The sequence below is a fragment of the Oryzias melastigma genome, linkage group LG14 (genome assembly GCF_002922805.2).
Source record: "Oryzias melastigma strain HK-1 linkage group LG14, ASM292280v2, whole genome shotgun sequence".
NCBI classification, from domain to species: domain Eukaryota; kingdom Metazoa; phylum Chordata; class Actinopteri; order Beloniformes; family Adrianichthyidae; genus Oryzias; species Oryzias melastigma.
In genome coordinates this window covers 19057874-19116306 of record NC_050525.1, presented here as the reverse complement: position 1 = coordinate 19116306, position 58433 = coordinate 19057874, and the positions used below count along the sequence as shown (strand labels likewise).

General features: G+C 37.7%; 5 protein-coding genes and 1 non-coding gene across 10 annotated transcripts in view; 4 read left to right on the top strand and 2 right to left on the bottom strand.

Annotated features, from left to right (window-relative positions):
• The window catches only part of LOC112142928 (LIM domain kinase 1), an 8804-nt gene extending 6696 nt beyond the window's left edge, over positions 1–2108 (bottom strand). Inside the window, exon 1 of the mRNA XM_024266605.2 lies at positions 1588–2108. Within this exon, the coding sequence (XP_024122373.1) occupies positions 1588–1631 (44 nt within the window). The 5' untranslated portion in view covers positions 1632–2108. The remainder of the gene's footprint in view (positions 1–1587) is intronic.
• Positions 2109–4321: 2213 nt separating this feature from the next.
• elnb (elastin b) lies at positions 4322–24440 on the bottom strand. 5 transcript variants are annotated; one of them, XM_036215295.1, is made up of 45 exons: positions 23409–24440; positions 20789–20917; positions 19824–20414; positions 19631–19651; positions 18988–19038; positions 18071–18913; positions 17184–17258; positions 16997–17044; positions 16816–16878; positions 16488–16535; positions 16306–16368; positions 16155–16199; positions 15561–16040; positions 15408–15440; positions 14979–15311; positions 14575–14865; positions 14112–14144; positions 13738–13953; positions 13619–13651; positions 13485–13538; positions 12901–12984; positions 12780–12821; positions 12595–12648; positions 12245–12331; positions 12097–12120; positions 11667–11687; positions 11527–11550; positions 11386–11445; positions 11075–11227; positions 10716–10919; positions 10584–10628; positions 10455–10502; positions 10059–10373; positions 9918–9962; positions 9516–9845; positions 9401–9415; positions 8458–9021; positions 8343–8369; positions 8018–8254; positions 7488–7547; positions 6805–6888; positions 6636–6677; positions 6457–6480; positions 6126–6191; positions 4322–5925 (listed from the first exon to the last, which is right to left on the bottom strand). In XM_036215295.1, exons 1-45 carry the CDS (start codon positions 23482–23484, stop codon positions 5903–5905), a joined length of 6204 nt encoding a protein of 2067 aa, XP_036071188.1. In that variant the 5' UTR covers positions 23485–24440; the 3' UTR covers positions 4322–5902. The 5 variants fall into 5 exon arrangements, with proteins under 5 accessions (XP_036071188.1, XP_036071187.1, XP_036071184.1 ...); XM_036215294.1 differs by lacking the exon at positions 4322–5925 and having other exon boundaries at positions 5976–6191; positions 14575–14766; positions 14836–14865; XM_036215291.1 differs by lacking the exon at positions 4322–5925 and having other exon boundaries at positions 5976–6191.
• Positions 24441–41638: 17198 nt separating this feature from the next.
• Positions 41639–43099, top strand: mrps17 (mitochondrial ribosomal protein S17). Its single transcript, XM_024265987.2, has 3 exons — positions 41639–41780; positions 42064–42207; positions 42711–43099. Exons 2-3 carry the CDS (start codon positions 42085–42087, stop codon positions 43017–43019), a joined length of 432 nt encoding a protein of 143 aa, XP_024121755.1. The 5' UTR covers positions 41639–41780; positions 42064–42084; the 3' UTR covers positions 43020–43099.
• Positions 43100–43424: 325 nt separating this feature from the next.
• LOC112142927 (protein NipSnap homolog 2) lies at positions 43425–50232 on the top strand. Its single transcript, XM_024266604.2, has 10 exons — positions 43425–43653; positions 45120–45229; positions 45317–45362; positions 45458–45552; positions 46934–47004; positions 47795–47935; positions 48013–48044; positions 48311–48405; positions 48565–48648; positions 49135–50232. The coding sequence occupies exons 1-10, from the start codon at positions 43562–43564 to the stop codon at positions 49197–49199; spliced, it is 831 nt and encodes a 276-aa protein (XP_024122372.1). The 5' UTR covers positions 43425–43561; the 3' UTR covers positions 49200–50232.
• A 644-nt stretch (positions 50233–50876) lies between these two features.
• cct6a (chaperonin containing TCP1, subunit 6A (zeta 1)) lies at positions 50877–57050 on the top strand. The gene is made up of 13 exons (XM_024266603.1): positions 50877–51138; positions 51719–51782; positions 52282–52416; positions 52547–52720; positions 52984–53087; positions 53170–53440; positions 53864–53946; positions 55380–55476; positions 55563–55710; positions 56051–56184; positions 56273–56375; positions 56527–56599; positions 56691–57050. The coding sequence occupies exons 1-13, from the start codon at positions 51002–51004 to the stop codon at positions 56761–56763; spliced, it is 1596 nt and encodes a 531-aa protein (XP_024122371.1). The 5' UTR covers positions 50877–51001; the 3' UTR covers positions 56764–57050.
• On the top strand, positions 53646–53782 carry LOC112143081. Its single transcript, XR_002918686.1, has one exon. It is a non-coding gene; the product is annotated as a small nucleolar RNA SNORA22 (small nucleolar RNA).
• Positions 57051–58433: the final 1383 nt, after the last annotated feature.

The following is a 58433-nucleotide window of genomic DNA, read 5'->3' as shown; positions in this document are numbered from 1 at the left end:
AGGAAAAAAAAAGAGCTTCCTTATCTCACCGCGGTCATAGTGGGAGTAAACTTCCTGGAGTAATTTCTGATCCCTGTTTCCTCTCTCCCAGCCTTAACTGTAAATGTCACTCTGTTATCTTCCCATCAATAGGTAATGAAAGGTTTGTATTTTACACAGAAATGGGCGGAGAAGCCAAGAATTAAGCTCAAGTAGAAGCAGCGATATTTGAAGACAGTACTACTAGAAGAATTAAAACGTATTTATTTCATGTAAGTTAAAATAAAAAAAGTAACTGGCTAAAAACTTCTGAAGAATTGAGTGAAAATTTGATAATAATATTTGAATTTTTCAAAACCAAAAAGTTCCATTCTTGTTTTTTCAGGTGTTAGAATAAAAAGTGTGAATAAACTGAAAAAGTTTAAACATTTTGTGTTGGATGTCGACACAAATGTCGACTCAGACAAATACAGTTGAATGCAGCTGAGTATTGATATTGAGTCATCGCTCTATTCATAGTGAAAGTAAAAAACATTTTAAAAAAAGAACTCCCGAGAGGACAGTTTTAAAAGGAAAATACTTCAGGAAATGTAACTTACAGCTACCTATCTCAGATCACTACACAGAAAATGAATCATCAAAATTTCTCTTATTTGTAACTAACTTGTTTCCTAAATTTTTTCTGAACTCTTCAACCTTTTTGATCTAAGAGTTGATTACATTACTTCAAGACTGGTCATTGCTGCGTATGTCTTGGCAACCACATCCTCCTTTTTGTGTTTTGACAAAAAAAGGTTTGTTCATTTTCAAAGAAGAAAAATACAGATTTTTGGCACCTTTTGATAACAGTTTATTAATTTTGATGATTTCTTGACATTTTTTACTTATAATTAACAAAGGAGTTAGGTTGCAAAATCCCTTGTGCAGCTGTAGGTTTATTTTTGTCTCTGTTTTTGTGCTGTGAACCTCCAATGTCGAACCGTCCAGCTCCACATCTGCGATTCCTCTCGAACATCTGGTTGCAAGAAAACTTTGGATTCGGTCCTGACGCAGCAAGTCCATTGAATTCCTACCACTCATCTCATGTTTCCCTAATGCTCCACCTAAATGTGATCATCTCAAGTCAAGCCTTTCAAAACCACGTCTTTGTTCCCAGAGTTTCTGTGTGAGCCCATTTCCAAACAAACACGTGACTGTTCATAACAGATGTTAAAAATCTGATGACAGATTGTCAAGGTTTGCTTACTTAGAGTTGTTTGTGTCGGATAAACTTCCTTAAAGTTACTTAGAGTGGGAATATGTGGAGACATTTGCATTATAGTTTTAGCTACATTGAATTCTATGGATGAATGAGTGAAGAAGATTGTTGATGGGGTTAAACAAATCAACAAAATCCTATGAGAGCATCTTTATGAGAGATTCTTACATTCTAAGATGTAAGTTCGTGGTAATGCAACTTAACTTTGCTGCATGAAAGAGTTCTGTTTGAGGAAGTATACATGCAGAAGTTATGCTGCAGTTCACTTGGGCTATTTTCCTCTCACTCCTTCACACTTCCCTTTCTTCTTGCTCTCATTCTCACACCAGAAAAAGAAGACGTTTTCTTACCGCCCTTTAACTCCTTTCCGAAATCTCTGGTCCCGTCGTGACATTCTGCCCCTCCAGAAGTCAAGATGCAGTCCACCCAGTCAGGCGAGGAAGTGCTGCATGCAGTCATGAGCAGATCATACGTGCACTCGGCTGCGAGCAGATTCAGGCGTGGTCTTTTTTAGTTTGCTGCTCACTCCCTCCATGCGTTTCAAGGCTTCCTGTGCATGAGTTCCCTCTTTAGATTGGTCGAATAAGAAAAAAACAGTTTGACTCTCTGACCACCAGCTGGCCAATTTCCCTCCGGTATAGGCCCCCCCACGCACATGCTCCTTCCACTAACTCTTAAAGATTAAGTTACAGCTATCTGCTCCAAATAGAAAAGAGCTAAAGTTGCTCCATTACACTATGTGAGCTCAGATGAGTGTTGAAGTGATTAAATATGTTTTTTTTTTCTCTGCATGCAGAAGTTTGTGTTTTGAAATCAGCCCATGTTCCCATTAGACATAATCTCTTTATAAATGCTCCAGTTACTGCAGTGTCCAGATCCCACGCTAAAGCTCCATTCATCAAACACAAAGAACAAAGAAGGAGAATTTGGTCAAAGCGTAAGAGGGTGGGAGCAGCTTAGACTTAGAACAAAACCATTGATGCGGGTTCGAATAAACTTTGAAACATCAGAGTTCCCATGTTAAAGTGACCCTGACAGCTTTAAATGGGCATTGGGAAGTATATTTCCTGTCATTTTTTTATTATTTTACAATGACATGGCACATTTTGGTTCACTTTTGAGCAGCGTAAAGAGCAGTGGAAAGTGTTCTTTATTGAGCAGATGAGGGAACAACAAACAGAGAAGCATGAAACTGTCATCAAATTAAATCCCATTTATCTAAAGAGGAGATCTTGAATTATTGACTCAGGTTAACTGTGACTAAAGGAATTTTTTGGCTATCTGATTCCGCTACTATGATGAAAATTGGGTTTTTAACATGTTCTTGTTTGATGATGGAGGACAATTGTTTAGAAAATTAAGCTTAAATTGAATTTCCGAGTAAATCTTTATTCATATAGTTGGGAAACAGGAGCATATATATATAAATATTTGTTAAGCTCCATTTTTAGATGAATAGATCCACTAGAACAGGTGTCCTCAACCTGTGGCTCTTTTATCCCTTTATTGAGCCTCTTAAGCTTTAATAAAGAATGCTAACGACTGAATACATAATAGATTAGATATTTAAGTTTTGTCATTTCGGCTCAAATTTTCAACATGTCAAATAACTGAGCTAAAAAAGGTTAATTTACTGTCAGAAATTTTGTAGAAATGTTCTTTAAATTTGTGTTTTAAATTCAATAGTTGGTCAAATAAAACACTCCATGATTTTTTTTTTTGGTAAATTACACTAAAGTGGGTAATGTTTTGAGCAAATGCAGTTTAAAATAATTAAACATTATTAGAGTTATGTGTTTTGTGCCTCACATCTTAGAGAATAACAATAAAAAGCTCAGCTTCTTCAAAATGTTTTAGTTCTTTTTTAATTAATAGATTCTACTAAAAAGTTGTTTAAATCAGAATGTCATGATCCGTGCTTAAGTTTTGTCATGTTTTGTTTTTCCCTGTCAGTCCCACCATTTTCAGGTTAAATCATCCACAGCTGTTTTCATTTAGTTAATCTATCTCAGTGTATTTAAGTGTCTGGTTTTTCAGTTTCTCATTGTCAGGTCATCTGTTCTGTTATGTCATGTCACTGGTTTGATTTTTTCTGGTTTCGTCATGTTTTGAGTTTTTTAAGTAAATCTTTGAGTTTCTGCCACCATGTCCTGCGTTTGGGTCCACCACCATCCCTGACACTGAAAGTAAAAGGGAAAGAATGATAGTGGCACATCAAAATCCTAATGATTAAAACCTTCATGTTTGACTGTCTTGCATTTTTGATATAAGTAAAGCTGCTGCAGCAGGATTACCTTTTTTGACACAAGTGGGTTTTATTTTGAAAGGAACTAGTGTGCGTTGAAATCAAAAGTAAAATAAGTTGCAACTGTTATATGGAAACATGTTGACTCTGTAATTTCGTTATTGTAATATTTAAGTTAAATTTAGAGAATCAATATTTAATTGACAAAGAAAGCATAAATATTGTGTATTTTTTAACAAGACTTCGTGGCTCTCGTTGGTCTGTATTGAACAAGACCAAATGTCTCTTTTAGCGTTAAAGGTTGCAGACCCCTGCACTAAAACCATGTCCAAGCTGGTATTCGTCTCTTTTTGGTGCACTGTTAATATCAGGTTGGGGGTGTGGGGGGCTGTAATGCAGACAGAGATCTCTTAGGAAGGAAAAGGGGGGCGGGGTTGCTCCTTGCCAATTCCCTTGGCTGTTACTTGGATGCAAACTTTGAATGAATTACAGCTGCTCTGCAGAAACTATGTCCTAGAAAACGATAGATTTTTTTTTGATTCTGCCTAAAAATGGCAGAATAGATCAAAATGTAATCTGAGTGGGTCTTTAAACTCTTTCTTATATGTTTTATTTTATCTTGTATTTGTCTCAGAGTCCGTTTTATTGACATTGCCTGACCAAACATCTCCACATTTTAATCAATTGCAACATATTGTACTGTTTGATCAGAAATCATTTGGCTTTAATATTTGTGATAATAATTTAAAACCATATGTTATGACAGGCAGCTTAACATATATATATATATATATATTTGTATACATATTTAGACAAAGTTGGTACACAGTGTGGTTCAAAGCACCCAACCTTATCCAACCATACAACATCCTGTTCTCATGCATGAGAAGAAACGCAGGTCTTGATATCAGATGTTGTCCTGCGCACCTCAATAATAATAGTTCAGTACTACTTATAATCTCTTTGACTAATTAGTCAAACAGCAGTTTTACTATATCCTGTGAATTAAAGTTTTTTATATATATAACATTTAGCGCCACCAGTTTGTGTCAAATGATTCTCTGTGGAGGCAAAGTGGTTTTCACAGCCCTCAAAGCAAATGATGTTGTGATGTTTCCTTCTCCTTTTCAATTCAGAATTTTTTTAAAAAAAGCTTCCAAACATGAAAATGTTGGTTTTAAACCTCCATCCATGACTCCTTTTTTTTTTTTTTTTTGGCTTTGGGATAAATGAATGACAAAGTAAATTATTTGACACCTCTTTATTTCAGATAAAATGTACAAAAGAGCATCATTTTCTACATACACAAATGTTAAATTCACAATTTGCGCTAAATGATAGAGACACAAGGGTAAGTTTAAACACAATTTGAGAACATTTCAGAATGCGTTTCAACATCCATTCCAGGACATATGAGAAAAAAAAAATAATTCTACTAATTTATCGTGTTTCACATGTAAAGACACAAAAATTCACATGAAAACTAACTCGAGGACTAATGCACAGAAAGGTGTAACATTAGTCTTTAAAAATTCTGATGCATAATTTAATAATCTTAAAGCTGTGAACAGTGTTCATGGAGTACACAAAAACTATTTAAAAAAACAACATATTAATAAGTACATCTAAGTTGTTGAACAACTCATTCTCCTTATGTTGCCTCAAGCAAATGTAAAATAAATCCATGCTTGTCTCAGATGGGTGGGATTCAGCATTTTACACTACAATTATGTTCTTTAGGTAGATGCGCTTAATGGTTTATATCAGCAGTCTATTAAGTCCACATAAAACTGAAGCAATGCTGTTGTTAGTGGATAAGACATTAAGCGACCAAATTATATGAAACTTAGTTTATTTTTTTTTACTTTTCCCATAAGTAAAAAAAAAAAAGAATATTTTAAGGTTTAACATTTTATTTTGAAACATAAAGACAGTGAATTGACTGCTTAGATAACATTGAAACTAGAAGACAAAAAGAGAATAAGTGTTTAGAAAAGTTCAGATCAGCATGCAGACAGGTCTGAAGGAGCTTCCCAGAAGGAGTCCTTGGCAACGAGTTTTACCCAGAGTTTTCCACAAATAATATTCAATGCAGCAGCAACAACCTGTTATAATATGGTAAGAAGAGCTGATGTGATAGCTGCTTTCAGCCTGTAGTCTGCATCCACAGATGTGCTTAAAAAACAAGCTTTTTTTGGATTTATTTCTTACTTTTCTCGAGATATTTAAAGAAAACAAAACCGTCTCTTTTTTTATTTCTGAGAACACAATATGAATTCCTGTTTTCAATAGGTTTGGATAACAAATATGTAACATGTGAATGAGTTAAGGCCTCAGTTTCTGAGGCAGGTAGGACATTCCGTGGTAAAGCTATAGCACCACTGTTGTTTCAATGAGGTCACTTCCTGTCAGTTGGTCTCTCACTTCCTCCTGTGGCCAACACCTTAGAAAACAAGAACAGAGGTAATCCTTTTTACAGCCATCATTGTACTGTCCAGTGAGTTCTGGTTATCATGTGCAATACCAAAGCCACGACGTTTTATTTTAAAAAATACATCAGTTCCTTTGTATAATTAGAGTGAAAACATTGTTTTGATTGAAAGAAACAGACGTCTGAGGTGTGATGTAGGGCTATATATTTACCTCTGTAGCCCCCAGCTCTGAGTAAGGCCTGCATGGCTGCGTATTTGGCTGCCTTCTGTTGCTTGGCTGAAAGACGTAAAGAAAAACAACAAAAAGGAACTTGAATGAAATAAAATTGCACCAAAAAGAATAGAAATAATCAAGTAAAAATATGTTTACTCATATTGTTTAGTTTGATCCCTTTATGTCATGACTGTTTTAAAACTGCTTTTACTTAAGGTTTTAAAACTACAACTGATGCTTAACAAAACATAAAAACTAATATGCTCCACATGTGCTCACATTTAAATTAGAGTATTCTTATTTCAAAAAGGAAAGTGTGTTTTCTTACATTTTTGTCCAGTCCCTGCATATCCTAGAGAACAATTAAAGGAAATTATTAAAATCCGGTAATCCTTAAACCCAGCTTGTGCTTTTCTCAGCATTTTAGGGAACATATCATACAACAGAAACAGAAGTTAAATAAAAAAACAAAACAAAACACATTTGGAATTGGTAAGTTGGCTTTACCTGGATAAGTTCCACCGACCACTCCTCCGGTGCCAGCCCCCCCTGTTGGAAAAACATCCATATTATTGCTATTGTATTTTCTTATAGTTAAGATCTCATAAAGTTAAAATACAGTTTATCATGAGGTAAGTGACAGAGGGTTTGTCACTCAGTACTCATTCAATCTGACCTGGGAGGCCTCCTGTTGCCCCTGGTATTCCTTGGCTTGTTCTACCAGGACCTCCTGCCCCTCCTGTTCCTCCCACTACACTTCCTGAACAGGAAAATAGATAATATTTAGAAGAAGCAGGTCTGGAACTCATAGAGCAATACAAGATAATATGATACAAGATATTGAAAAGCTTGCCTTGTTTGTAAAAAGCCTGGAACAGTTTATTTGGAATTGTGATTATTTCAAAGGTAAGTGTTTTTGATAATTATTTAATGAATTAATGTCAGGGCTGCACGGTGGCGCAGTGGTTAGCGCTCTCGCCTCACAGCGAGAAGGCCCCGGTTCGACTCCCAGCTGGGACCTTTCTGTGTGGAGTTTGCATGTTCTCCCCGTGCATGCGTGGGTTTTCACCGGGGACTCCGGCTTCCTCCCACCGTCCAAAAACATGCTTCATAGGTTCATTGGTGACTCTAAATTGCCCCTAGGTGTGAATGTGAGAGTGAATGTGTGTGTGATTGAGGCCCTGCGACAGACTGGCGACCTGTTCAGGGTGTACCCCGCCTTCGCCCTTCAGTAGCCGGGATAGGGTCCGGCACCCCCGCAACCCCGAAAGGGACAAAGCGGTCAGGAAGATGGATGGATGGAATTAATGTCAATCATGTTCCTTTACTTGTAGTTTTTTTTTAGTACACTGAGCTTACCTGGGCCCCCTCCAGCTATACCTCCTGTTGCTGTGCCAGGGAAGACTCCCACTCCCCCACCTGAAAAGCACAGGTGGATTTGTTTGAAAATCTTACTTGGTCTATCTCAAAGTAAAAAAAAAAAAAATAGTCAAAATCAAATTAGCTATCACACAGCTAGGTGTGTGAAATTTGTTTGACCCATCCCCTGGGGGAGGGGTGAACAGCAGAGACAGTTGCACTCTGGAACCATTTGGTGGTTTTACCCCCAATCTAACCACTTACTGATGAGTGTTAAGCAAGGAGCCACTGAGTCCTATTTTTAGAGTCTTGGGTATGACTTGTGTATGAATTTAAACTCACAACCTTCTAGTCTCAGAGAGGAAACTCTTCCACAAGGGCACTAACCTGGTCTGCATGTACTAACTGTATATAACATTTGAATTTGACTCTGAGAACAGGATTATTAGCTACTTAAGCAGTAGTAGCTGTAACAACATTGTCAAAAAAAAAAACATCTTTTCAAGTTGTTCTTTTTAAAAATCTGTTACCTGGTCCCAACCCAGTTCCACCCAAAGATGAACCATAGCCCGACTTTGAAGGCTTTCTTGCTTGGCCACCAACTCCATATCCTCCTGTTCCACCTGGTCCAAGGCCACCAGTTCCAGCTCCCCCAGTCCCATAACCAGAAGAGCCAGGTCCAATTCCACCAGGGCCATATCCTCCAGGTCCATAACCACCTGGGCGAGCTCCAGCCCCACCAGGACCTGTGCCCCCTCCCAAGGCTCCTGCAGAGAAAAAAAGAATAAAAACAACAAGCAAAAGTTAGAGCAACAATAACCGTTTAATCTATATTACTGTACGGCAAAAACTCACCTGCTCCAAAAGCGCCTCCTCCATAACCTGAAAAAAAGATATGAACCACTGTGTTAAATTACTGGATCAAGGGAGCGTTTAAATAAAGGATTCACACTTTAAAAGTTTTTAGTACCAGATTTCGAAGGTTTCCTTTTTCCTAATCCTTGGCCACCAGGTCCATAGCCCCCAGTTCCGGCGCCTCCTGGCCCGTAGCCTCCAGGTCCAGCACTTCCTGGTCCATAGCCTCCAGTTCCAGTTCCTCCTGGTCCAAACCCACCAGTTCCTGTTCCAGCACCACCAGGTCCAAACCCTCCAGTTCCTGTTCCAGCACCACCAGGTCCAAACCCACCAGTTCCTGTTCCAACGCCACCTGGTCCAAAGCCTCCAGTTCCAGCACCACCTGGTCCATACCCCCCAGTTCCAGCACCACCTGGTCCGTAGCCTCCGGTTCCTGTTCCAGCACCTCCTGGTCCGTAGCCTCCAGGTCCAGCACCACCTGGTCCGTAGCCTCCAGTTCCAGCACCTCCTGGTCCATAGCCTCCAGGTCCAGCACCACCTGGTCCGTAGCCTCCGGTTCCTGTTCCGGCACCTCCTGGTCCATACCCCCCAGTTCCAGCACCTCCTGGTCCGTAGCCTCCAGTTCCAGCACCTCCAGGTCCAGCACCTCCTGGTCCGTAGCCTCCAGTCCCGGTTCCGCCTGCAATGTAAAGACAGCCACAGATCTTTTATCAGGCTGGCTTGAACCTTCCACGGACACGGCGACTTGCTTGATGAAGCTTATTGACTAATGCTGTTCTATAAACAATTTCCACACCAAGCTATGGACCAGTACTTAATTTTAAAACAGCGATTCAAAAATTTCTTTAGCCATCTTCCAGCAACAATGAAATGATCAATCTGTCTTCACATTTTGTTGTCAAGGAAAGAAGAAACTCCAAAGGTAACATGTTCAGTTAAATACAATATTTTGAGAACTGATGTCCAGAAAGATATTTTGTATTGTTTTTGTTTGTTTACTTTTTTGAAGAACCTGCAATGTTATATTTTTTTATTGTAAAAAAAATATTTTACTTTACCTCGCCCAAAGCCACCTGAACCCATTGATGAACCATAGAGCCATGGACAGAGGAGCAAAAAACAGTAAAACATTTTATCATGCAATGCTAATCTCCTAATAAATGAACTTCATACCCGATTTTGGTGGTTTCCTTTTCCCCGCTTGTTTACTTCCTGGTGTATACACACCAGCAATGGGTCCTGTTCCACCAGGTCCATAAGTACCTGGTCCTGTGCCAACAGCACCTGGTCCAAAGTTTCCAGGTCTTGTTCCTGAAACTCCCAATCCTGTTCCCCCAGTACTGGTTCCAATCCCGCCTGGTCCTGTGCCAGTAGTTCCATAACCAGTGCCAGGAATGCTGGGAAGAAAACCACCTGGGCCAAACCCTCCAGGACCAGTTCCACCTGGCCCAACTCCATAGCCACCAGGTCCAATGCCAGTACCACCAGCTCTTCCTCCATAACCTAAAATGTATTTAATGTAGTTTTAGTCACCTTTGTATCTGATTGATTTGAATATTTGTATTGTAATCTCACTTTTCTGTGGTTTTCCAGTCCCTGGACCTGTGCCGTACCTAGAACCTTGTGATGCAACACACAAACATGCAGTCAAACAAGCAAGGTCAAATCTAAAGCATTTGTAAATTAAATCAGTCAAAAGATTTGAAATATCTTTACCATCAGGTGTGAAACCAGTGCCATATCCTCCTGGTCCACCACCAACTCTCCCAGGACCTGCACCCACACCTTCTGAACCAGTTCCTACTCCTAGAGTCCCAGCAGCTCCAAGACCACCACCAACCCCTCTGCCTCCAGAGCCACCAGGTCCAGTTCCATATCCACCAGGTCCAGTTCCATATCCACCAGGCCCAGCACCATAGCCACCTGGGCCAACCCCGTAACCTCCAGGTCCTACACCGTAGCTTCCAGGACCAACGCCATAGCCACCTGGACCAACTCCTCCCTGGCTTCCTGCTCCCGTTTTCCTGTATGCTGAATGAAAGCTAATGTTGGTTGCATAGTTTTCTTCCGACCTTGAAAGTCTAGATAAAATGTGAGGTCAGTTTCTTAAACCTTTTCCTGCTCCTAATCTTGTACCAGCTCCAGTTGGGTAGCGTATGCCTGAGTTTGAAGAAGGAAACATCATGCTTTGTATTAATGCATTCCAATCAACTGATATTATTAAAGTGTTGGATTCAGTACCTCCACTAGGTAAAACTCCAGCTTCACCCACACCAACACCATAGCCTGTGTAAAAAATCATTAAAAATTTGTAAGAGAGAGTTGTTGAGGTGTAGTTTAGGGATGGATGTAAACCCATTTTGGAGATCTCACTTTTTCCAGGTTTTGGACCCCCTGCTCCTACTCCAGTAGATCCACCAGCTCCAGGTACCAAGCTTCCTCTACCAGGACCTCCACTACCAACTCCACCCACACCACCGACACCTGTACCGACACCTGTACCGACACCTGTACCGACACCTGTACCGACACCTGTACCAACACCTGTACCCGCTGCAGTTCCACCAGGTCCATGTGCTATATGGAAAAGGAATACATTTAAAAGTAGAATTGAGATCATTTCAGTATATGTCTCATATTTTTTCTGTTCATTAGTTCCACAAACATTTATGTGGGTGAAAGTTGACATTTCATTTAATTTTCAATAAAAGTTTACAAGATAAATGTAGCACCTTTTGGTGTTGCTGGAGTTCCTCCTACACCTCCTCCTACCCTAGTAGTGGAAGGAGTCCCTCCAACCCCTCCCGGTCCAACAGTGCCACCTCTTTCTCCTTGAGGAACTTCATCTCCTTCTTCTTGGCCTGGTGTATCACCTCTGGGGATTCCTGTTGGAGAGAAAACAAGAAGAAATTTATTTTGAACTAAGAACTGCTGGAATTAATACTGTATAGCATTTTTAGACGTAAATGTGTGAAATTAAGGAAACTGGGTTATTACTTAAACTAGTAATGTTCATGAAAAGATTCCAATCTATTTTATGCACCTGGAGGTTTGAGAGGTTTGACTCCAAGCAGCGTTCCACCTGAAAGACCATCTCCAGAAGCTGTGAAAGCGTTGATGCAGATGTAGAATAACATTGTTGACTTTGTATTCTTAATAAAAACCTAAGAAGACAGGATCTCACCTCTAGGGGGAAGACTTGTTCCTCCTACAGTTTAGAAGAAAACCAAAAAACACATAGTTACCAATAAGCTTTATACTGTATTTACCTGCTTTACAGTAATAACCTAGTATTTAAATATACAATGTTTTCTGTTTCCTTACCAGGGGTATCTCCTGTGTAACCTGCAAATAATAAGAACAAAAACATTGGTCTTTGCCTCTTTAAAAAATAAAAATGTTGAAAGAACAGATGTTAGGTATCTTTCAAGAACAAAACAATTTTTTGCATATTCAAAGATGCATCTCTAAAACTTTATGTTTGATCTTAATGGTTGTTGAAGATATTCTGCATGAAAAATGCCCATTTGAGAAAGTGCATTAAGTTAAAACAGCAAAAAAATAAATAAACATGCATTAAAAAGATTTGTTTAAAATAAATGCATAATCTATTTCTATAAAAAGGCGAGGTGCTAACACATAGTGGCACTGTGAGATGAAGCTTAGACATACTAGTCTTTTTCCTTGAAACAATAAATACAATCTGACTGCAAACCAAAAGAAAAAGTGAATATGCAAATGTTGGTTTTCTCACCTCCAGTAATCGTCCCATTGAGTCCTGATTAATCAAGAGGATTTGGAAAACAAATTAGACAGTATACAGATATGTTATTAGTTGGTGCAATTGTCTTTTTTATTGAACATTTTACATGCTTGATGTTTGCTCTTTATATTTTAAATACCTGGTCTTGCTCCAATGATGGGAATTCCTGTTCCATTCAACCCATCTCCAACACCTCCCACTGGTTTCCCAGATACACCAGTACCTCCTTTTAATAGTTAGGAAATTTCAACCACAAATATTCTTTTTTATGTTATAGGTACACATAAATGCAGATTATTTAAGTATTTAATTATCATTTTCCAAAGGTAATGCCCATGAAACCTGCCTTACAGTATAACTGTTGTAACCTAATCTGTCATGAGAATTTACATTTCTTAGACCTAAACAACTGGGATAGTTGCTGTCATTTTAGCTACACCTGAATTTCTGAAAAACAGATTCCTGAAAATTATAAAAAGATTCACACACCTTCTGTTCCAGGAATTCCAGACCCTTCTATTACACTGGCATTCACTGCATCACCTGAAATGACAACGAGTGTCAGGTATATAATTCTGATTGCCAAAACGTTTTTCTTTGAGAAAACTAACTAAAAAGTGCTGAAACTACAAAGCTTTACAAATATGGTGTTTTATGCTGATGTGCACAGTTACCTTCTGGCACTGGCAGTGGTGTACCACCTACAAATCCTCCTCCTAATTCACCAGAAATTAGATTATTATCAACTTTACATGTGCTTTACTATACAATCTTGAGTGTTAAAACAAAGCTCACCACTGGGTCTAGTTGTTCCTGCAGTGCCTGCAGTTCCATTCACCACGCCACTTCCAGGTAGAACTCCACCTGGTTGTCCTACAGCTCATACAAAAAGTGAGTTTTTAAAATTAGAGCTCTACTGTCTACTATACATCATCATACACAGCATTCAAAATTTATTTTTTTCCAACCCAGTAGATGACACATACCTCTCAATTAAAGACAAAATCATTAAATACTTAAATCTATCAACTGGAAGGAGCATCAATTTACTTTTTTTTCAGTTGGATATCATGATCTTATAAGAGTAAACATGCCTTAAGTTTGATTGCAAATGTGTCCTGCATCTGCTGAATGACTGTATCACATGCTTTCTGCAAAACATGAAGGGGCAAACTTATAGCTGTATTATCAAGTTATACTGGTTGGATAAAACCTATGCATCCTTTGGTATCTCTATAGGGAAGCAATGTCCTACAGTATTTCATGTCAAGTAGGGAAAAATGCACCCAACTTTAAGATTCATGTTATTAGTCAGTATTTCTTAACCCAGAAGAATTGGAATTTACCATTAATAATATGTTTTGCTCAATATAACTCACCACCCTGTCCTGTACCACCTGTAGGTGATCCTCTAGTCCCTGGTCCAACTTGACCTTCATCAAAAATATAAAGATAAATGCTTTACAAACGAGGATTTTAAATCTGCCAATAAATAAACGAACTGAAAACAGACCATATTTAGCAGCCTTTGATCCAGGTCCATAGCCTGATCAGAAATAAAAGTCAAACATAAGTGTTTCAGGATGAAAGAATATATACTTGATCAAATTTGTATTTAAACTGGTCTTCAACCTGTTCCATATCCAGTTCCTGGTCCTGTACCATAACCTCTCCCTGGACCATATCCCGTTCCAGCCACCGATCCAACTCCAGGTCCATATCCACCGGGTCCATAACCTCTCCCAGTTCCGAGTACACCTCCAGCTCCAGGGCCATATCCACCAGCACCTGGGCCATCTAGTCTTCCTCCTGGTCCAAATCCTGGTGCTCCACCACCACCAGGCACTCCTGTGGAGCAGCAGATGTCCAAGAAGTTTAACGTTATTTTTGTTTTGTTTTAAACTACCATGAAAATGAAACTTATTTTATTTTGGTTATCTTGTTATTTAATGTGAGAATATACATGTGTATCACATATTTTTTCCACAATTGTCCAAATGTCCCACCGTATTTCAGAGACTTGGCCCCCCCAGGATATGCTGTGAAGAACAAATTAAAAGAAATAAAACACCAAATATGCTTATGAATGTACTGCAAGTTTTCACATGTGAATTATTTCCAGACATTTAATAAATGGGATTCTGCTATTAATTTTGTAGCTTGTACACTATATATCTATGCATTTGTCTTAAGACTCAACTAAGTTTGGGGTAAAAAAAAATATATATATCTGATAAGCACAAAAAAAGAAAACTAAACACAAAGTGTTTTATAGAATTACAACTATTTTTATACCATAAAAACACATAACTTAAAAATTAAGGACAAACATAAGCAGTTCTATACCAAACACGGAAGGTGTGCACACACGCGTGTGTTTTTTTATACATAAGCAAGTTGGTTTATTGAGCTTTTTATTTTTTTGTTCCAAAGGAGTTATACCTGTATCATAGCCTGGTTCAAACCCACCTGGTCCACCTGCCGTTCCAACACCAGAGTCAGCTGTTCCTGCTGTCCCAAGTCCTGCTCCAGGTCCTCTCCCAGTTGCTATCCCTAACCCTGATCCAGGAATCCCTACTCCTCCTGCAATTCCAGAACCAGGTCCACCTAAACTTCCAGGTCCTCCGGTACCAAGGGTACTACCCAGACCTCCTGGGAAACCTTCAAAAATAAATGCCATGAAGCCACACTTCACGAGACAGAAATTTAGCCTAAAGAGGATTGTCTTACCATATTTGCGCGCTTTGGCACCTGCATACCCTGTAAGCACATTCCAAAAAAGAAAAATGTATTTACTTTTTTATGTGAAATTAAAACATTTTCATCAACAGTGATCATTAAATGATTGCTACAAATGTTGTATCTTGTCATACCCCCAGGTCCATAGCTGGAACCAACACCTCCAGGCCCATATCCACCTGGTCCATAGCCAGCGCCTCCTGGTCCGACTCCTCCAGGCCCATATCCAGTGCCACCGCCTCCTGGTCCGACACCTCCTGGCCCATATCCAGTGACAGCGCCTCCTGGTCCGACACCTCCAGGCCCATATCCAGTGCCAGCGCCTCCTGGTCCAACACCTCCAGGCCCATAACCAGTGCCAGCGCCTCCTGGTCCGACACCTCCAGGCCCATAACCAGTGCCAGCACCTCCTGGTCCGACCCCTCCAGTTCCTGATTGTGGAACACCAAGAGCCCCACTCAACATGCCTGCAAAAAGCAATGCCACCAGGGTTTTACTGCCAGAGCAATTTGAGTTAAACAGTGAAAGAGCAGTGGAACCTAGTTGATCCTTTTATTTCTTACCATATTTACGGGCTTTTGCGTTGGCATCATACCCTGTAAGACCCAGTCATTTGTCAGTAGGTTAGTTGTAGCAAGTAAATAACTTTATTATTTTGAGTGTATCAAGTTAATTTACTGTCACTTGAAATAAAATATTTGTTGATTTATTATTACCTCCAGTTCCAACACCTGGACCAAATCCTGGTCCAGTCCCAGCTCCAACACTTGTTCCAAGTCCAGGTCCAGTTCCAGTTCCTGCACCTGGACCAAATCCTGGTCCAGTTCCAGTTCCAACAGCTGGACCAAATCCTGGTCCGGTCCCAGTTCCAACACCAGGACCAAATCCTGGTCCAGTTCCAGTTCCAACAGCTGGACCAAATCCTGGTCCAGTCCCAACACCTGGACCAACTCCTGTTCCAGTTCCAACACCTGGACCAGCTCCTGGTCCAGTGCCAACACCTGGACCAAATCCTGGTCCAGTCCCAGTTCCAATACCTGGACCAACTCCTGGTCCATATCCAACACCTGGACCAAATCCTGGTCCAGTTCCAGGTCCTACACCGCCTCCTACACCAGATGTGACTCCTACTCCCCCTCCAGGAAGCCTACTGGCTCCAACTTGACCAAGTGTGCCTCCTCCAGTTCCTGTTCCACCTATTAGTAAAAGCAGATTTAAAAAATGAAAAAAACAGAACAACAATGTTAGTGTTACAAATAAACTGCTCTGCAGATCAGTTGCATGTTAGAAACTTGGACAAAAGATCCTACCGTATTTTGCTGCAGGTTTTGCAAGTTTTTTTGATTTGTTTGCACCTGTGTTTCAAAAATCAAAGACATGTTGTTGGATCGCATCTATCAAGTTTATTGCTATCACATCAAACCATGTTTTTGGTTTACATCAGTATGTATTTTAATTTACCTGATTTTGGTGTTACCAAAGGGAAACCTCGAAAAACTCCAGGTAACTGCTGTCCACGGCCATCTAACAAAAAAAATATCATATGAAAAAATACATATTTTTTTTATTTAAGGAAGAAAATTTGTAAAATACTTAAATAATCTGCAAATAAACCTGCAGAAACTGTACACTCTGATACATACTGCCTGTTCCTCCTGGTCCTACCCCACTTTGACCAAGTGCTCCTGATCCTAGGAAGAATCAGACAGTAGAACATAACAAAATAATTGGTTCAACATGAGATCAAAGTCCATCCTTTCATCTTCTTCTGTTCATTTGAAGCAGGGTCTTGAGGGAAGCATTCTAAGCAAAAAAAAAGACCTTGAGATACCTAAACACCTCCACTTGGGGCAGGATAACTTCACCCACCAACTACTTTTCCCTGGTCAAGAACCATGGCCTTAGACTAACCAGCGCTGACCCTCATCCCACAAAGTACGAATATGTATTACAAATTGAATCTTTACATACCAGTCTGAGGTCCAAGTCCAGATCCTGTGGCAACACCAGGAAGAATTCCGCGGCCCCCAAAACCTAAATAAAGGAAACATAGGGTTCTCTGTAAGTTTCAAAGCTTATTTATTACACTATTTTATGACATTCATTATAACAGGTATATATTTGGTTGGATGATACTTTTGCTCCAACACACCTTGGCCTGGAACAAATCCACCTTGATAAAGTCCAGGCACTCCAATGCCTGTGTCATAGTAAACTTACATCAGGAACATTCCAGTAAAAATGGTCTTTTTGCTTGAATGTCATATATATATATATATATTTAAAGCAGTGGACATAACTTCCCAAAGTCACCTGTGATGTAATTTTAATAAGCTTACCAGGAACTTGTTTTGAAGCTTTACCACCACTCTTTCCTCCCGGTCCCACACCAGTGGTACCAGTCTGTGGCAGAACTGAAAACAGAAAAAAACATTTTGGGATACTTAGACACTAAAACAACTTCTTTTATCTATTTAGCAGAAGAATCATTGAATAATACACATTATTTTTCACACACATTTTGAGTAAATGTAAAGAAAGCGGACATAAAAAAGCCAATGTACTGTATTTGTGAGGTCATGTGACCTTTGATGACTCCTGTTTTCTCAACAGTAATCTTCTGCATAAGGTTATCGAATGTCATTACTTGTTTTTCTTCAGATTTGCAATAAAGGTTCACAACGTACAATCATGGATCCGACTGCTAGCTTCTAAATCCCACTATGAAGTATTTCAAAAAATGAAGATCCAATCAATGTGGTGATCAATTCATAAGTGAAAATTCTCCCCAGTACAACATTTTCACAAAATGCAGCCATTGATTCCTGGTAGTGTCTTCATGGAGTAACACAAGACCTGGTCATTCAGTTTTTAAATAATCAGCTGATCAAAACTAGTATCAATTAACTATAATGACTGTTGTACTTCTACAATGGTGGGTCTCTACTTCTTTGTCTAAACTCAGACTGACTCAGACCAATCACTGTCCTCTGACTCCAACATGGTGACGTCCGTATCGTGGATAAATGGCAACTGAATTGGTTACATTTCAATGGAGGTAAGGCATTTTCTACAGGTGACATCACACTCATTCAGTCCAGTTTTCTTGTACAGTCAATAGTTAAATCACATGTGGGACTTTTTTTTAAAATTATCAAGCAGTTTAAAAAATGCATGGTTCTTTTATTTGGTGCAGTTCAAAATGATTGAGCGTAAAGTACTGTACCTCCATCTTGGACACCAACTCCACCAGGACGAACTCCAGTTCCTCCTGGTCCAACCCCTGTACCACCAGGACCAAATCCAGTTCCTCCTGGTCCAACCCCAGCACCACCAGGACCGAATCCGGTTCCTCCTGGCCCAACCCCTGTACCACCAGGACCGAATCCGGTTCCTCCTGGCCCAACCCCTGCACCACCAGGACCAAATCCAGTTCCTCCTGGCCCAATCCCAGCACCACCAGGACCAAATCCAGTTCCTCCTGGCCCAACCCCAGCACCACCAGGACCAAATCCAGTTCCTCCTGGCCCAACCCCAGCACCACCAGGACCAAATCCAGTTCCTCCTGGCCCAACCCCAGCACCACCAGGACCAAATCCAGTTCCTCCTGGCCCAACCCCAGCACCACCAGGACCAAATCCAGTTCCTCCTGGCCCAACCCCAGCACCACCAGGACCAAATCCAGTTCCTCCTGGCCCAACCCCAGCACCACCAGGACCAAATCCAGTTCCTCCTGGCCCAACCCCTACACCACCTGGACCAAATCCAGTTCCTCCTGGTCCAACCCCTACACCACCAGGACCAAATCCAGTTCCTCCTGGTCCCACCCCTACACCACCCGGACCAAATCGAGTTTTTCCTGACCCAACCCCCCCACCACCAGGACCAAATCCAGTTCCTCCTGGCCCAACCCCAGCACCTCCAGGACCAAATCCAGTTCCTCCTGGCCCAACCCCTGCACCACCCGGACCAAATCCAGTTCCTCCTGGCCCAAACCCTCCACCACCGGGACCAAATCCAGTTCCACCTGGCCTTAAACCAGTCCCTCCAGCTGATGTTCCAACTCCACCTAAGGTAAGATTAAAATAAAAAAATTAACAGATTTTAAGCTTAACTAAAGACAAATAACTTATCAAAAGTTACCTGTTTTTGGTGGTTTAGGTCCATAACCACCTCCATATCTTCCATAGCCACCTGACAGGTTAGATAATTAGAAAACATATTCGTCTGTTGTTGAGGCGATTTTATCAGTCAATGGTTTCATTTAGAAAAGCTGTATACCTTACTGTCATTTCCTTTTTAAATGTTGTTCAAATAACATAAACCAGCTGATTACCCAATAATAATTACTATTTTAAACAAATTATCCTATTTAAAAAAAAAAACAACAACCTCAACAACAAAAAAACATTAAGGTCTAACTTCCATTATAAAATTATTGGGTTTTGGTCTTTGTCCTAACTCTTAATTCTAATTCCTAATTCAGGTGACACTATCTAATTTACCATTTAACTGTTAATTGAAAATTTGAAAGTCTGACCAAAAGAATAAAATATCTGAAATATATTTCAGAAATTAAATAATACTTGCATCGCTTGGTCTTGTTCCACCAGATCTATTTTTAACCCCTCTTGTTTCTTGTTACGTTATGCCATATCATAATTATTTGTAAATTTGATCAGTGGAAAAATAATTTCCAAGGTTTTGAATTTTCAAATTGTTTAATATCAAGCATATTTGTGCTTTTAATTAAAGAAACTATTCAGTGAATACTCTCAAATCTTACCTGTTTTTGGTGGTTTCCCACCTGTAGAAAAATGAAAAGTCACAAAATGAGGTTAAACAGTCTTGTGATTAAAAAAAAAGTCAATTTAGATTTAGATTCTAGTCATATAATTGGTTTTGATAGAAAAATGTAATACTCCAGCTAAACTGCAGAATTAATAAATGATCAGGGCATCTACCACATATGTTCTTACCTGTCCCAACAACTCCTGGACCAACTCCTCCTGGTACAATTCCTCCTGGTCCAACTCCACCTGGAACAACCCCACCTGGACCAACTCCACCTGGTCTAATTCCTCCAGGCCCAACTCCTCCAGGTCCAACTCCTCCTGGTCCAACTCCTCCAGGTCCAACTCCTCCTGGTCTAATTCCTCCCGGTCCAACTCCTCCAGGTCCAACTCCTCCTGGTCCAACTCCTCCCGGTCCAACTCCTCCCGGTCCAACTCCTCCTGGAACAACCCCACCTGGACCAACCCCACCTGGACCAACTCCACCTGGTCTAATTCCTCCTGGACCAACGCCACCTGGACCAACACCTCCCGGTCCAACTCCTCCTGGAACAAATCCTCCTGGACCAATTCCTCCTGGACCAACTCCTCCAGGTCCAACACCTCCCGGAACAAATCCTCCTGGACCAACTCCTCCTGGACCAACTCCTCCAGGTCCTACTCCTCCTGGACCAACTCCTCCAGGTCCAACTCCTCCAGGTCCAACTCCTCCTGGACCAACTCCTCCTGGACCAACTCCTCCTGGCCCCAAACCACCTATTCCTTGTCCACCATATCCTTAAAGGGACACACAGAAAGTTGAACAGATATATTGTAATCACAGGCAGAAAGCACATTATCAGAGAGCTGAAAGCAGCAATATTTCATGCATGTTTTACAACTAAACTATTTATGGTGGTTAAAATTGACATGAGGACTTCATTATCTTTGAGTTATGAAAACAAACTGTGTTTTTCTTGGCTTCCACTGTAACTTGGAGCTTTTCCAGTTAGTTTGAGTCCTAATTTTCATGAACATGTGAGCATCTGAAAAGAATGTCACGCATATGTAAAGTAATTAAAACAACATTTTCAGCCCTTGTATTAAGAAGTTCAACATAAACTAATGTAATAGTTTGTAAAATTAAACTAGAAAACACTTTTTATCTATACCTCCTGGTCCAAAACTTCCTAACCCAGCACCAGTCCCTCCAGGTCCAGCTCCTCCAGGACCAAATCCAGTCCCAGTCCCACCAGGCCCAAATCCAGGTCCAGCTCCCCCAGCAGCTGGGATGTACACACCTGAAACACAGATAAACCATGATCATCTGCAAAGATAACATTTAATGAAGTTTTATCATTTTAAGTTGTTTTGACCTTTAATAGAATAGCATTTTATTAATGCAATATTGGCAAGTGTAAAATCATTTTCAGGGTAATTTGTGTGTAAAGACCTTGCAACCATTATAAAATCATTGGCAGTTATGTATAAAAGTTATGAGTTTGGGCCCAAACACAAGAACAGAATTTGTGGAATGTGTGAGTCATTGCTCAGAGGTAAACTTGCAGGATTTGCCTCAGTTTGTTGCAACGATTAACTCATTAATTTAGAATAGTAAACAGAATCAAAAGCCACACAAGGAGAGGGGGAAAAATATACACTCTGACCATCAGCTTTGCTGTTACTGTTGACTTTTTTTTTTCTACAGCTGATAAAAAAGGGCTCGCTCATTCAAAAGGCATTTGTCTCTGGTTCTAAGTCTCACACTTTTCTGCACACATGTTGTATTTCACAAACCATGACACATTAAAAATAGAAACACACAGAGGAAAACAGCTATAAAAGGAAAAGGACTCCAGTAAAGAACAAGTCTGCAGGGATTCTTACAGACTGTGAGTCTGATCTCACAGTAACGACGTGTAGATTAACAACACACAATAAATAATTCTGCTGTTCGGTCATTAGTTTTGGCCTCCTAGAGAGTAAAATGAGACTTTTAAATGGTTTTACATTTTTTTGGACCAACAGGCATAAATGTTTACTCAAATTCACCAGAATTCACTGTTTTGACAAGCTTTCCTGTGAAAGTTTGATGAATGAACTGGTCAAGTGCGTCTCCTTTCATTAGCCTGCTAATGCCAAGAATGATTGTTCCTGGGGATTTGACTCATTTAATGTATTTATTTCATATTCCATCAGCTGGCAAACATTAAGCCTTCAAATTTAAACTTGTTTCATTCCTGGATGAGAAGAAATTAGTTTTGTATGATCCATAATTGCATAAAATGGTGTGTTGGCATTTTGTGCGGTAAGTCTCAAAGAGAACCTATTATTGATGTTCATCATGTTTGATTATAGTTTGGAACCAAATACTGTACCAAGTTGCAAAGAATGCAAGAAAAAGCCATTATTTCAGTAAAACAGTGAAATTATTTAGGAATTTTATAATCATTATACATATAGTTATCTAAAAAGAGCTTAAATTGCCATAAATGTGTTGATTTATGGCAAAGTGATCCTCAGTTATCTTGTTTTGTTGAAATCCTAATTGGATTTGGGAGACTGTCATTAAAGTCAAACTCCCATCATCTTTTGATCTTTTTTAAAAACGTTCTTAGTGAACTTTTAATTACAATTATGCAAATTTTAGCTTATATAAAAAAATCTTGTCCTTTTCTAGGACATAGTACCTGCAGAGCAGCAGTGGATCATTAAAAATTTGCCTTTGAGTTGTCAAAAGAACTGTTGGCGGATTAAGCCCACTGCCCTTCCAATCGTCCATCTCTACCAATCTCCCTCGACCTTTAGCTCCTCACACTCCCAACCTAACATTACCGGGGCAACAAAAACGGCGAGCAACATCAGAGCTCATACAAGGAAAACAAAGCAGAACATGAATCTATTTGTCTGCAAGTGGATGCATCAGAATGGGGTGGAGTAGGGAGTTTGTGGTTTGTCGTAGTAACTTGTGAGCCACACTTACAAGTTTTTTCTAATGAATCTTTTGCGTCTGTTCCTGATTCACAATGATTTGAATAAATAAATGCTCAGAAAAGCAATTTTAAGCTTAATTTTATTAATATGTGTCCTCTATTATGAGAAAAGTGCCACAAGAACATGTCAAAAACAAAAGTATGACTTCTAAAACCTTTATCCTAATTAAATTTAAGCTAAAACACAACCACCCTATTTCCCTTCTTACTTTGAACTCAGATGAGATTAGAATATTGTGTGAAAATAAGATGTTAAAAATAATATTTTCACATATTTAATGTAAAATATTTCGCATTAAAAAATCAGTCTGAATTGCAGATTTTGTTAGACTTTGATGTAAATACTGTATTATATAAAAGTGCAAGAGGTTATATAAATACATTTGGGCTAAATAAGAAGACAAGCCTGAGGCACATTGTTTTGAAAAGAGCTCAGAAAACATCTGAAACTAAATCAAAACTTGGACCAAGAATTTGTTAAATATAATTTCTTGAACCTATTAAGCTTTAAAATGTGTAACGACCCTTCGTAAATTAATAATTACTAAATTAAACTAATCTAAACATTTATTATGCTAAACCAGGATAACTTGAATTTCAATCAACTGGAATTTTTCACATTGAGAAAAATAAAAATCAGGAAAACTCTAAAGTCTTCAAGGCAAGTAATCTAGCAGAAAATCTTCCAGTTTCTCAGTAAATAAATAGATATAAAAGTTTTTTCTAACATCTCCCCATTGACTACAATCCACCTGACTCAGGTTTTATTTTATGAATACTTGCAGTGAAGCTGACTCACCTCCTTGCAGTGAGGGCTTCCACAGAGCCAGCAGAAGCGCTCCACACAGGTAAACAGCCACTGTCCCCCCTGCCATCTCGCTCCAGAATGTCCTTCCCAACTCCAAGGCTCCAGGTTTTATTCCCACCAAGCCTATCGGGGTGAAACAAAGCCTCTAGGAAGAAGGAGGGAAAGTGAGTGAGTGGGGTGGGGAGGATAAAACAGGAGTAACTGGCTATAAAAAAAAAAGACAGACGGTTAGAGAAAGCACAGAGGTCCATTTTATTAAACCAGAATGGTTGTTTAACCCTCTAGTAATTGCCGGGCCTTATTTATATAATTCTGTAATCCTAAAAATTCTGGTTCCTGTGCTTATTTTTATTAGAAATTGAGTAAAAACACCGATTTGCGGGATAAAATGACGCACATTACTCCAAATAAGTGTAAACAGGTACTTAGAGACCAATGTGAATTTGACAGTGATTGACACAGATGGAAATGTTGCAGCTGCTGTTGATTGGTGCTAATCAACACCTGATATAATTCAGCTGCGTCATTGGATATGTTTAAAACTGTAATGTAGATATAAAAGTAATGGATAATACACCAAAAAAGAGAAAAAAATTGATAAAAATGAACAATTAGGGATATTTGAGACAAGTGAGGACCAAAAAAAGTTTATAACAGGGGATTTACTGAACAAAACCAGTCAAACTTAAATCTGTGCTGTTGTCATTTGAAGCTATTGCTGCTTCTGCATGACTTTACATGTATGTGTTTGTTAAAAAAGAAAGCCAGTGCTACCTGAACACCCATAATTGGTTTTAAAGTTTGGCTTTATTGCTTCACTTTCCAACCCTGGTATGCTTTGTGGAGCTGCATAGTTGTCCAGTGAACTAATACCAACGCAATAACAATCAAAGACTGGAGGTAAATGAACAGTATTTGCTCAGAGCAATCTATATGCTTTACTTTCAAGGCCATAAATACAAATGTGTCATCAAGGCTTAGCATAAACAATGGACCTAAAATTATGACTCCAAATATCTAATCCGAGCCATATGTTCCTCATATATTTTTGAATTGACTTCATGCTGCACATTTGACATGAACACCTCTAATTCTCTCTCTGGGGAATGCAGTGACGCTATCTGGAATGTTTTTCTCTGCTTTGAGGCTTTAAGTACATTTTTAAAAATATAAAATACGATTTTAGCTTTTTGTGCTTTAAAGTCCAGTCAGCCTGAGCTTGACTGGACTTTAAAGCCGATGTTCTCTTCCAACAGTGGAGGGCGTCACAGGAATATGTATGCTGAGAAAAATCCAGCCCTGTTCATGGATTCTGAGGTGAAACTTTCCACCAAACTCAGTTCTTCATGATGATGTAAATGTAATTTTACTCAAATGTAAACAGGCTGTAAGGGATTAATTCAGCATGCTCAGGAAAGAATATAAAATTTGTTTTTGTTTCTAAGCTTTCTCACTTTTTTTGAGGTTCTGTCCAAATGTCTGCAGGTATGGAGGTCTGGTGAAAACCATGTAAGTCCTGCAGATGATCAGAGACTAGCAAGAAATGTTTTAATGATAAAATAAAATTGATTTTGAATAGAAACTGAAAAAAATTGAAATGGTAAAGCAAAATTGTGAAAGGGACAAAGAGGACTTAAAGTTCCACTCTGATCATCTTTGATCTATAAGATTATGCTGTTTTTAGTCAAAATGAAAGAAATTGTTTTTTTTCTTGGACATATTCTTTGGAAATTTGCCTCTGTTGGCAGGGAGTAAGCCTGGACTCATTTCCCATCATCCGTTTGTTAACACTCTTTCCCACTAGCTTACAGCCCTCACAACCTAGTATTATCGGTGCAACAAAAATGGCGAACAATATCGAACGTATCCATATTTTGATCCAGATGCCACCACAGATGACGAAAATGAAGACCTACGTGGATCTGCTAGTGAATACATCAGAATAAAGTGGAGAGGGAAGCTTGTGGCCTGCTGATTGTAGTTTGTACAAAACATTTACAAGCTTTTTCAAATGTTTTCATCTGCTCCTGATTCACGATTTAAATAAAGAAATACTCATAAACACTGTTTTATTCTTTATTTTCTTTATATACATCATGAGAAAGAAGACATTAGTATTTAAAGATAGATTTTTTTTTTGCATGATCATTTCCAATCAATTCTTAATCTTTACATTTTTACAAGTTCACCCTGTTGCTTGCTGTTAAGTTTTGCTTCAAATGATTACAATGATGGGTCATCATAATATAATGATAAATACATTTCAGTTGTGAATTCGTTTTGATTTAAAATTATTTCTGCAAAAATGGGTTGCCTTATTCTTTCTTATTTTCTTCAATTTCTACTTATTTTTAGTTGTCTAAACCCATTACAAAAACAAAAAAATGTGTTCCCTTTTTCTAATTTTACTGATGTGAATTAAAACATTTAACATTTTAACTGCAGAATTTAATATATGGTTGTTGGTTGATGTTATTATTGTAGAAAGTGTCACTGTGCTGGTTGTTTTCGATGAACTTACAAGAAGATTTATTAAAAAAATGTTAAAATTTTTTTGTGAATTTATGTTTTGCAAAAATAACTGATTTTGGGTGGTTTTTTTTTTTTGTTAAATTTGCAACATATTTAAAAGCTACATTTAATAGAAAGTGTGTTTTTTTTATCATAACAAGTTGAATTTTTTTACTTAAAGTAAGAGAAATGAAAAAAATGAAATCTTATCAGTTCATTTTTAAAAATTCTAAAATACTTTTATGGTTGAGTCCATAAAAAACTGCAAATCAATGATAACATTGCTGTTAAATTCTATTGTTCTAAGTGTAAACATGACATAATCTTCGATCAGACGTCCCAGAGGAAGAAGTCAAATTCCCCCTCTCTCCTAGACTGGGCACAGAAATCCTGCTCGCTTTGCCAGAAATCCTTTCAACAAAGTTCATGGTTTGTTCTGCACATAAACATATAGCGAGCGCGCAGTGCCGTGTCTAAGTGCAGGTCTTATAAAATGTGACAGACATCAACACTTCAAGCACGGCCTCTCTCATCCACCTGCTGTCAAGTTCACAAATCCATCCACACAACCTGCCCTCATCCTTGCCAAGTTAAAGAGAGTGTATCGATGTTACAAATACAGCAGCTGAATGAGCGCTGCCTGTTTGGAGTTTACCTAATGTCTACCTCGGGTTTACCTAATGTCTGCTGTCTATATATGGGCGTCAGTAAGAGAGGGGCGGCTCATGTGTTCCAGGGCGAACACCCCAGACTGGAGGCAAAGGAACAAGCTAGAAAAAGGAAACATGGGAAGAAAAGGATTGACAGACCAGAAAATAGTGCTAATGCGAGAATCAAATGTTCCCTCGTTTGAGCAGAGATGTATCGTTTATCCATCTGGAAGACAATGTGGAAGTTGATTGTCTTGGTTACAAAATAAATGCAGTTCCATCAGCAAATCAGGAATCAACATCCTCAAAAATTGAAGTTGTGTTTGTGTTTTATAGTTTATTTTTAAATCTAACTGCTATAACTATTTCAGACAGTTCAAGTATTAATCAGCAACCTGCTCAGGGTGTACTCCGCCACCACTCCACAGTATCTGGGTCGGCTCCAGCACCCCCAAAAGGGATGCAGCAGGTTCTAAAAATGGATGGATGAAAGTATTTTTTGGTTAAAATTCTTTATATAATTTTAATGCAGTAGAAGGATTGTAATATAGATCTCTTTACTTGACGGCTGTCAAGTTTTTTAGCTTTTTCCAGCTTTGGGACAGACTTTAAAGGCCTGATTAATTGAGGACAAGAAACCAACTCATTTCCTTTCTCTGTGTATTTCATATCATTTCATAACTTAAAATCCCTCTATGACATTTTTTTTTATTTTAAAAAAGCACTCTTAGTAGTGTTTTAATTATGATTATGACATTTTTAATCAAAATCCCACAACCTAAATGTCTTAAAAAGCCATGTATCATGTTGATCTGAAGCCTCTCTCTGCAAAATGTCCTCCGAGGGGGCGTGGCTTTTGGAGCTGGGCTGAGCTGCTCCATCCCTAACCCCATCATCTTTTCTCCGGCACCTGAGCTAGGCACGCTAGCCGGGCCAGATGAGGAGGTTTTGTGCATGTGCAGCAGAGCTGTTGTGACGTATTTAAAGCTCATTAATTCAAACAGAGCCTGTCTGCGACACTTTGATTGACAGCAATTTAAAAGGAGAAATACTCGGAAATGCAAAAGTGAAATGATTTCTTTTTACATTTGTTCTTATGGGCTGCACGGTGGCGCAGTGGTTAGCGCTCTTGCCTCACAGCGAGAAGGCCCCGGTTCAAATCCCGGCTGGGGGATTTGGGACCTTTCTGTGTGGAGTTTGCATGTTCTCCCCGTGCATGCGTGGGTTTTCACCGGGGACTCCGGCTTCCTCCCACCGTCCAAAAACATGCTTCATAGGTTAATTGGTGACTCTAAATTGCCCCTAGGTGTGAATGTGAGAGTGAATGGGTGTGTGATTGAGGCCCTGCGACAGACTGGCGACCTGTCCAGGGTGAACCCCGCCTTCGCCCATCAGTAGCCGGGATAGGCTCCGGCACCCCCGCGACCCCGAAAGGGACAAAGAGGTCAAGAAGATGGATGGATTTGTTGGATTTGGATTCGTTAAAAACAAAAACAAAAGATTTTCATCAGATAGGGACTTCAAATAAATGAAACAATTATTCATTAAACAGTGTTAAACATCTCAAATGCACAGTTTTAAATTCACCATTAACATAATGCCTCAACAAAATGCATTTAATATGAGTCAACCAATGTTTTCTAACTTAAATTTTAGCGGCGTGAGAGAAGGGGTATGTTGATTTTGCTGATAGGCTCAGCTGGCTTGGGTGGTGACACCTCACTTTCTACTTTGAACAAGACAATGGCTGTACATATTACATAGGTAGCTCTGTGTAGTTAACAGTAATCTTTTCTTTCAGTTCTGTTTGTTTGATCAAATGTTTGGTGGGAAAACAGCAGTAAAAACTGTCTGTGAGGCATAAAAAACTTAAAAAATAAATACTTTAAAATACTCTTGATACTTAAACAGTGTAAACAGATTTTTTTTGTAACTTTTTTGTGAGGATGGACATTAGGAAGTTCTCAGATATTAAAATATCAGATAAAAAACATGTTTTTAACGTTTTCTTGTGACATTTTTCTGATGATGGAGGACATATATTAAGACATTTTAATCAAAATTGCATTTATGAGAATTTATTTATTCAAAGTGGTGTGAATCAGTTTTGGACTGGATTTGAAAAAGACCCTATTTGTGATGTAGAAAATATGCTTTCAGCAAAAAGGAGGATAATGGGGGGCGGAGTAGCTCTCCGCCAATGGTCCTGCCCACCAACTGCCGCGCAGAGGTGAATTCCAAATGATCTTCTGTCACTGCAGAAACTTTCGCCTGAACAGGCTTTTTTCTTTAATTTTGGCTAAAAACAGCTTAACCATGATTAAAAGACCACTACTTGGAAGTTGTTTAACTACAGAAATTGGGACGGAATTACTTCAAAGCAAAAAATTATTACATCTAAAAAGAGCTTTTAAACACATGTAATGTATAAACTTCTAAAAAGCTTGATATCACACATGTTTTACGTCAGAATGCAGCTGTAAATTATCCCGTCAGACGTAGAGCTTTGTCACACATTACTAGAAGACCCCCTCCTCATGACCCTCCGCACAGAGGAGGTGAGGATTTGCCTCCCCAGAAGGTTGAACAAACAGAAAATCAAGCGCAGCGCCTTGCACAAACACTGCAGGGGCTGTGATATACGCAGGGACTATCCATCAGCGTGCAGTGAGGAGACCTACAAGAAAAACCTGGTAAAAGAAGAGGGCACGGAGCGCAGGATCTCTGCAGATCAGAGAGGCCCCTTGAGCACTTTAGGAGTGTTTGTGTGAGTCACCAGCAGTGACAGTTTTGCGCCCGCTGTGATAATATTAGGTCCAGAGGCTTTTGATTGTGGAGGAATGCTCTGTGAACTCAGCAGAAATCAGCAGGTTTTCCTCTGTGATGTCATAGATAGGATCTCAGATACCAGGATGGGAAAACAAGACAATTTGATTTCCTGTTAACTTCCTTCCTTTCACTTAACAGTGTGTGGGTAAAAGATGCTTTGCATTTGGTCAGGTTAGAAGAAGATGGAAGTTTTTACCAAACACCAGCTGCTTTTAAACAAGTTTTAGCATAGTTATTGCTTTTATTGAGAACATACCAAGAAAACTGCAATAGGATTGAATATAACTAGCCATAGCACTTAATGCAACTTTAAATTTATACTTAGCACTACTACTTATACTTTACCAAACTCACATATTTATGTACGGTGCAGTTGCTGGATTTTCGACCCTGTTTTGCTGTCACAGCTTCATTCACGAGGCCAGTTAACCTCTGCACATTAACCGACTGGCAACAAAGAAACAAGAATGAATCCAACCATTGTGTGGATTATCCTGTTCCTGCACTTCAGTTTTAAAATGTTCACAAATAAAATGGGGAGGCATCTGTAGAATCTTCAACATTTAGTGAATATCAAGGGCGTGGTCATGAATGTAGGTGACCATCTGGCGTGCAGAATGACCGCTTTTTAAAGAACTCCTACCAGCGGATGATGGCTTGATATGGACAGTCAACGTCCAGGCTGTGAATTCGGCTGCCCAGCTATCGCCCGATTTCACAATGGCGTTATTTCCACCTGTCACTGGCCTGCCGCAACGCCTTCTCAACTTCTAGAGAGAAATCGTCCGGTTGCTATAAAATTGTAACTTTCTCTGCGTCCACTGTGTGACTTGTAAAAATGTGACTGCCACCTCCCAATTACAAAGGCCAAGCGACCACCTGCCAAATTTGCTGAAAAACGTGTATTTAGGTCACCGCGCGGTGGCATTTTGGAATATGTGACCGTAGTCTAAATCTAGTTGAAGCAAGTTCTTTGAGATGAAAAAAACAAACAAACAGCAAAATCTTTCTGCAAAAAAAAAAAAAAAACACTTACACTAACTCATAGCCCGGTATACACAAATAAATTAGTTGCAGATTATGGGATTGGGCGGCCATGGTGCGGTGGTAGGCCGGTTGAACCCCTAATCAGAAGATTGCAGGTTCGATTCCCATTGCAACAAAGAAACAAGTAAGACACCAAACCCCACCTTGCCTCTGGTGGAAGGTTGGCACCAGTGTCCGGCACAGGAGCTGCCATCGGTGTTTGTGAATGGGAATGCAACTGTAAAGCACTTTGGACCTTTGAGGAAGGTGGTAGAAAAGCGCTTTACAAGTATTTACCATTTATGGGATAACTCTGTGGTAGGCCTACAACGTCCTGTACTTGAAAATTGCCCTTAAATGCTCCGTTTCACAGAAAAATTAGGTAAAATTGTCATGTCACCGGTTAAAGCTACCTTTACATCAGGCATGTGACGAGCGTTCAACAACATGCTAAATGTCAGTTCTTAAATGGTGTTCACACTGGACTGTCGCTACCTGATAATAAACATGTCCGCCACAAACAGTTGGAAGAGGCTTGGAGCGAAATGTTGAAGTGGTGCAAATCTTGGAAATCTTACTTACTATACACACAAAAAAATAAAAAAAAGCTTTCTTAAAGACAGGAATAGAACATATTAGAAATATGTTTTAAATGTTAAATATACCCTAGGTTTAAGCTAGATAACCTTAATGTTTTATTTTTCTTTGCTAAACCCTTAAACTATAGAATCGGGCAAACTTAAACACGGACATTTACACTCTCAAAAGGAATTAACTCAACTCATAATTAGCAGAGGCACACAAATATACATATAGCAGTCTGTGTGAATGGGAAACACGCAGCTCTCCACACACTACAAATGATTAATGAACTGCTGCTCAACTTACATCAACAGTCGAGAAACAAAACATTGACAAAGCCCCCATGGTCTCGGGAAAAGAATTAATATGCATCAACACGCAGGAGAAATATTTATCAATGAAACTTGGCTTCATTGTTGAGTTTCACTCCAGAGGTTTGGAACATCTGTCATGAAATTTAAGACCACCAGGTTTTTAATGTCACTTTAAATCTACTTAAAACAGGTTTTTATTTTGCTTTACTCCTTTTATTTGGGTTATTTCAAATGCCACTCTTTTAAGAAAATCAGTTATTTCACGCTGAATTGGGCTTGTAACGTGTTATTTGTTAGTACTTGGATGGGATGCATAGTTTTGTTTCTGATGAACTGTGAAAGAAAAACTCTTAAGAACCAGCGTGAGTGTCTGGGTATGTGGACCTGGACAGAGAGTAGCCTGCGCTCTGTGGTGCAGCAATGACCTCCATCAGTACTAAACAACTAAGAATAAAGGATAACTGGAGATACTTCAGGTAGTTTTATTCACAGTTTTAGTCCAGGTGCTTGCTTGACTGCACAAACGCAATTAGACTAACATCTATAATAAGAGAGTCATGCATAAGGCTACAGTCGTCTGATTGAAAGAAATGGACTGCTTTACCATGAAAAAAGTTGAATTACTTTTTTTTTTGCACCACTTACTTATTTTTTTTTTAGAATACTCCTCTCAAAGTCCTCATTAATTGCTTATATTTTCCTTGGGAGCCAATGAACGTTACCGGGTGTGAGAGTCCCACTGACCTGTGCCATGACAGCATCGTTGCAAACACAGTAATTGCAGTCATTACTGATGGGGGGATGTTTTGTCTCAGCGGTGCTGGGTTTTTCCTCGGTTGACACCTGACAAAAACTGTGAGAAACCACGAAGACAGAAATGTTTACGCTTCATATTATACGTGTAAATATTGAATATTTTTAGGTGGTTAACCGCTATGTAAATAAAGACAGAGTTGTCATACCAAAAGAGGGGACTTTGGGTGACTAACTCACCGAAACATTACCAAAGCAATAAGCGTTACCTCAGCATTCAAGCAGGGTTTAAGCCATCAAAGAAAAAAAATAGTCAACTCAGTGAGATTTAACTTTAATTCAAACTGAGGAAATAGGTCAACAGCATAGTACATTAATCACATACTGTACTGGCTTTAACTGGACTGGAACTATTTTAATGGGAATGACATGCTTCATGGCTGCAACATTGACTTTTGACCAAACTAATGTAAAATATTGGATCGTCTTTAAAGAAACTTTAATTATAGGAATGTACTGAAGGCGTCTGAGTAATTTAAGAATGCTGATAACAACTTATACTATAAATCTCCTCATGGAGTTGAGGTAAGTCCAGCTCTATTTGTTAAATCCTTTTGGGTGACTTTAAAGGGTAACCAAACAGGGAAGTTGGAGGCTAACTCCACCCACAGCCGAAATGTGAAAATCCAGTGTCTCGTGACTGTTATCATTACTAGAACTGCAGATCATGACATGGGACTTCTGAAATGACGTGGGACTTAAATGGTTTGACCAATCACAAAATTGAAATGTAAAAAGAAAGAAAAAATCAAATGTACTACCTCTATTCAACCTGTACGGGACAGCACACAGGCAGGTTTTTGACTATATTTTCACAGCACAGTCTCAGTAAAATGCGTACATATGCCACGATTTGGGAAATACAGTGTATAATATACGCCAAAAACAGGTTTTGGCGTATATTATACACTGTATTTCAGAGTGCAAAGTCGAGGAATATGTACACATTTTACTGAGAGTGGGTTGATTTTCAAGAATTGAACACGTTTATTTTAATATGTCAAAAATTTGGCAATGACCACATTTATAGAAGTCAACAGCCAAAAAAATTCCTTTGGGGTTCGGTTAGCCTTTAACTTTGTCCATAATCAGCAATCTAACAGCTGGTTGAGGGTTCAACCACCATTCTTGTCAGTCTTTACGACAGGAAGACACAAGCACTGTGAATAATCTCTGCAAGATGTCTTGCAAAAAGTGGATTGGTTAGTAATAATACTGTAATCTCTTCAGTTTATGATCAAGCACAGATTTTTTGTGACTTTTATTCTACATATTCTGTCCTAAACGGGCGGATGGCTGGATCCAAGTGCAGCAGTTTGTTTTTTTTTTTGGGCACAGACAAGAGAACAAAAGAGAAGCCCAACTAAAAGTCCACAAAGCTAAATCAGGGACAGGCAGCACGAGCAATAGGGGCATCAGAGAACAGCCAGAGTGGTCAGGGTCCAGGTGAGGGTCGGGGCAGGCGGCAAACAAACCGTTTTATTAGCTTTTATTTGTTCAGATCTGTTTGGCTTCACATATATATACGTTAATATTTGCTTTTCACCTGTTTAGAGGTATGAACCAAATTTTAGTAAATTTTGTGGCAGTTCAAAGGAGTTGAGTGATGGTCTGCCCCTCCAGTCATTTGATAGTCATTGGACAAGTTTCTTAACCCACATTGGCCTAATTTGTATGAAATAAAATATGGATTTGCCAGTCATTTAAAATATAAATAACAGATTGTGTTAATCTGTCCCTGATGCAAAGCAAAATAATGTCTTGTGTGTTCATTTATTGTTCGAGTAAGTTTATTATAAATAAAAATTACAGTTGGTAAACTCTGACAGAAGACGTAAAAACTGTTTACTCCAGGGATGAAAACGGAGACATGCAAGTAATGGTGGGATTAAAAAGCAGTTTGTATAGGAGCTTTAAAGCATGAGTGCTTTATTGATGACTTCATACTCCACATACACTTGAACACTGAGCTACACATAAAAGTGTGTGAAATTGAGTATGTTAAAATACATGTTGCCAATGCATGCCTGAAGCATGACTCAAAGTCTTTGAATTGTGTCCAAAACACAACGGGGGAATTTAATCACTTTGTAGAAGGACAGAGAAAACAAGAGAGACCAAAAAAAAAGACGGACCAAAAAAAAAAAAAAAACACAAACGACTGGACTGAACTGCCACTCAGACATTGGCAACAGGATTTATGAGCACTGCTTGTGGTGCAGACCTACAAGGAGTCCCGTCCTCTTGACCATACATAGAATCAGACACAACCGAGGAGCTGGGGTGTAAACGCTGAGTTAAGACGTTCTGGCAGCAAAAGCTTTGACCTAAATGCTGAAACTATGAAGAAAGCTGATGTTGGCTTCTTGAAAGCCAACACAAAAAATAAGACCAATGAGGTTTCTTGCAAAGTTTGCAAATTGTGTAAACTGAGTGTTGGATTTTATCGAAGACCTAATTTGATGAAAATTGTGGTTTTGGTGTTTTTAACATGTTCTTGTGCCATTTTTCTACATATATAAAGAAAATTGAGCTTAAACTCTTATTTCTGTGGATTCAAATCATTTAGAATCAAAAACACCATTTGAAAAAGAGTGTATTTGTCAAGTAGAAAATACACTGGGTGGGCCAAAACCTCCCTCCTCTGCTTTGTTTGGATGCATCCATTTCTGCATGAATAGATTCATGTATGTCTTCGCCCAAGCTGGCATCTGGTTCAAAACTGCCCGGCTGGATAGCTCCAATACTGCTCGCCATTTTTGTTGCACCGCTAATGTTAGCTTGTGGCTGTGAGGGGCTGTAAGCTAGCAGGAGAGAGTGTCAACCAGGGTTGTGTCCGAATTCCCACCCCTATCCCTACTGAAAAACTATAAAGTGCAGAAAAAGTTGCCTGGATTTTAAAAGCAATTCACCATGCTCCCTACTTTTCTTACTTTTCTTTTTTTTAACACCATATATGATGTCACCAACTTCACAAAGTAAAAATCGAATCAATACGAATATTTCACCATTTCTTTTGTGACTACAAAAGTGTTCCATTGAAAACGTGTTTATTAAAAAACTGCAAATAAACAATCCATTGTGTCCATATTTGTTGATGTAGTAAGCATCGATGCATGCTAGTTTTTCACAAAGACTTCTGGGAAATTTCTAGGGTACTCAATTTTGGAATTGTAGATTCGAACAGCAAAAGAAAATGGCAAACGCAGTATGTAGTGCATTATCTATTATCTATGTATCTACACTATTAAAATACCTCAAAAGATAATTGAAGTGGGACTTTAAGCAAAGTTTTTGCTAAATAGAAATATGAAAATATATAAAAATAATGCAATATTTGTGTAAAATCCGAGTTTTTAAACATATTTTGATCCTTGTTTTTTTATTTTTTGTTTTTTACTTGAACGTAATTGGTTTATAAGATTCATATCAATCTATTTTTTTTGTCTACTTGTTAAAAGAAAAAAATCAACATAATTTAAAGAAATCAGAAGACCAGTCTGGAGAAAAGGAAATGCATTCCCCCCCAAAATGCATTGTATTTGACATCTTTATCCAATATTGTGTCTCGTACTTTTTTTCTTTTCTTTTTTACTTAGATAGTATACAAATAATTAACTTCACACAAATAACTTTGTGAAGATTTTCCTTGCCCACACGTCTTTGTCCACAACTAAAGAAGGTTTTAGCAATATATTTACAAGACAAATAAGATGTATTGTGCTTATAGGGTTATGATAAAGTGTTAGGATGTATTGCAAGAACTAACAAGATAAAAAGGTAAAACAAAAGTCTGTGTGGATATTTTCATTTCATCTATATACTCCAATCACATTGAATAGACATGGCTGTTCATTCAAAGTTTGCCTTTAAAAAATACTCAGAACTTGTGAATGGCTCGACACATTTTAAGATGTAAGCTGTAAATGCTGAAAAAATAATTCTGCAGTCACAGCTGGTGTGGGTCCAACATGCTGCCATCATAAACAGATTGTTTTTCATGGTGTTTTAGAGCAGTCAGATCATTGGGGTCTTGAAGCTGTCTTCTCTTTGAGTCTTTGGAGATAGGGCTCAATTATCTCTGAAGGTCTCAGCAGACTTCAGGCCAACTCCATGACTTCACCGTTCTGTGGGAAATGTTCATTTGAACGGCTTCCATCACGCTTTGATTTAATTACGTTCTTTCAATGTTAGTGTAGTGATAGAGATCCATGTTGAGGTTGAAGGGATTTCTGTTGACTTTAAAAGGAGCATTACTCTCAAATATAATGACGAAGGCCAAAACATTTTTATTTTGTGTATCTGTGAAGGATAAAACTGACTGAGGTTTTGGTAAAATTGTACATAAATAGAAGTTGCCTCACTGTGTTAATAGGAACAGCTGCACACTTGTGTATGTGTGTATACTTGTATTGATTACCTCGTCAGGACCACTGACTTGATCACTGACGGTACAAAGGACTGCCAGCTTTGTGGGGACTTTGACTGGTCCAGAGAAGAGAAATCTAATTCTAAAGTTGAAGTGGGATTAGGTGTCAACAGTCAACAAGTGGGGTCAGAATAAGAGACCAGGGGAAGCATTTTGTCAAAATTGTGAATACTTTCGCACAACCATTGTACAATAGAGGTGTGTGCCCAGTATAACTGTAGTTCCTCTTAAATATCATTTTAGTCAACAACAGGAGGGGAATTGTATTTGACTGGCAGGTGGGCGGACTAATCTGTGAACTAAAAAATTGTTTTTTTCTTTAAATCTTCAAAAAAATTGAAATGAATTAACACTGAAATTACAACAATTGTCAAATTATTGAATCTTTCCTTTAAAAATCCATATTTTTATCTTGTGAGCTAAATATTTGCTTGTAGACTACATGATTAAAAATACATGTAATGGGAAAAAATCAGTAAGTGTCATTGTTGAAAAAAAAAACAAAAAAAAAAACAACTTTTTTATAAAACATAGTTGTCTGCATCAGGATTCATGATATCTCAGTTAGTTGAGAAAAAATCAGTGGAAAAGTGGCTAATGTAAAAAAAGACCAGAGAAAAGAAGGACGGGGTTGAATTGTCTGATTTACACAAATGTTAACACTGGCTCTACAATAATTTAAATCTATTTGTATTTAGTAAAAAAAATGCTTATATTAAGAATCAGTGAAAATGATGAGCAACTGCAACCTCAATTTGACAGTTTCAGCAAACAATTCATAAGACTTAACTCTGAACAAGGAGATGTTTGACTTCTTTTAAACCTGAAAGGTGATAACACACGTGTGCTACATTAAAAGATCAAGATGGCTTGAATTTGAGCAGAAAATGTGTCAAAAACAAGAGAAACCCACCATGCTGCGGATCTTTCTTTGACTTTTACAGTCAAAACTGATGAATATATGGTAGATGACTCCTTTCAACAGAAAGAAAAAAAAAGTGCTGATTGAATGCCTAAAAACAAATAACTATGCCAGATCTTACATTTTGGAACATAAATGCCCCTTTTCGCATATTGGTCCAAACTTAAAAGTAAAACATTCTTCTTTTCCTGCACAGGTACTATAAGAGGATGCTCAACATCTAATTGGAATGAAGAAAGCCGTAACAGTTTGACACTTTTGTTTGGAGTATCCACTTACACCTATACACACTATAGGGTCATGAAAGCAGTGATGAAGTCGGGGTAAGATGATGTCACTGCCCAGGGAGTTTGTCTGAACCCCTCTCAATTACGGATGTTTAATTTGCAGCACATTGTCTTAAGCAATACCACATTGTTAGCTGTGACTTACTGTAACTGTCAAGGTGTTTTCATGGCAACAATAATGCGCCAACAATGGCATGTAACACACACAGTCCATATTTGAGACAGAAACATGTACTGTATTGGATTTTCTAACATATACATTCATAACAAGTTTCATCAGTTTACTCAACACTTTATCCACCTGAAATGAGATCAGGAACTGAAGAGACAGCACTTTATTTCATTCCATATTTGGCCGTGCATAGACCTCTCCATTGTTTTTAAAAGCATAACTCTATCATCAGTACTATCCACTAAGACTAGAGCTCCTCTCACTCTGTTTGATTAGCTCAGATTGGTTTGATTAGTACAAAGGTGGAGCAGTTGAATCCTGATCAGAACATTCATTTTGTGCCACAGATTTATTTCTATAGAAATTTAGACACACTTTTCTATTTGTTAAAGTTTACTTGTCAATCCTGTTTGCATGTAACCCCACTATGGTTCTGCGAAATAAAAGTTTTCTCTACTTTCACTCAGATTACTTCAGTGACGTGCAATGTGGTTCATGGCTGGTGAGGCACTGATGTCATCAGTCAGATTTACAGACATATGAACCCTGTAGAACAACGTCTTCACCATTTGATTGACAAACTCTAAAGTTCATTTTCCATCAAAAACTCTAAAAAACAACAAATATTGAACAAATGGTGTTTGAAACTTTTCGCTTACTGTAAATAAAACAATAAATAATGATATTATTTAGCGGACCTTAAACTTGTACTTCACACTTCTAGCCTTTTCCAATGGCACTGAAACATAAATACTCAGAAATGCAATTTTAAGCTCAATTTTCTTTAAAATTTTATTTTATCATGAGAAAACATTATTTCCATCTGAGTGGGTCTTGCAAATCATTAATCATTTTTTTATTTATTGTTTTATTTTCAGTAAGCCAAATATTTCAAACACCTTTTATTCAACAATTGTTGTGTTTTAGAGTTTTTTTTTTTTAATTTATCAAAAAAAGAAAAGAAAAGATTTGTTTAAGTAATTTCAATGCATTCTATTTGCTACATATTTTTTGTGATCATTTATTACATTAAACGCTGGTTGGAGGGACCCCCTTTGAATTCTTGCCCGAAAGCCTAAGAAAATCTAGCAGTGCCCCTGTTGATGCAACATGAAATATTACAACTCCATAAATATAACCTTCTTCACTACTTGTTATTTATTAATTTCAGTGTGCAAAAAGGCAATATCTTTGAAAAAACCTGCAGATTGAATACTCTTCATAACATGCAGGAGTAAAATTAAAGCAATTTGCTAAGGATTTAATGTAGTGTCTTATAGTATTTCCAATTTTAGGAATTGTAAAATTGTAGATCTTAACTTGCGATTTGACTCGTATTGGAATGGAGAACCATTTAAATGAATGAGCACGCTCCCATTTTCAGATCTTAGCAAAACTTTCTAAAACTTTAAATTGCACAAACGAATTCTTAAAAGAAAAATTTGAGGCCGACTCGTTCAGTCATACCAAAACACTAACTAAACACTGTAATCTTTTGAAAAATGTCGTATCGAGAGGCTAATAACTTAAACTAAAGAATCTAGGCCAACATCATTCCAACATGCCATGCTTAAAATATAAAACCTGCTGATTAAGAGGTCAGTGTGTTATCATAGAAAACAGACGTGTGCTCTCACAGGCCATGTTATCAGGCCTGCCTTACATCACAGCTTCAGTGTTTTCACATGATTCAGAGCTGATAAGTGACTGTGTCAGCTCACTCACATATACAAACACTAGCTGTGTTTGCGATTTCATATGTATGTGATTATCTTTGGGTAAATATTGTAATATAGACTTGATATAATACATGTGATGTGTGGCTAGAAGCTCACCCGCAGATTTGACGAGTTAGATCATGCATTGAGGCTGCCTCTGTGCTTTCTTACTTTGTAAAAGAGCTATTAAACCGACTGTATTCCATAACCCTGCGTGTGTGTGTTTGGGGATGCACACATGTACTTTGAGGCTGCACATACTTGTGGGTGTGGGTATGTGTGGTATTAACATTTTGGCCCGAACTGCTCAACGTCAGGTCAGTCGTACGTTATTTGTCAGGCAACTTTGGTGAACAATATGAAAACAGATGGTTTAATGTGAATTGTCTCAGTGTTCTTGAATGAATGAGACTAAAGTTGGCGAATGCTGTAATTCTGGCAGACGTAAAACTCAAGCAGCAATGCCTTAAATGGGAAACAGAGACCCAGACCTGGGCTTTACTACAACATGGCTCTGATTAAGACCAGACTGATCTTCTGAGGTGCAGTCATTCCTGCTCAAAGAAGGAGACTAAAGAAAGTGATATGATTGCATCTTTGTTCGTTTTCTACCATTTTGGACTGTCATTTCAGCTCACTGAGGATCTATGAAAGCACATCACTAAAGACCACATTACTGACTGCTTTCATGAATTGGTTTTAGAGATGGCACCTGTTCGTCTCTGTAACCTCTTAAGTTACAAACATAGATATTATAACTTTGTAAAAGAAGAATCTATAAAAAGTACTTCAGTGTCAGGGCGCTCCATTAGAATCAGGGTGAGAAGCTCGGTCACCTGGAGAGAGCTCGGAGTAAAGCCAGTTCTCCTCCACTGTTGAGGTGGCTCGCTTATCTGGTCTGGTTTCCTCCGGGCATGTCCCACTGGGTGGAAGCCCCTGGGAAGACTTCTCGGGGACTTCCTGGAGGAACTGGAGGAAGTGGTCAGGGAGAGGGAAGTCTGGATATCATTGCTTAGACTGCTGCCCCTGCGACCCGGTCCCGGATAAGCAGAAGAAAAGGGATGGATAGAAATGCACACCTTTATAACAATGACCCATGAGGTGAAATAACTGCTTTGTGTTATCTTTTATTTTGTGGTCACAGTTCACCAACAATAAAGTGTATTTTTCCTCCTGAATTAAGACTGGATGACCACGAGTAAGTTACTAGTGAGTAAACAAGTAAGTTTTATTTATATAGCACCTTTCATAGACAAAGGTCACAAGGTGATTCAGAGGTTAAAAGCATAAAGACAAATACTTCAAAAGGTAAAAAACATAAAAGAGACGAAGAAACATAAACATTTTGCTACCATTTTTTTAAATATCTGTTATTCAACTAGAGTATCTTCGGAATCATGCACATTGTATGATTATTTTAACTTTTAAAAGCCCTAAGTAGGTTATAGTCAGTGTGGTTTTATAGAAAAACTAAATGTAAGCCTATTTAATGCCATCAGTTCCTCACTTTTTCTCAAAGCAAATAGAAAGTTACCTTAATGGTTATGTGCAATTATAAGAGGGACTAAACCTGAATCCCTAAATCAATGACTAGTAGACGGCATTTATTGAGTGACAATGTAAGCTATTTTAATACACAGATCAGCTTCAAAACTGTCCCATTTTTATTGTAAATAAATTTCCATATTATTTATTAAAATTGCCATTTAGATCATAATATTATAGGCTACAACAGCATTATTTTTCAAATCAAAGTTATCAAATGCTAGCGTTTGAAATGTAATGTTTCTCTTTGCTGCCACCTTGTGGACGAACTGTCCACAAGGTGGACGACTGTGACGCGAAATTCCAAACTTATTCTGAATAATTTTTTGATGGAAATTCAACTTTACTTACTATAAAATCAATAAACTACTAAATATCAAATGATAATACTGAACACGCAGGAAAAAATGGAAAGAACTATTACGTTTCTAAGGTTTGCACGCTCGACATTTGACCATCGCCGCTTGCCGTACTGACGTCATCAGTAGAAGCCGAACGGAGCATGTCAGATTCCTTCAACTGAGCATTCTTGACCTTTTAAATCTATCGCCTTCGATTAAGTCATGTAAGTTGATTCATTTTTAAATCATGTATGCGTTCAGCCTCTATTAGAATTTGGAGACTTTGTTAATTTTTGTGTTTCAAATAAGTGTAAATGAGACGTTTCGGTTAATGTTAGCTTCAAAAGCTAGTCTTCGTTTTTGTTATTTTCTTGCTATTTGTCATACATTAACATATTGGTGATTATACAGTCTTAATAAAAATGTAAATTCCTGTTTTGTATACGCATATATCGAGCTATGCACCTATCTTTCTTTTTTATAATGCTATTTTTTTTTTATCGACAGAATCCATTAACGTCCTGCAGAATGTCAGTCAAACAGGCTTCAGTTCATGCCAAGTGGATCATCGGCAAAGTAATTGGAACCAAGATGTGCAAAACTGCTAAAGTGAGGGTTACAAGGCTGGTTCTCGATCCCTACCTGCTGAAGGTAAATCCTTTACATTGTTCATAACTGCTAATACTCACTAGGATAATATATGTACCAAATTTATTAAACATGTTTTTTTTTCCACACAAGTAAACAAAGAAAACAGCACATTACAAATACAATCTTAGCTTTGTAATCTTTAAACGTATGTCTTTTTCTAATTGCATTTAATGGAGCATGTTATTGGGCTGAATGGAGCTAAATCCCTAAAGGTTTACTAATTCAAATTCTATTTTAGCCTGTAATGCCACTTTAATGTGCACATTTCTACCACTAACTTAAAAAATAATAGATCCCAAATGTTAAAAGCTTTATTACAAAGTTTCTAACTCAGAATGTTTTTTTGTCTTTGGCTAACTTTATCAGATTCTGATAAAAGTTCTTATTTGGACTGCATAAACCTATAAAAACTTTTTTCCCCCTTCTTTGGGGCAAAAAAGCTTGCATTCTTTTGGTTATAATGTATTTATATGAAACTAATATTATATCTTTTGTCTCCCCAGTACTACAACAAGCGGAAGACTTACTTTGCCCATGATGCTTTGCAGCAGTGCACTGTTGGAGATATTGTTCTTCTCAAGGCTCTTCTGGAGCCCAGATCCAAACATGTGAAGCATGAACTGGCTGAAATAGTGTATAAAGTCGGCCGGGTTATCGACCCTTTGACTGGAAAAAGCGTTGCGGGAACAGAGTTTTTGGAATCTCCGATCGACCTTCAAATAAAAAAGGAGACAACGTTGTCAGAAAAACTGCAGGATTTAAACATTTCTGCTGCTTCCAGTGATTCCACATCGGCACAAACTCCCTCATGACTAAAATCTGCCTCTTTGTTTCCTTGTAATATTTTTGTTTGAAGTGTTTATAAAAAAATAAATACATTTATGAACAAGAACCTGGTCTGGTATGTTATTTTGAAACGCTAAGATCAGTTGGTAGATGTAGTTTCTAAGCAAAATTCTCTGATAATATGAAAAAAAGGAGGAAACAGATCCGCAATGTCCATGTTTTCCCCCAAATTATCTATTTTAATTGTATAAAAACAAAAGCTATAAAGCTATACTTTTATAATAGCCAGAAAATTATAAATGATGAAAATATTTGCAGAGTTTTTCTAATTCATTATACAAGTTTTGGTTGGATTTAAGACATTAATTAAATAGGATTTAAAGTCCACAGTGTCAGATAAAAACACACGTCTCTGTGCTTTAGCTAATTCTAGTCCCTTTGTTTGAGAAGTGGACCACGTTTAGCTGGCTTTGGTTACGTTTGGGTGTCAGCTGCCCCGGGAAGAGGCCGGGCTGTGCTGCTCCGCCGTGTCAAACATTCACCCAGTCCACGAGCGCGTCAGTCAAAGATGGCGACCCGAATCCTTCAGAGAGTGGGTAAAGGCCTTCACAAGACAAATACCGTACTACACTCCAATGGACCGGTGACAATTACCCTCCGGTTAGTATTCACAGAGTTCATGTCCTAGTTCAAAGCTGTTGAGTTAGTTAAACGTCTAAATGTCAAACTCTAGGATGCTGGGTGGCTAAGTGATGTGCTAACGCTGCTAGCATTAGCCTGCTAGCTGTAAAGTTGCTAACTTTCTGCTAATTTTTGCCCTCCCCTGTCATAATGCGATGACGCTTGCTTTGTTCGTTACTGTCATCGCGTACGTTGCACTGTAATTTTTCTCCCACCACTAAGTTTAAAGTGTTGGTAAATAAAACAGAAATCCTAGTTTATTAGCCCTGAGTTGCTTTAACGTCAAGGTCAAAACTGATTTGCAGTGCGGCGGAACTTATTTTGATTTGTAGAATGCAGGATTCCTAGACAGTGGGGCAGGGAAAAAATGTTTGAAGTTGTTAAATTGAATTGCAATATAGCTTGAATTTAATGCAAAAAGTTAATGAATGAAAAACAGCAACATTCAAAAGTTGTTGAAACGATTTATTAGCTAAAAAAGTTAAATGTTGAACATCAGTGGAATGCAATTGAAAGTACATGGTAGCTAATCCTGCTATTTCTAGCCTGAACAAAAATTAAAAGCTCTGCTGCTTTAGAAAAAAATATATTTTTTACCCAAATTGCTGTAAAAACTGCAGACTTGGAAAGCTTTAATGTTTACTTGAGTTTATTAGTCTTTTTGCTGAATGGATGCTAACATTTATGGGTTTGTTTACCTGGAAAGATTATTTTATTGGTGTTTTCACTGTAATCTTGGGTTGTACTTTGAGTTGAATCTTCTGTCACTAACAGACTTTAACCAAATCAATAAAGAGGTTTTTTGGAGGTGTCACAAAAGATCTTTAAAGACCCACTCTAATGAAAATAGTGTTTCAAATTGAATCAGGAGCAGATAAAAAAAAAAATAAATAAAAAAATAAATCAATTTGAAAACCCCCTTTTTTGTGATGCAGTCGGTGAAAAGAGTAGGCCAAAATCTCTTTGCTCTGCTCCATTCTGGTGCATCCACTTGCAGACAAATAGATACATTAACCTCTTATTTTTTCTCATCTAAGCTGGCAATCTGGCTCAAAGCTGCACGTCTGGATAGCTTTGATATTTTTTGCCATTTTTAGTTGCGCCTGTAATCTTAGGTTGTAATAGCGAGGGGCTAAGCTTGTGAGGGGGAGTGTAAACAAAGGGATGATGGGATATCAGCAGATGCCAACAGTCTTGCCTACAACTCGGAGACAAATTTCTATTGATCTCTTGCTGCGCTGCACAAACTTAGTCCTAGAAAGTTTTTTAATTTTTGCCTAAAAACGGCATAATCATAGTTAAAAGAAATAGTGGGACCTTAAAATCTTTCATTTTTTCAGCTTGTGAATACCACACATTTTAAAGCTACAACATATATTAATGAATTGTGATATTGAAGTATGCTGACAATGAAAGAACTACTTTTTTTTTTCTCTCTGTTGCAGGTCCCTCGCAGGATTCAAATCTCTTTTTGTTCGAAAGGTTGACCCCAGAAAAGATGCTCACTCTAATGTGCTCTCAAAGAAGGAGGACCTCAATCTGTACAAAATACAATGTAGGATTTTTTGTCACTTTCTACTATTGCAGCTCAATTTATGATTAGTTGTGGATTTTCACTTTAAAAGTGTTTTTCCTTTTACAGTTCACAATGTAAAACCAGAGTGCCTTGATGCCTACAATGAACTTTGGTAAGAAATGAATGAATATTATCGCTGCTGATGATGCAATGTTTTATTGCAGATCTTTTTACATTGTTGACATTTGTGTTCTTGTGTGTGTGTAGTGAGGCTGTGCTGCCCTCTATTCATGCTAACCCGGAATATCCTTCTGAGCTGGTGGGAACGTGGAACACATGGTATGGAGAACAGGATCAAGCAGGTAAGGCATCACAACAATATGTAAAACATACTGGTGTTGTTAAAATCCTTCATCTAATAGGAGATGAAAGTTATTCCCTTCGGTTGTTTTATTTGGAGAATTAAAAGAAAAACTAGCTCGGACAGATAATTTAATATATTTTCTTACAAACGTCCTAAAGTAAAAAGAAAAAAGACTGCTGCAATTTACAGAGGCAACTACATGTTAGGTTAAAAAGATATACAGACAATATATTTTCCAGAATACGTTTATTTCTTATTATAAAAAATAAAATAAAATAAATGGTTATTTTTCTTTATTTTGGAACCATCAAATAATTTTATTTATTACATTTTTTCCTTTGCTATGATCCCCTGATGGTGGCATACTTAGTATTTATTGTTTTAAAGGATTTTACTTTCCATTAAAGACCCACTCCAATGAAAATAGTGTTTTTGATATGTTTTTGTAGCATTTTTCTCATGATAGAAGACATGTATAAAATATTTTCAGATTAAAACTGCTTTTCTGAGTATTTCTTTATTCAAATTGTGATGGATGTGGAGCAGATAAAAACATAAAGTTAGAAAAAGTTCAGGTTTAAGATCCAGTAACTGACATGAGTGGAACAAAGTCTCATTGCTCCGCTCAACTTCTCCTCCCTTGTCTACGTCGCTGTTCTCCTCGTTGTCCAAGCTGGCATCTGGCTCAAAATTTTTTTTTTACACCGCTACTGTTAGCTTGGAGTTATAGCAAACAGAGCTGTCAGCAATGGGAAAGGGGGCGGGGTTGCTTGCCGCTAACTGTCATGCCCACAACTTAGAGGCAAATTTCTGATGAGCTACTGACTATATGCACATAGTAAATCCTAAAAAAAAAATAACACAGATTTTTAGATTTTGTACAAAAACTGCATATCATAATTAAAAGAAACACTTTTAAAGTCCAAAAATTAAAGTTGGAGTGGGACTTTATACTTTTCTGCTTATTTTTCTTTAACACATCTCTTCTCTGTGTTTTGGTTACAGTGCGTTCATAATCGGTAAAGACAACCTTAAATGCTACAAAACTTTTAAATACAAAACATAAATTAGGTTTCGTGTTGTAGTGCATTATAGAGTTGTTTTGTCTTGTATTGAGGTGAATTTTACTATATAACATATGTATAAAATTATAATTTTTTTTACGTTACTAAAATACTAATTGCACAATATTTTGTTGTTATTTTTTTATTTTGTGTGTGTGTGTTACTATGTCCTTTCTTTGTGTACTTTGAGGATTCTAGTTACTAAAAAAATTTTTTTTAAATCTAATAATATGGAGACAAATCTGCTCCAAAGGAACAAACCCCAAAATTCCAGAGCTGCTATATTGTTGGCTCTTCTGCTCCTTTCTATTCTAGTTCACCTTTGGAGGTATCGGGGAGGATACCCGGCTCTCACCGAAGTCATGAACAAACTCAAACAGAATAAGGTAACAGGGGTTCAGATTAGTTTAGCGCAGACTCTAATACACTCCACCGTTAAATTTATAGACCAATATTTCATTATTTTCATTTCTGAAAGTTGGTGTTTCTCATCATTGACACTTCAGTAAGATTTTTCAAGATTTTTCTGAAGAAAAAAAAAAAACTCTTGTGTGTGCAAATTTTTTTCGTAATGTTATGTGTTGCCGTTATTGTGGTCCTCACAAAAAAATACAGATAGTGAACATGAGCATAAATCTTTCAATCTCTCCATTTTCCAGATTATTGTTAAAAAATGTCAACAAGTGGTCATTTTGTGCTATTAACACCAAAATCGAGGAATCTTGATTAACTTTTTAAATAGTTTTAATTGATTATTAGAGGGAATCCTTGATTTATTTTTTATTTTCATACAAGTCTGAGTTTACTCATTTTTCTCAGACTTTAAAAGATCAACTTTTTCTTTATTTCCTGGAAGTAAAACATCTGTTCTTTCTATTTATACTTTAATATAGCAACGATAACTTAAAAATACGCTTTTACTTTGTTTTATTAGTGAAAATACACTTTCTTATTTTAGATTTCTTTCCAGTCCTTCAAAATAAGAGTTCTTGTTTTTTATTTTTCATGTTTTTCTTTCAAAAGAATGTTAGTTTTACGTGAGTTGTAATAAAAATGTTTTTTTTTAATTTAATTATAACAAAACTTCAGTAGTTAGTACTACATTTTATTTCTTCACAGAGGTCTGTGGGCACAGACTTGATCGAATTCTGTTTGTTTTGTTTGTATTTCCTGTAGGAGTTCATGGAATACAGAAAGGAGCGAGGGAAGATGCTGCTGTCTCGTAGGAATCAGCTGCTACTGGAGTTCAGCTTCTGGAACGAACCTGTCCCCCGCCCAGGACCCAACATCTATGAACTCAGATCATACCAGCTCAGGGTAAAAAAAACACATTCTTCATTATTGTTGATGTAACAGACTTCTAGTTTTTTCTAATCTCCTTTTTTTTATTTTAGCCAGGAACCATGATTGAGTGGGGAAACTACTGGTGAGTTAAAGACAGTATGTTCAAAAAATGTTTCAAAACTATAAGTTGTGCTTTAAGATTTCATTACTAGCTTCAATGTTTTTTTTTTAACTTTTTTTTTTTTTTAAGATACAAAAAAAACTTTAATAGCAAAGAGCTAATTTCAGAAATATTGACAAAATAATTGTTGTCGTGCCTTATTTGAATTGTGAACTCCCCCAAAAAAGTATAGTTGTTGTCTAAATTATTAAAATAATATATATATATTTTTTTTATTTTTATTTCAGGGCTCGTGCAATTGAGATTCGTCAGAAGAATCAAGAAGCTGTTGGAGGCTTTTTCTCACAGATTGGAAGCTTGTATACGGTTCATCACTTGTGGGGTGAGCAGAGTTTAAATACTGTTAGAAACGTTTTTATTAACTTTTATTTTTTTACTTTCTCTAAATTTCATCCCTGTTAAAATGTGGGTTTTAAATTTGAATATCTATAACTTACATTTTGAGCTTTACTAACCAACATTCATATTTGTGCTGCTGCAGCTTACAAAGACCTTCAGTCCAGAGACGAGACCAGAAATGCAGCCTGGCAGCAAGAAGGTTGGGATGAGGTGGTTTATTACACTGGTAAGTGCAAGCTGGCAACTTTTGATTGAAAAAATTGATTATTAAAAAAAAATACACAAAATCTTAAAAAAAAAAAAAATGCTTCCGATTTATTTGTGTCATGTTTAAGACCAAATTTTGGCCAATATTTTTACTAAAGTGATTTGCAGACTTTTGCTTCCTGATGTTGACATTTTAACCATCTTTGTTCACTTTTTTAAACTCAAGTTTTTTGTTTTTCAACATTTACCGTCAGATATTTAGCTTTTTTAATTCATGAAAGACTAAAATAAAAATCTACTTAAACAAACTGTTGAGAATTTACTGTAAAATGTGAATCGAGAGTTGGTGTGAGGAATTCATTACAATTAAAACGGAACCTAATAAGATAAACAATTGCTTCTCGTCTTGGGCATATTTACACAGATTTCAGCGTTTTGTGAATTTTAGTTTGACAAGGCTCATGCTGTAGAAATTAAACAGTATTTTTCGTTTCTCTTTCCTCAGTCCCTCTTATTCAGCACATGGAGTCCAGGATAATGATTCCCATGAAGTCTTCACCGTTGAAGTAACCTCTAGCATCTGGACAAACACAGCAGCCACTGCTACAACTCCACAGATCTGTAGCCACCAGAGGATTCTCTGCCTGGAAGAATGGCACACTCCATTTGTATTTCCTTTTATTTTTTTTTGTTTTCCTATTCTCTTTTCTGCGTGGACATATCTTCTTTTTCAATTAGGTCACAAAAAATATCTCCAAAACAATTTATGTTACAATATTAACAAGTTACTGATATGTAAATCTTAAATAACAGTGACTGCAATTTTAAATTGGGAAAAAAAACATTGTCTCCTTTTTATTCAAGTAACTAGCTCAGGTATATCATGATAAAAACACTTCATTGAAAAGCCAGTATCAATTATTACTGTCAAATAAATATTTGTAACTGTTACAGATCTTGGTTATTATCTTGTGTCTAGCTAAAATAATAAATGTTTAGAAGGCTTCCGTCCAACTCTGACTAAATGGTTATATGCCTCAATACCATTTGGATGTCTCGATTTATGACAAAAAAAAAAACATACTTGTCACTTGAGCTACAAATGTGTCCCATGTGTCAAAGGCAGACTGAATGGTTTTACTGCAGTTAAAAACATAAAGAGTCTCCTTATCTGCCTTTGCTTGTTTTTCTGTGTTCTTCAGTTTGTTCTTTACAATATGAGACTTCTGGCTCCTTCTGATTTAAAAGACAGGAGGTTGTTAGATCATGAGGTGATAATAATAATAATAATAAAAAATGAATAAACTGAAACTACTGCTGTACATCTTAACCTAAAATCAGGTCATTGACATCAGGTGGGTTACTGTGTGCTCTAATTAATAGAGATGATTTTTTTTTTCTTTTTTACTGCCAGACTAGAAATACAAATAGTTGGCTTAGAAAGCAAGCCAAAAATACAGTTACTTCATTTCTACAAATGAATGGAGTTCTTAAAACTTTCTGCTGTTGATAAATCAGTAGAAGAGTTAAGTTTGTGTGATAAATGTTCAATGCAGTGCTTAAATACTTGTACATATTTAATTAAATTTGTGATTAATTAAAACATGTCTTCACTCCTTTTTTGTTGCATTTTGGTGCAGTGTTTTTTTTTCTTCACATACTAGTTAAACCAAATATATTTTTTTATTATTTTTCAGATAACTTTTAGATAAGTAAGTAGGATACTTGGCTGGACTCCACCTAGTACTTGATATAAAAAAATACTCTAAAAATCTAAAATACATGAGTGAAATTTGTAAATTTCTATTTTTTCTTGTTAACATTTATTTATTGCTTTCATTCCTATTTTGAAGCATAACTTTTTCATATTACTATACTTTATCTAACTTACATTTTATTTTAAAGCATTAACATATTTAGTACGTATTTTTAAAAACTGGAATAACTCTACATCACCTTATTTTATATATATTTTCTCTCAGTTGACCATTTTTGGACATTGAAAAAGGTTGAGAGTAACTTCCTATGGGTGCGACTCGTGCTACTTTACTGAACGCGGGAAATCGGAATAAATATCAAATTTTATAGAAACCAGAATGCAGTTTGGTTTTTATAAAGAACCAATATTTAGCTTTTTTATCTATTTCATTAAATCAACATTTTTTTCTGTTAACTACTCAATCATTTTTTCAATTATGTTGCCAAATCATAATCGTAAGCGGAAAATCCCTATTTCTTGTGTGTACTTGAAGTAAACACGAGACCACGTGTTGGAGCCTTCTGGAAGCCGACTCCCCTTTTACTCAGCGCGGTGCTAACTCCGCCGGCGAGAATTTTCTAACTCCAAACTCCGCTGGTTGTGTCGCTTTTCCATGGCTGCCGTAAAGTCGCTTAACCCAAAGGCAGAGGTGGCCAGAGCCCAGGCCGCTCTCGCCGTCAACATAAGTGCCGCTCGGGGGCTTCAGGATGTACTGAGGAGTAATCTCGGACCGAAGGGGACCATGAAGATGTGAGCCTCCATTGTGCAGCACGCTTACAATGCTAACTTCGTGCTAACATTAGCAGCTTTTCTCCAGGAATAGGGAACTGTTCGTTAGCACTTTGAGTCCACGCATTTGGGCTTTGTGGAAAGTTGAAAAACCTATTAAATATAAAATAACTCTTTTTATAGTGTAACACACTTCATTTGGGCGCATGTCTTCATGTTAAATGAATAACGGACCGCTGAGTGCACGTTGCCCTGCCTCGTCATGTTGACTGTTAAGCTAGCGTTAGCATGCTAGCATCAGATCTGCCGGCTTAAGCAGATCTTAATGCTACACTTTTGAGTCAAAATCACACATTTATGGTCTAAAATGTTTATTTTTGATGGTCACAAGGGGTTAAATGACACTTTGCGTCACAGTTTTCACATTTTTGACGCATAGTAAAAGTCTACACTACTAGTAGGAAGAGAGCTGCATAATTGCATCACGTTTGGGTACCAGTAAAAATGAATTTGGAGTTTCTTATGACGCATAAATTGGTGCAGATGTATGTTTATGTCAAAGCGATAGATCTAATAAAAATGTTGACACTTGACCCTACAGGCTCGTCTCGGGAGCTGGAGATATTAAGCTGACCAAAGATGGCAATGTCTTATTACACGAGATGGTGAGTAAAAGCTATGCATAAAATAAATATATGGGTCTTTACTTTGGATTCAGTAAATGTGTTCTTTGTCATGTTTCCATTTGTTCCTAATATGCATCAAATTTAAGGAATCAATCAAACATCAGATGCTACCTTTCATTGTGGATCTTCACAAGAATCACAAGATGTTCATAATATTCCTTAATTCATATTAATCATATTTTTTATTTTATTTGTCTGTACCTTTTTTATTTTAATCTATTATTTTTTATATATATAAACATAACTTTTTAGATGTTATTTCAGTACATTTTCTTCAGTAACATTGGCAATCTTCTGACAGTTATTCAGTTTTGATCCCCAATTGATTTTTCATCCATAAACTCAAAATATTGTTGAAATTCAAAGACACAAATCAGAACTATTGGTCTTAAAGAATTTAGAACTTCTATCCTTTGGATTTGTATGCATTTGCTGGGCTTTTTTCCATCCAACTTAATTTAATTTTTTGTGTTTTTAGCAAATTCAGCACCCAACAGCATCCCTTATTGCCAAGGTTGCCACGGCACAGGATGACATCACAGGAGATGGAACCACCTCCAACGTTCTGATCATCGGTGAGCTGCTGAAGCAAGCGGACCTCTATGTGTCAGAGGTAATGTTGTGTGGGGAAAAAAAGCACTTTTCATGAAGCAAGTAGCTGATTTGTAGTTTTAAAACAGGACTTGTCACTTTGACACATGTAATACACACTCAGAAGTTTTACACATTTCTTTCCACATCAGGGTCTTCATCCAAGAATCATTGCGGAGGGCTTTGAGGCAGCAAAGGAGAAGGCTCTGGCTGTTCTGGAGGAGCTCAAGGTTACTCGGGAAATGGACAGAGAGACACTTGTCAATGTTGCACGTACATCTCTGCGTACGAAGGTGCACACAGAGCTGGCAGATCTGCTCACAGAGGTGAGATATAGAAGGAACCAGACTGTTGTGGGCGGAGCTAAAGAGCTCAACTTTATATCTTTTTTACATATACCAATAAATGCAGATTATTTTTATAGTTTTTTTTCATATCTTTAATTTTTGAGATAACTAAGGCATAGTCAGTTCCTGGGGCAATTAACTAATTATTTTAATGTTTTGTTTAATAAATTAACAGTTTTTGTATTCATTCTTTCCGTTGCACTGTGATAAATGTGTTTAAATGTGATGTTTTCTGCCTACAGGCTGTTGTGGATGCTGTGCTTGCGATAGCCAGGCCTAATGAACCCATTGACCTGTACATGGTGGAAATAATGGAGATGAAGCATAAGACTGAGTGTGACACACAGTGAGTTTCAGCCTAAATGTAAACACAAACTTCACATTTTTTTAGGATTTTTTTCTAAAGATCTCTCCTCCTCTGGTCTCAGATTAATCAGAGGTTTGGTGTTGGACCATGGAGCCCGTCACCCAGACATGAAGAAGAGGGTGGAAGATGCCTACGTGCTGACGTGCAACGTCTCGCTGGAGTATGAGAAGACAGAGGTGAACTCCGGCTTCTTCTACAAAAGCGCAGAGGAGCGAGAGAAGCTGGTTGCTGCTGAAAGGAAGTTTATTGAGGATCGGGTGCAGAAGATCATCGCACTGAAGAAGAAAGTCTGCTCCAGCGATGAAAAGGGCTTTGTTGTCATAAATCAGAAGGTATGATTAAATATTGCTCTTTGTTAATTTAATTTAAAATGGTAAAATAGTTTTTTTTAACTGGTTTAAAATATTTTGATAATGTTAGTTGGCTCTTTGGATATTTTTTTGTGTTTTTATACACAAATGATCCATGATGAGAAAAATTGTCATTCATTTTTTTTATCACATATTTTAGATTTATTTCACAGCTTAGACATGTTGTGTGCACAGTGAACACCCAGGGATGCTGCTGTGGCTCTCCCTGGTCTCCTGTATCTGTGCTACAGTAACTCTGATCTGTACCTCTGCATTAGAAGGGCGTTCTCCTCTCCTACATGTATTCAACAGATCAGAATAATTTCTGTCATCCAGGCTGTAAAAACTGAACAAAAGCTTAATATAAATATTTAATAATGCCTATGTTTTCTTTGTGTTCTGTAGGGGATTGACCCATTGTCGCTGGACGCTCTTGCAAAGGAAGGCATTGTTGCCCTTCGCAGAGCAAAGAGGAGGAACATGGAGAGGTAAAAGAAAGCACTTTTTTATGGTAAACACTCTGGGCACACCCAACCCTGTCTGATCTCAAAAGCTCAGCAGGGTTGGGCCTGGTTGGTCTTTAGCTGGGAGATTGTCTGGGACTTCCAGGTGCAATAGGTGACTGCAACCACAGGGGGGCACTCTCCAGTGTTTCCATGTGCTGGTCCCACATGCTGGTAAATGTTTAGTCAGGAAGACCATCTGCAGTCAAACTGAAGCCAAATCACACGTCAATTATCGTGTTATTATATGTGTATTGTTCTTAGTCTGTCTTTTGTTTTTTGTATGTATTTATTTTTTTCTGGTTTTACATTTGCTGGTCCTTCCTGCCAGGTCATCATTGTAAATGAGAATTTGATCTCAATTGATCCTCCTGGTAAAATAAAGGCTAAAGAATTAAAAAGTTATGGGATGATTCACTAGTGAAACCCCTTGTGGTAGTAGTAAAAAAATGTGATTAAGTTTTGAGTTATTTAAATTTTTATTTTACTAACATGGGTTAGATTTTCCTGTACGGGACCCCAGCCTGGACAAAAATCTAGGGTTATGTTAGGAAGGGCATCCACGTGAAAATCTCTACCAAACCAAATGTGTGGCTCAGTGAAAGCTGGTTCCCTGTGGTGACCTCTGACAGGATATGCCAGAAGGTGAACAACAAACAAGCAGAACTCTTCTGCCAACTTCAAAACTTTGATTTTGAGTGTTTTCAACTGTAGAATAAGCCCCAAATGTGGATTTCAGCCAAAATATAAAAATAATTCAGGTACTTTTACTGACTGTTTTCTTTATTATCAGCTTTTTACTTACTATAACATGTTTTTAGGTGTTTCCCAGAACTACAGAACAGTAGCAATTCAATGATGACTCCAAGATGAATGAGAAAATTTACAAACTCATAAATGCAATTTTGTGCAGAGATGTGGAGCCGTTCTGGATTGCTTATTTGTGGCTTTCTTGCCACTGTCTCAACATTTTTCATCATTAAAGTTTAGTTCTGCAGACAAACCAATCCCACATTGGTTCAATTTATTTTTTATATATGGTTGCCTTTCAAATTTAATTTTGACTTCATATATTTAGCTCAGACTTAACCACAGACCTCATCTCACCCCTCGGTTTCTGAGTGGTAAAAATGAAACCTGAAGTAGGACAGACGTATCGATTAGTGTTTACCCCGCCTGCCAAAAACATTTTTGACAAGAACGTGCAGACGTTTCTTTTAGGTGTAAAATCATGCTTTTTTTAATTTAATGGTATTCCTTGAGGAAGTGGCTCCCCTCTGTTACCGGGCTCTGATTGAAGAACTGCTACGTTTTGGTACTTCATAGTTTGCATCAAATTTGGCAACAGAAGCTGGGGGCTCAGTCGTCACATCCCATCAAAGAAAGGAGTTTTAAATGTGACGTGTTTCTCTTGGCAGGCTCACCCTCGCCTGTGGGGGCATCGCCATGAATTCAGTTGATGACCTCACGGCCGAGTGCTTGGGACACGCCGGGCTGGTTTATGAACACACACTGGTGAGCATCAGTGAAATGCTCTCTGTTTATTAAATAATTGTTTTACTATCACTAAGTTAAGGAAGATTTTTTTTTCTTTCGATCAGGGAGAGGAAAAATACACCTTCATTGAGAAGTGTGAGAACCCTCGCTCAGTCACACTGCTGGTGAAGGGCCCCAACAAACACACCCTCACACAGATCAAAGATGCCGTCAGGGACGGTCTGCGGGCGGTCAAGAACGCCATTGAAGACGGTAAGACAAAAACTGGGTGCTGTCACTATAGTATGGTTATGTGCCACACATTAGTGTAATATACTACATGTCATAGAAATAACAGGTCTAGATAATGTTGAAGGTTCATTCTTTCATTTGCACAGTGAACACCCAGAGATGTCAGCGTGGCTCTCTCTGGTATCCTTTACCTGTGCTACAGTGACTCTGGTCTTATCCTCTGCAGTTGGAGAACTTGGTTTTCCTACATGTATTCAGATGATCAGCACAAACTTTCTTTTTTAAACACTTCAGATTTTTTGTTTCAGTCAATGCATTTCTTTTTTTTTTGTTCTTGAGGTAATTCTCCTGTTCTCTTCAGGTTGCGTAGTGCCTGGTGCAGGTGCGTTTGAGGTCGCTGTAGCAGATGCTCTAGTGAAACACAAGCCCAGTATCAAAGGCCGAGCACAGCTGGGAGTGCAGGCGTTTGCAGATGCCCTCTTAGTCATCCCAAAGGTAAAGGACGTTCAGTTTCCTCTGGGCGTCTGTGTGACTTCATGTCCCATGACGCTTATCTATTGTTTTTGATGCATCTCCTCTGAAGGTTCTTGCTCAGAACTCTGGTTATGACCCACAAGAGACTCTGCTGAAGCTGCAGACGGAGAACAAAGAGTCTGGTCAGCTCGTCGGAGTTGATCTCAGCACAGGTCAGAGCTGCAGCTGTGATCAGTCCTTTTGTTCTGGGTTTGAAATAAAATGTTTTAAATCAAAATGACTGGGGGCTCAGCATTACACACAAACTCTCAAATACAACCTGTCAAGCAGCTAAATGTGATAAACAAAAAATCTGTGTTTCAGGAGAGCCAATGGTGGCTGGAGAAGCAGGCGTGTGGGATAACTACAGTGTCAAGAAACAGCTTCTTCATTCATGGTAGAAAGCATTTCTAAGTCACGACATTTGAAACATTCCAAAAATAATCCTCGGTGATTGTCGTTAACCATCTTTAACGTCTGTTTTACAGCACGGTAATTGCCAGCAACATCTTGTTGGTGGATGAGATCATGCGAGCTGGAATGTCTTCCCTGAAAGGTTAAAGGTCATCTGAAGAAGCTGCAGCTGTTCATTTTACTCAAGGGGAAAGCAGTTTACCTGACTGTTCAGTCTGTCCGTTCTGCTCTGAAGCACCTCCACTCATGGACAGGCTGCACTAACCCGAGGAACCGTCACAGCAACTGTTATATCATCGTTTTTCCTTTTTTTTCATGAAATTGTCAGATTCTCCCTCTGAAGCAATTGGTTTATTTAAGATGTTTTGTTAGAAGCACTGACCTTTCCAATGCAGTTCTGTTTCCACTCATTAAAGGTTTTCTTGGCTCCAAAATGTGCTTTTTTCTGTTCTTATATTAAATTTCAATAAGATAAAAAAATAGGCCACCAAAGGAGACATGTTTGAGATTATTTAGGATTTGAATTGATTTGGACTAGTTAGAGCACACACCTCTCAATAAAACTAATTCTTATCTACCATTCCCCTAGATCAGGTCAGCAAAATTTGCATTTTCCAAGTTTGATGTAGTGGAATCTATCTGAATAAACATATCCAAGAAAGGCCTTAAGGTGTTAAAATGTTGAATTTAAAAAAAAAAAAAAATACAGAAACCAAGTGTTCAATGAAAACAATCTTGTATGAATTTACTTTAGTCTAGGTTAGATTCCTTTAATTTGCAGATTTTGTAAATGCAAGATACAGTTAAGTTTACTTTTTTCTTTTTCTTTCAACTAAATTTTCAGAACTTCAAACGTTACAAAAGAAGAAACAGAAAAAGTAAAATAAAAAAAATGCCATGGGTATTGCAATTACAGTTACAAAAATGTGTTGCATTTTACAAAGGTATAAGAAATGTGTTTTCTAGACAGAGCTACTGGAATTAAGCAAAACATGTGATTTAGTGTCTCAAAAAATCAGGGAAAAGAGGTTTACAGCGCACAATTTTAGATTTGTGAAATAAAATTTGTAAGGAAAATCACAATATATATTACCTAAAATATATTGTCAACTGTAGTGAGAAAACTACAAATAACATGTAAAAATTAGGTGAAAATTTGGGGTGAAATCCTCATAAACTTTAGCTTGCATGTGTTTGGTCAGATCAATCATTGTTTTTTTTTTTTATTATTATTATTTAATCTCACAGTCCCAAAACAGATGAGTAAAAGTTTTAGAGTGAGAATTACAGAATGTACAGTTAAAAGTCTATGTCTTTAACAAATTTTGTTAGGTATTGGTGACTGTTATTTTAGGTGGAAGTTATGTAAGCATCGCTCCACGATTTGCTTGTATGTTATGTTATGCTTTTAAGTTTTGACTTTTTGGTCTTCTGTGTCGAATTCGTGATTTTAAAGACATACTTTAATACCTTTGGAGCAAAGATGCAGAAAATAAATATTAAAATAAAAGCAAATTAAATGTGTAAATATTCGACACGGTTTAGTTTAGGGCTCATACTTCCATTCAGTTATTTTAACTTTTATTTATTGGAACTTTGTGCGACGTCAACACGTGGTTTAAACAATTGTGTAACACCTTGTGTAACTCGTGTTCGTACAAAGCGGAACCTTAGATGCGGAACTAATGAACTTGCCTGATTTTCCAGACACACCTCTACATCAAAAACAAAAAATAACTAGATTTGCAATTCCTTGAAGAAATTGCGTCTGATTGCTGAAAGCAATAGCGCTTTGAAGCATTTTACAGCCGCAAGTG

Bases quoted from the DNA above. Each gene is read 5' to 3' on its own strand.
- LOC112142927 (XM_024266604.2), top strand. From the start codon at position 43,562: ATGGCGACCCGAATCCTTCAGAGAGTGGGTAAAGGCCTTCACAAGACA. The intron at 45,363-45,457 runs GTAAGAAATGAA...GTGTGTGTGTAG, and splicing joins GATGCCTACAATGAACTTTG to TGAGGCTGTGCTGCCCTCTA. The intron at 48,045-48,310 runs GTGAGTTAAAGA...TTTTTATTTCAG, and splicing joins ATTGAGTGGGGAAACTACTG to GGCTCGTGCAATTGAGATTC.
- mrps17 (XM_024265987.2), top strand. From the start codon at position 42,085: ATGTCAGTCAAACAGGCTTCAGTTCATGCCAAGTGGATCATCGGCAAA. The intron at 42,208-42,710 runs GTAAATCCTTTA...TTGTCTCCCCAG, and splicing joins TCGATCCCTACCTGCTGAAG to TACTACAACAAGCGGAAGAC.
- cct6a (XM_024266603.1), top strand. From the start codon at position 51,002: ATGGCTGCCGTAAAGTCGCTTAACCCAAAGGCAGAGGTGGCCAGAGCC. The intron at 52,417-52,546 runs GTAATGTTGTGT...TTTCCACATCAG, and splicing joins CGGACCTCTATGTGTCAGAG to GGTCTTCATCCAAGAATCAT. The intron at 56,185-56,272 runs GTAAAGGACGTT...TCTCCTCTGAAG, and splicing joins CCCTCTTAGTCATCCCAAAG to GTTCTTGCTCAGAACTCTGG.
- elnb (XM_036215291.1), bottom strand. From the start codon at position 23,484: ATGGCAGGGGGGACAGTGGCTGTTTACCTGTGTGGAGCGCTTCTGCTG. The intron at 16,041-16,154 runs GTAGGATCTTTT...TTTTACTAATAG, and splicing joins AAAACCTGCAGCAAAATACG to GTGGAACAGGAACTGGAGGA. The intron at 12,121-12,244 runs GTATTTAAAATA...TTGATTAATCAG, and splicing joins CATCATTGGAGCAAGACCAG to GACTCAATGGGACGATTACT.